At 40.0% G+C, this 72089-nt stretch overlaps 3 protein-coding genes across 3 annotated transcripts; all 3 read right to left on the bottom strand.

Annotated features, from left to right (window-relative positions):
• Positions 1-55263: 55263 nt before the first annotated feature.
• LOC113460948 (small ribosomal subunit protein eS27y) lies at positions 55264-56680 on the bottom strand. Its single transcript, XM_088709897.2, has 4 exons — positions 56469-56680; positions 55886-55987; positions 55746-55774; positions 55264-55616 (listed from the first exon to the last, which is right to left on the bottom strand). Exons 1-4 carry the CDS (start codon positions 56469-56471, stop codon positions 55490-55492), a joined length of 261 nt encoding a protein of 86 aa, XP_088566023.1. The 5' UTR covers positions 56472-56680; the 3' UTR covers positions 55264-55489.
• Positions 56681-57904: 1224 nt separating this feature from the next.
• On the bottom strand, positions 57905-65065 carry LOC103723908 (uncharacterized). The gene is made up of 3 exons (XM_039116629.3): positions 64406-65065; positions 63557-63805; positions 57905-58769 (listed from the first exon to the last, which is right to left on the bottom strand). The coding sequence occupies exons 1-3, from the start codon at positions 64748-64750 to the stop codon at positions 58287-58289; spliced, it is 1077 nt and encodes a 358-aa protein (XP_038972557.3). The 5' UTR covers positions 64751-65065; the 3' UTR covers positions 57905-58286.
• A 3214-nt stretch (positions 65066-68279) lies between these two features.
• Positions 68280-69245, bottom strand: LOC149751418 (uncharacterized). The gene has a single exon (XM_089927023.1). It carries the CDS (start codon positions 69243-69245, stop codon positions 68280-68282), a length of 966 nt encoding a protein of 321 aa, XP_089783149.1.
• Between the last annotated feature and the right edge of the window lie 2844 nt (positions 69246-72089).

The following is a 72089-nucleotide window of genomic DNA, read 5'->3' as shown; positions in this document are numbered from 1 at the left end:
ACATATTTCATAACTATATGACTTGACATAAGATATGACAATGATTGAATTTGAGTCACTCTACTCAAGAGATTGCCTAAATATAAGCAAGCACAAGTCACTTGAACTAAAGAGATAATTTTATTAAATAATATGGTTCATGGACACCCATGTGAGGCAATAAGAAGATTTATCAAAGTCAAACCAATTTCTTATTTGCAAAAGCAATTTAGCTTAGATTCTATTTGCTTAAGATAATTATCAATAAGATATACCAGTTAAGTTTTAATCAAATTATCTTAAACAGTTGTTTCTATCAAAATTCTGGTTATGATTCGGCTTTCAATACAAATAATCTTGTTTCAGGGAGATAGGCAATTTTCTTTTAGATTAATTAAGATTCTATATTTGACTTATGGGAGATGGTTCAAAGGAATTAATATTCATACTTTTAGAATATTTTTATGCTCAGATTAAACATGACGTGTTAACATTAATCAGTAGAATTTGAGATAACTTTATGTAAGGATATTAATCATTCAATCAAGGATACAATGATTATACTAAATGAAACACTTTAAAGATCAGATTTATTAATCTTAGAATTTTAGAATAGTCTTGAGAATTACTGTTGCCCAGTAGATACAACCCAAGAGGGGGGGTGAATTGGGTCTTTTAAAACTTTTATGCTACTTCTAAAACTTTTTGATTTACTATGCTAAGTTGTATAGATGCACAGTGAAAGTTAAACTTAGCAAGGGTTTGATGTATAGACTTCGACTTGATTAAATATGCTTGCAACTAAAGGATGTGCGGATAAGAATTAAGCAAGCAATTTATCTAAGTAAGTAAGTGTGTTAGTTAGACAATAACTAGAGGCATTACAAACACAAAGGGTATATAGTGGTTCGGTGCACCCCAGCACCTACATCCACTCCCCAAGACCTCTTGGGAATTTCACTATAATCCTACCGATTACAGCCGGTTGTTTTACAAGCTCACAACCCAACTTGTTGTTTTACGAGCGCACAACGAACTCGGTCGGTTTTCACAGGCTCACCGACTCGAACCAACCGATTGTTTTCACGGGCTCACAATCCAACCCGGTTGGTTTTCCCAAAGGCTCACCAACCACAACCTTACAACGTTGGTTTTTCCCTTCGGCTCACCAACAAACCTTAACCCCTTGATTCAATCCCTTGATTGAATCAAGTTACAAGATATTAGAATAAAGGTTTAAAACAAATCAAAGCTTCTTAAACAAGCAAATATAACAATATAAACAATAGAACCCGCAAGAACCCTTTTAGTCGTTGGAAGCATAGGAGATGATGGTTCTTCCGATGTGGATCGCGTTGGCTTGAATGTGAGCTTTGAATGCCAAACGGGAGAGAGTAGTTGAGCACGAAATCTGTTGGAAAACTTGAAGGCGCTTGATTTCTTCACTTGAATGCACTAACTCCCTTGAACCTCTTTTTCTCTCTTCTCTCTTGAATGATCTTGTATTGGGTTGGTAAGAAGATGTTGAGAAGCACTTAAGAGGTCCCTTTTATAGCCCAAAAAGCAAATATAGCCGTTAGACACAAAAAAGAGACGTTTGAAATTCAAATCAAACCTGAAAAAGTTGTTAGTCGCGTCCCAGGCGCTCCGGGGACGTCTCCGCGCTTTACGGGGACGTCTCCGCTTGTTTGCGCTTTTTGCATGGGGACGACTCTGCTTCTTCGGGGACGACTCCGCGCTCCGGGGACGTCTCCGCGCTTTACGGGGACGTCTCCGCCGTTATATCTCCGAAAAACAAGTCTTCTGGAATTCTCTGAGAGAGTCGACTCCGCTTTTTCAGGGGACGTCTCCGCGCTCCGGGAACGTCTCCGCGCTTTACGGGGACGTCTCCAGACGTGCCAGTTCTTCCTGTTTGTGCTAGAGACGTCTCGGAGACAACCCGAAGACGTCTCGGCTGTCCCTGAACTTTTTCTTTCATCTCAAAAATTCTTCAATAAGTTCTTAAAAATCATGGGAACTTGCCTAGACATTTCTTAACAATATTCTTAATTAACCAACTGAAATCCTCAAATAAGTTGTTAAGATAAAGGGAATTATGCTCTAGTGTTTTGTATTCATCAAAATCCATTAGAGGGTCAACAATCTCCCCCTTTTTGATGATGACAAAACTTGGAGTATGTGCAATATAAAATATATTGTGTTCTAGGACTAATGCATAGCTAAGTTGCATGAAGTAGAAAACATAAATATTTAAAACATACTTCATGATAATGCTTTAGATTTCAGTTTAAGCTGAGTTGGTATTCAATATAAAATACAAAGCATTATGAGCATATACTTAGATATTTCTCCCCCTTTTTGACAACATCAAAAAGATAGTGGAACATTAAGCACAAAGATAAGAATACTCAAATATTTCTTTTTCTTATTGTACGCTGATTTGCATGTCAAGTTATTGCAAGAATATGAATCATATAACTCAAGGCAATAATGTTAGAAAAAGATTAATGAGCATAGATCAGAGCCAATTAAGATAATTCCAGAGCAGAACACATCGAATGTGAATTCAAGAAATTTTCTAATTTGATACCACAGATAGTTTTCTAATCAAGTGTAGGTGGAATCTTCCTTAGGTTAATTCAAGAAGTACCACAAATGATATTCAAGGAAAGTACGAATGGAAATCTGACCTCTCTTCAATAATAAGTGGGAAAGCTTGTTCATTTAAGACCTTTTGCCCAATCTATTAAGTATTTTATCAATAGGAGAGCAATTCAATTGATTTTCAGAGTAAAAGATCAAAACTTATATATTTGAAAGACATATCATCCTGTTGGATCATTAATTCTTAATGACTTCAAAGTTCTTTTATGATAATAAGAGCATTGGGGCACAAATACCAAAATATGAATTCATGCAATTTATGATATATCTTAGAGCTCTTTTAAGGACTTTCTTTTATTCCTTTAGAAAATAAGCACGATTTGATACATATATAAAAATATGAATTGGCACAATATTGAAGTTCTAAAGAGCAAGCCAATTAGGACTCATTAGTAAATTCCAAAATAGATTTTCTACGAGATACTCAAGAAAATTTAACACGTTATTCTCCCCTTTTTTCATTAAATTAGAGGCTCTTAAGATCAACTATTTGAATTGCAATTTGGTTCATGATTTGTGCAGAAGATATATTAACCAAATAACATGCCTCAAGGTGTATCATAAAGATTTTCAGATTTAAATTTCAGATGATACATATTGGAGAGTATTAGGATCACTTTTCATTTAGTATTCTTTCCCTCTCCTATAGATTTATGTAATTAAGTTCCATAAGACCTCTCCTTCTGAAATTTTCTTTCTCCCCCTCAATTGATCATTCCATTTAAGAGTTTAGAATCCTAAGATAATGTTCAATAAGATTGTCAATCTCAAAAATATAGTTTGAGATAAGACAACCTTTATAGAACTCATCTCAAGGAAATTAAAGCATGTCTTGCAATATAAGGAGGTTCATCAAAATCAATCCATAAAATTCAAAGTATCCATAAATAAAGTGTCTTTGGGATAGGATACTGAATATCTAAAGCTCCCCCTCAAAAGATGCATTCTTCTTTAATCATTTTAATTGTTGAATTTCAGATTTTAGTGATAAACGTGAATAACACTAAAATTCTGTAATATCAAGAATGTAGAGTGATCTAGAATTATTCAGAATTTATAGTAATCACTCTTTCTAATCCTTTAAGAACAAGTTATGCTTTCTCCTAATCTTAGAGAAAATGTATAAAAGTATTAATCAGAAAATGATTCAATTGAAGCTCAGTTTCTTTCAAAAGCATTTACATTTTCTTTCTTTTAGAGTCATTTGAGTGAGGTGAAATGTTTCTAGCTTTAAGATCATTCACTCTATTGATGGAAGTCTTTAATAATGTAGGAGAGAAAAATATATAGATGATCATTGAGGTATATATATTTATAGAACTCAATTTCTTAATCATAGTTTTTCAGCAATGTATACATGAAGCACAATAAATAATTTTTTTTTTTAATATCAAAATAGAATCATATATTTAAAAAAAAATGCTTGTAATCAAGATCATTGAAAGACACATCATTTAGACCAATATTAGTACATTTTAACGATAAGAAAAGATATGTTTCGGATGCGTACCGGAGCAACCAACCAAAGCATCAAAATTAATTCTGTTTTTCTTAAATTAGGATTTTATTTAGAAATCATATTGAGTTTAAGCTTTTATACAAAATCAGATTTTGAATTTCATAAAGATTTTCAATAGAGGCTTTCAAAGTCATAATTTGAGATATGGATCTTCCACATTGTAGCTCATCTTAAATCATTATGATTGAAGACACATATTTCACACATATAAGAGGATATTCAGAATATTTGTATTTATGTTTAGCACATTATATACCAAAGTTAAGAAAGTTGAAGGATAGAATAAACTCAATTCATTTTGCCTAAATAGAAATATCCTTCTCTTCTCCTTTTTACAAATTTATTCACCTTTCAGATTTTAACGATGATTGTGAATGACAAATCTGAAATTTTTTTTTAATAATACAAGAAAAATTTTATATAGTATTCCAAATATTCAATCAAATTATCCAAGCATGAAGCATTGTAAAACATTGAGAACCCATAATTTAAAACATCATGCCACATGCAAAATATATTATGTGTTAAGTCATGCATTAAAATATTAAGAACAAGCATGTCAAGGATCAAAATCAATTCTTTTCAAATAAACTCCCCTTATTTAAACATTATCTTGCATTGATTTCATCCTTAAAGTGTGTTTTCAAGTGATTAAAAATTTGACTTGATTATTCTTATATATTTTCATTTACTTTGTCTTTCATTTTTATTTTCTTATGCTCTATACTCAATTTGCTCCCTATCCGGTGGAGTTGGGAAGGGGCACGAGGTACTACCACTAGCCTCCCTCTTGTGCCGTCCCTAATATGCCCTACACCGAATAGTTGGGTCAAATAGTGCCGGGTACTACCACTAGCCTCCCCATTGGCACCATCCCTATGATGAGCAATATAGAAAGGTTAAAATGTTCACTTCTAACTTTCCCTGTTTGAGTGTAATTAGTTACAGATTTTATCTCTTCCAAACGTCTCACAAATGTTCCGAGTATACTATGTTTGTTTTGCTTTTCCTTAAGATTGGAGTATTTGCCTTTACTCAGATTTTTCATCTCTTGAACAATGTCCATTTTCTTTTCCTTATCTCTCTCCCTTTTTGTCATTCTCAAGTAATTTACATGAAAGAGTAGAATAAAGAGATAATCTTATGTATCATATAGATGTATATTATGCAAACAACATTTTCATTGTGCTCAAGGATTCATAACTTCTCACAAGTTATTTTACATCAAAATTTTAAGCATATACTTGTGTATTTCATGGTTATGACATAGGCAAAGATATATTTTAGTTTGGGCAAACCATGAAATAATTTCTAAAAGTATAAGTCAGTCAATACACATATAGACATGATATCAAAAATTAATAATTAAAGAATTTAATCATGCCATAATAGGATTTAAGTTATTGACTTTGCTCAATTAATTTGTGAGAAAGGTATCTAAAATTACCTATTCATTATATGTTCTTCAAGCCAAACTAGATTTCTTATGTGTGAACTTTTGGCTGAAGAAGATCCTCTCTCTTGTTTGCATGTGAATGTTTAGTGTATCTTACATGAAGATATCCTTCAAGTTGAAATTTCTCATTTTTCTTTCTTGAAGGAAGGTCATTAGTTTCTTTAAGATACAAGGCATTCATCCAACATATATATATTTTTTAATTAGATGACTCAATATGAGATATGACAATAGTTGCATGTTGAGTCACTTTACTCAAGAGATTGCCTAAATATAAGCAAGCACATATCATTTGAACTAAAGAGATAGATTCATTAACCAAGATAGTTCAAGTCAATTTAGTTTAGATTCTATTTGCTTAAGATAATTATCAATAAGATATGTTAACTATGTTTTAATCAATTTATCTTAAACATTTGCTTCTATCAAAATTCAGATTATGATTTATTTGTTATTAATAAAATATGATTAATTAAAGTTAGATTGAAGTCTTGCACACGGTCACATAATGAGCATACAATCTGGTCTACTAGCTGTATGATAAAATAATTATTCTATCATGCTTCAATACAGCTTTAACACAATAGATCTACTTTGCTCATCCTTTTCAAACTCTACAAGATGGGGTCATAGATATACCTTCTTCATGCCAATCTTCTATAAGAGTTTTCTTGTGGACTAATGTTGGTCAATGAAGATCCCCTTTCCTGTTTGTCTTAATTTGGAGTTTGAGAGAAGATGTTAATTCATTCATCATACATATTTCAAAATCACCTTGTATGAGCTTAGTAAAAATATAAATCTTCATTAGTAGAACCAAAAATAATGTCACTAATTCTTCCTTTTGATACATAGATTTATCATTATTACTTTCTATCAAAAAGGTTGCTTAAGCTTTTATATCATGCTTTTGATGCTTGTTTCAAATCATATAATGCTTTATCATATTTGTAATGAGTGTTTTCAAATATGGTGGTTATCTAACATATATAAAGTAAGCACATAGGAGTCCATTCTACACACTCATTTGATAGGATATAACGTTTATAAAGCAAACAAATGATAAAGGTGATTTTTACTTCTAATCATGCAAGAATCTTATCAAGATCTATTTCATCTTTTCTTGATTTAATCTTTTAGTAGTCATCATTAAGTGTATATCTGAAAAATCCAATTTGGTTCTAATTAACAAGTTTTTCAGATTGTTATATGTAAAAGATTTAACCATATAATTTGATTTTAGTATTTTGATAATAGATCATTAGTCTCATAAAGAATAAAATGAATTGATACTTCTATATCTAGAATTTTTCATGAATGTTCTATATGCATTGCTTGATGAATGATATCCAAGGATAGAAATATCTTTATTAGATTTGGCATTATTTTTCAAGAGAACATATCAAGCATAACATGTACGACTGAAAAATATGAGAGATACGCAATAGTTCGTTTTCTATTTTTCAGAAGATCAAAAGAAGTTTTCATCAAAGATAGATCTAATAGAAGTCATATGTATGACAAGCAGTGATGATAGCTTTTAAAAATCATTTTAAGTAGATGACTATCATACAACATTGCCTTTTTCAATTCTTCAAAGATTCTATTAATCCTATTTTACCTATAGTGTTCTTGGTGCAGAAAGAATTGTATTCAATATTATTTTCTGTGCACAACTTAACACAAAAATTGGTTTTCAAAACTATGCCGTGATTCATAGTTTGCAAACCTTTATCATTTGATCGCTTTTTGTGAGTTTGTGCCAATGCAGAAAATATTTTAATTTGAGTGCCAAGAACAAGGCTAATGTAAGCTTTTGAAAAAATTAGTGTTGGAAACAACATCTCTAGATTTAGAAATTATTTTTGTTTGTTTCCTTAGTTAGCATGCGTAGTAAAACTTTGACCTTTAAGAGGATAATCTAAGTAAGCCTATGGCAAGGTCTTTTGAGATTAAGTACATACTAGCATGAGCTGATTTCATATGCCAAATATGGTTTCTTTAATCTTGGTATTCATAGTGCATATATTCAAAAGCATACCAAGTACACATTATCATATTGATGATCAATAAAAATAATGCCATGGATAAAAATTCTTAATCAAGCATATAGAGGGTTCATAGAGTTATTTTTAATGAATTAATTAATCATTTAGCAACTTATCCAATAGTGAGTGGAGCATACAAAAAAAAAATGAAGTGATTTGAATATATTTTCTTTTCATACCCAAAAAGGCAAATATCACTTATATCACAAAAATGATTAATACTTTCAAGTTATGTTTTAATCAACTAATAAAGTAATTTCAATACGAGAAGATGTAAGAATTACTTATTTCATCCTTTCTTTCATTTAAATCATTCTTTTTAATTACATTTTAAATTCAATTCTTTAACACATGTCTAGAGCACCCATTGTTTAGATAACATCTTTCATTAGAACCTTGGATAGCTAGACATGCTTGCTGAAAGAATAATCATATTTTCAACTTAGGAACCCAAGCTCTTTTGGGTCCTTGTAGGTTAGCTATAATTGTTCCTTTTGGAACCCATATTCTCTTAATAGCTATTTTGTCCATGAATTTACAGATTTTAGGATTACAAGGGATGTATTTCTGTATCCTCTTGTTGAATTTAACAAACTTAGATCGAACATGAGTAGTAGGAAAACTTTTAATTTTCTATTTCTCCCTTTTTGGTTCATCAAATTTGTAATGTATAGATTTAGGAACAACAGAAGAGATTTTACTTAGCTTTTGTTTATAAGAATCTGTTTTAGAGTAATTAAAAACTGTTTTAACAAACATATTCTTAAAAGATTTTTGGGTGTACCAAGGTTGATATCCTAATGTAACTTTATCAAATTCAGCTCCTTGATTATTTATCATTAGGTTCAATTTTTCAGAGCTGAGGGTAAATCTTTCAACAACAGGTTTTAATCCGTCAACTTCTTTAGTTAATCTTCTGTTATCTTCTGAAAGTAACTCATTGTTTTTCTTAAGTTTATCATGACTTTCAGTGAGAAGTTGATCTCTTTGATTTAGTTCTTGATTTTCTTTAATTAAGATTTCAGTTTTACTGGTTAGTTTCAGTTTTTCATCTATTAGAATTTGATTTTCAATCTTCAAGTTTTTGTTCTTACAAATAAGTTTCTTATATTCTAAATACAAATCAGAAAAGGCATCATGGAGTTCATCAAATGTAAAATTGCTTTCAGTTTCAGCATGTACCTCTTGTGCCACCAAGCATGGATTTTCAATATGATACTGCTCTCCTTCTACACATGATGTTTCAGATTTGTTAGTGCATTCATATTTGTCTTCAAGCATATTCCATATTTCTTTAGCAGTCATGCAAGAAGATATGCAATTAAACTCATTCCTATCTAATGCACAATATAAAAGGTTCATGGCATCAGCATTCAATTGTGCTAAATCCTTTTCATTAAAAGTTTGAGAGAGTGTGTGAAGATCATTTATTATGATTTTCCATAAATAATAGTTTTGTGATTGAATAAAGATGCGCATGCGTATTTTCCAATGTGTATAGTTTATGCCATTAAATAGTGGTGGTGTATCAATTGATTGTCCTTCTCCTAGAAAACTGTCTATTTGAGTTGTCATGATCTTTGGCTCTAGTCGGTTAAGACTACAAATAATATTTGAGCACCTGCTCTGATACCACTTGTTGCCCAGTAGATACAACCCAAGAGGGGGGGTGAATTGGGTCTTTTAAAACTTTTATGCTACTTCTAAAACTTTTTGATTTACTATGCTAAGTTGTATAGATGCACAGTGAAAGTTAAACTTAGCAAGGGTTTGATGTATAGACTTCGACTTGATTAAATATGCTTGCAACTAAAGGATGTGCGGATAAGAATTAAGCAAGCAATTTATCTAAGTAAGTAAGTGTGTTAGTTAGACAATAACTAGAGGCATTACAAACACAAAGGGCATATAGTGGTTCGGTGCACCCCAGCACCTACATCCACTCCCCAAGACCTCTTGGGAATTTCACTATAATCCTACCGATTACAGCCGGTTGTTTTACAAGCTCACAACCCAACTTGTTGTTTTACGAGCGCACAACGAACTCGGTCGGTTTTCACAGGCTCACCGACTCGAACCAACCGATTGTTTTCACGGGCTCACAATCCAACCCGGTTGGTTTTCCCAAAGGCTCACCAACCACAACCTTACAACGTTGGTTTTTCCCTTTGGCTCACCAACAAACCTTAACCCCTTGATTCAATTCCTTGATTGAATCAAGTTACAAGATATTAGAATAAAGGTTTAAAACAAATCAAAGCTTCTTAAACAAGCAAATATAACAATATAAACAATAGAACCCGCAAGAACCCTTTTAGTCGTTGGAAGCGTGGGAGATGATGGTTCTTCCGATGTGGATCGCGTTGGCTTGAATGTGAGCTTTGAATGCCAAACGGGAGAGAGTAGTTGAGCACGAAATCTGTTGGAAAACTTGAAGGCGCTTGATTTCTTCACTTGAATGCACTAACTCCCTTGAACCTCTTTTTCTCTCTTCTCTCTTGAATGATCTTGTATTGGGTTGGTAAGAAGATGTTGAGAAGCACTTAAGAGGTCCCTTTTATAGCCCAAAAAGCAAATATAGCCGTTAGACACAAAAAAGAGACGTTTGAAATTCAAATCAAACCTGAAAAAGTTGTTAGTCGCGTCCCAGGCGCTCCGGGGACATCTCTGCGCTTTACGGGGACGTCTCCGCTTGTTTGCGCTTTTTGCATGGGGACGACTCCGCTTCTTCGGGGACGACTCCGCGCTCCGGGGACGTCTCCGCGCTTTACGGGGACGTCTCCGCCGTTATATCTCCGAAAAACAAGTCTTCTGGAATTCTCTGAGAGAGTCGACTCCGCTTTTTCAGGGGACGTCTCCGCGCTCCGGGGACGTCTCCGCGCTTTACGGGGACGTCTCCAGACGTGCCAGTTCTTCCTGTTTGTGCCAGAGACGTCTCGGAGACAACCCGGAGACGTCTCGGCTGTCCCTGAACTTTTTCTTTCATCTCAAAAATTCTTCAATAAGTTCTTAAAAATCATGGGAACTTGCCTAGACATTTCTTAACAATATTCTTAATTAACCAACTGAAATCCTCAAATAAGTTGTTAAGATAAAGGAAATTATGCTCTAGTGTTTTGTATTCATCAAAATCCATTAGAGGGTCAACAATTACTTATAAAGAAAAAACAATCCGTTGTTATAAAACTTTTTAGTAGAATTCCCATTATGATCACGACACATTAATCATTTATGATTGAAACATATGATGCATACATGCGACTTATAGAGTAAATTATAATATATTTCAAATAATCACATAAGGAATGAGTGATATAATGATAAATTATACTCATACCTTCACAAATAATGAAATAAGATTTCATAAGTATTATGCTCAATAAAGTTTTAGCATGAAATGAACATCAAACATTTATACTAGAGAGGAAATTTAGATTTTAAAAACTTAAAGGAGAAGGTTATACATATTCATTCGTTGTTTTCTTATCATCATGCAGGCACTAGAAAATTTCATGCTAAGATCGTTGAGATAAAATTTATCATACATTTAAGGCATTTTGTAAATATCCAACATCATAATTGAATTTACAAAAATTAAGCATATCAAGATAATTTAAATTACATTCATGAATGATGAAATAAAATTTATTTGTAAGTCACGTGTCATGGCACCCAATTAAGAGTTTTACATGAGTTTCAAGGGCTGCTTTGATACATCTACAAGATAAATTTAGTTCTTTAATTTAGGTACCCAAGCCTTTTTGAGTCCTTGCATGTTGGCAATAATTATTTCTTTTGGAACCCATATTTTCTTAATTGCCATTTTGTCTATTAGTTTGCAGATTTTAGGATTACAAGTAATATACTTCTGCATACTCTTGTTAAATTTAAACAACATAGATTTAGCAAAAACAGATACTGAATTTTCAGTTTTCTGTTTCTGTTTATTAGTTTCACCAGATTTGTGAAAAACTATTTTAGGATGAACAGTGGAGGATTTAAGAAATATATTCTCGAAAGATTTTTGGGTGTACCAAGGTTGATATCCCAATCCAGCTTTATCATATACAGCTCTTGAATTTTCTATCATTCAATTCAGTTTTTCAGAGCTGAGAGTGAATCTTTCAACAGTAGGTTTTGATGAGAGCACAAAAGTGCGACCCACATGTCACCTAAATTAGTATTATTGCTAACCGATAATGATAAATTCACTGGATTAATATTATATTTGGGTTTGGCACAGATTTTCATAAATTGGAAATAAAATACACATTGAGTATAAATTTGACTTAAGAAGGATTCCTTCCCAGATCCGACCCGGTTGAAGATTGGGTCGGGTCCGAGTCGGGTTCGGATCCGAATCAGGTCCATTTCTTTGGTGCTTTTGGGAAATAATTTTGGGGCAAATCTAATTTGGCCATATCATAACTATGAGGTGTTGGGTAACCCATGACTTGAAAGACTTGCAATTGACCTCAACAGATGACCCGCGACGAACCAAGTTCGTCCGTCTACAAGTCAAATTTCATATCACACTATTTTTTTTATCTATATGACTGATTGGACGGAGCTTGGTGTCTCCCAGCTCCCATCCCGTTTCCTCCCAGCATCTCGTCCATCCACGGCAATCTTGTGCGAGCGCCCCATTCCTATTCAGCCGTGAAGCATCTCCCATGATCAACGCCCGAATCATCCCGTGGCCTCGCATCCAACCCGTGCCAGCTCCCGTCGGATCCCCAGCATCCCGCGATCAGCGTCAAGCTCCGTCGATCACGCTCCCGGCTCCGCCAGTGATCCCAAGCGGCAATCTCCCAGCGTCCAAGCCGCAGTCCTCACGCGGTGAGCATCCCAGATCGCCTTCCAATCCGGCACCCAAAGAAGGAAGATCCCAGCGCCTCCCTTCCGCATCAGCTCCCAGCATCGCTTCCAATCCGGTGATCCCAAAATCCCAGCCCCTCTTCCGTGATCCCGGCGATCCCGCATCCGTCCCAGACATCCAGCCGTGGCATCCCTTCCAAATCCTCCACGCCATCGTCGATCACGCTCCCAGCTCGTCCGTCCGTGATCCCAGCGCCTCGCAGTCACTGCCAGCGCGTCCTCTCCGCGCCTCACAGCCATCCGCCTTCCGCATCAAGCATTCTGGCGATCCCGCATCCGTTGCCCAAAGAAGGAAGTCCGCGCCTCCCTTCCGCGATCCGCCCAGCCGATCCCGCTGATCCCGCCTCTACCACATCTCCAAGGGCCTATAAAAAGAGGAGAGGAGGAGCTTAGGAGGAGAGCTGGGAGGAGGAAAAAGAGCTAAGAAACAGAGCCAGGGGAAGAAGAAGGAGTCGGCTAGGGAGGGTAGTCGGCTGGTTCAAAAGAAACAGGGGAGAGCTCTGTTTCTTTTGGAGAAGAAAGAAAAAAAAAAAGAGAAATATTAGTTTATGTTGTTATTCCACCGTGGGAGAGAAAGGGAGAGGTTTTCTTTTGATTTTTGTTATTTCCTTCCTTTATTTTATTTGCAGAAGAAAGGCAGCATCAAGCTACCAATCTTCATTTCTACCTTTGTAATCAATTTAGTTTTATAAATCTATCATTTTTTTTATGCAATCCTTGTTCTAGGTTCAAGTTAATTTCTATTTCTTTATGCAATCTTTTAATTGATGCAATATATTTAATTTTTCTTTTAAAAAAAATTCATGTTCTAGGCTTTTGATCTTCTTAGCACTTGTTTTCATCCATTTTAATTTATGCCAAAATTTTCCTTTGAATAGTTAAACATTTCATGAATTTATAAATGCTCTTTGATTTCTAAGTACTTGTCTTTTGATTATTTTTAAATAAAAAAAAATATATTCTCCGATAGACTAGAGAATCCATCAACATCCTCAAAGTAATATTTTTTCTTTTATCATTCGAAAATCGATTTCAAATCTGAGTGAATGTTTTTATTTTATGCAACTCCAATCGCCTCCCTGTGGATCGACCTCTTACAACCGCTATTCTTCGAGTAGGAAAGGTAAGAGTAGAATTAAATTTAACTTTTGTTCGTCGGTTCTAACAACGATCTGTCTAGCATATTTTTAGGTAGACAGAAAAAGGACGAACAAAATTTTGGCGTCGTTGCCGGGGAGGCAAATCGAGAAGCAAGAACGATCACGAAGATCAAATCAGATTTTGGATACCCGGAGTGAACGCACTCCGGTAGTAAGTTTTTATTTTTATTAATTTTTTTTATTTTGATTATTTTTAGTTAAGTAATTTCTTAGTTATTATTAGTTATTATAAGTTTTTTTTATTAGTTATTCTGAAATTTGAAATTTGAAATTTAAAGTTTTCTAAAAAAGTAAAAAAAAAATTGAAAAAATTTTCAAAATTCAAAAATTCAAAAAAATTTAAATTCAAAATTTGAATTTTGTGATTCGACATTTGAAATTAAAAAAAAAATAAAAAAAAAGTTAAGTAAATTTAAAAAAATAAAAAAAAATAAAAAAATATATATTATTTTTGCTAGTAATTGATAGGGTGCAATCCCCCGAGGTGATCATACCTCTATTGGGGCTCCTCACGGAGTAATCTCCAGAGCTTATTCAACGGGCATTCGGAGATTGACTGACGCATAAGGATTAGTTTTAGTTTATATTCAAGTTATTCCTATATTAAAAATTAAAAAAAACAACATAAAATTAAAAAAAAATTAAGAAAAATAAAAATAAAAAAAATTGCTTGCTCATTTAATCAGTACAACCTAATGACATTGCATAAACTTTAAAAAAATATTGATTATTTGCTGTATTTAGTATTAAGCATTTGCATAAAGTAATTAAGGGCAAAACCCATTAAAAAGATAAGGTCGGGAAGTCATTACCTGTCCTTAGCCCAAAAATCACCACCTTGCATACTTATCCTAAGCCAAATTAAATTAAAATCAAATTAGACGTTGGCCTTAGGGTTTTCGAGCTCAATTAGGCTCTTGGAAAGAAGCGGTTGAAAGCCACTCCAGTGAAAATTTAGTAATTGGTGATGTCTAGGAAAGTTTTACAACAGTGAGAACTGTTACGGGTATTGTGGTATCGGTGTATCCCTTCTGGCACCACCACACACCCCGGGACTTTCCTGGTCACTGATTACTGGATTGCTTAACTGGTAAGCTCAAGCTTTATCTGAAAGGGAGATTAGGAGCTGTCTAATCTAGGAGAGAATTTCAGGAACTTTTTAACCTGATACATCTCTATGCAACTAGATTTAAGAAGCTGCTAAACCTCACTTAGTTCTAAGACTAATAGGGTCAAATTGTTGTGTGGTGTTGGTTGTGGTCATCTGTGTCTAGCCCTTCTCTTCTCTTAGGATTTCGTTCATTTTAGGAGTCAAATATAATGAAGTGTTGATAATGTATGCATGGTAGAAGGTCATTAAGGGATAAGCTAACCCCATTTGATCCTGAGATTGACAGAACTTTTCATCACAACCTGCGAACTGTAAACCAACCGTCAATCTCTACAATGGGCGATCATATTAGAACCCTGAATGAATTGTTCGCACCCGCATCCGCTAGTCCCCCTACTTGCATAGTATTACCAATTAATAATGCAGCCCAATTCGAGATTCGGACTGCAACAATAAACATGTTACCCAAGTTTCATGGGTTCGAGAGTGAACAACCCTACATTCATCTAAACAAATTTTTGACAATCTGTCAAACATTTAGAAATCAAAATTTAGATGAAGAGGGTATTAAATTAAGGTTATTTACCATGACTTTAGAGGATCGTGCTGCTGCATGGCTGTATTCCCTAGCTTCAAATTCCATCACATCTTGGGAACAACTATCTAGGAAGTTCATGGCTAAGTTCTATCCCATGGTAAAAACTGAAAAAATTAAGGATGCCATCAGAACTTTTAGAGGAAAATCTGAGGAGGAATTTTCCCAACTTTGGGAGAGATTCCATGATCTTTTGGTCAAGTGCCCGCACCATGGGCTTGACAAGGCTGATCTAGTACATTTCTTTTATAAAGGACTACCTCCGGCACATAGAAACATGATCGAGTCCATGCACAAAGGTAGGTTTATGGACCAAACCCCGGATCAAGCCTATGAATTTCTTGTTGACTTAGCCGAGAACGCCCAAAATTGGAGTAGCTATGGTGAGGAAGTAAATAGAGATGAGTTCGGGTCTAGAAAACCAGGTAATTATGAAATGAAAGCAGACCCAGTACTCAAAAATGTCATGTCCAATCTGGTGACTGGAATGAACAACTTAAGCAAAAAGTTTGATGCTTTCACTGTTTCCACTAGCTCGAGTTCATATAAAGAGTTAAATCCCATCATGAAAGTGGATCACGAATTACATAGTTTATGTATCTTGTGTAATAGTTCTGAGCATCTAGTGGAGTGTTGTCCTAGTTTACCCAACATTAAGGCTGAGCAGGCAAATGCTCTAAATTCATATAGTGCCTTCAAGAAGCCCACTCCCAATTCATTCAGCCCAGTCTACCACCCTGATAATAGGTTCCACCCAAATTTCTCATACAAGCAAAATGAACCTATTCAGCATCAAGGTGGTCCACCAGGTTTTCAAAAAAAAATTTTCAGGATAGGTCCATCACAAATAAACCAATCATTGGCTCCACCTATTCCTACCTATAGTGCCCCTATCCCTCAGCAAACTACATCATTAGAAGCCATGATGGCTAACATGATGAAGCAGCAACAAGACTTCATCCAACAACAACAACAGACCAACATGGCTCAAACCCAGACTAACCAATTCCATGCGCAAGCGATTGCAAAACTTGAGGTTAGTCTGAGCCAAATAGCCAACTCTCTAGGAGATAGGAAGAAAGGTGAATTGCCCAGTCAGCCAGTACCTAACCCTAGTAGACAACAGAATCAAGGGCCGAGAGGCCAGTTTCAGATTGATTCTAATGGAAACCCTACCCATGAAGTCCAGGCAATTACCACTCTACGATCTGGCAAGCAAGTGGACAACAAAGTCCAACTTCCTGTGCAAGAAAAAGAAGAAAAGTATGAACCAAATCCCACCCAGAAAAAGGCACAAGAACAGGGAACACAAGGAATAGAGGAGAAACCAATAGAAACTTACACACCTAAGGCTCCCTTTCCTAGTAGACTACAAGACTCAAAGAAAAAATCTCAGTACGATGAAATCATGGAAGTCTTTAAAAATGTCCAGATAAATTTACCCTTCCTAGATGACATCAGTCAGATCCCCTCCTATACAAAATTTTTAAAAGACCTAACCATGGTAAAAAGAAAAATCAGTATTCCTAGGCAAGCTGTGATGGCTGCACAAGCCTCATCTCTTATTCAACAGCAGATTGCCCCAAAATACAAGGACCCTGGTTGCCCCACTGTTGAAATTAAAATAGGAGAAACCATCATTCGGAGAGCCCTATTAGACTTAGGAGCAAGTGTAAACCTATTATCCTATTCTGTCTACATCGAACTAGGTTTGGGGGAATTAAAACCCACAAACATTACCTTGTCATTAGCAGATAGGACTGTGAAGTATCCCAAAGAAATTGTAGAGGATGTGATTGTAAAAGTTAATGAATTCTACTACCCTGTGGATTTTGTAGTCCTTGAAACTGAACCAGTAAAAGATCCAGAAAGTCACATCCCGGTGATCCTAGGTAGACCATTTTTGGCCACTTCAAATGCTGTGATTAGTTGCCGAAATGGAATAATGACTCTAGCCTTTGGGAACATGACTGTCCAGCTCAATGTTTTTCATAGTAGTAGTCAGTCAACTGAGATGGACGATTTGGAAGAAATTCACATGATTGAGAATATAATTAGCAGTTCTTTTGAAGAGTTGAGTTATTCTGACCCATTAGAAAGATGTTTGGCTAATTTTCGTCAAGATTGTGAGTCAAGTCAAGAGGTTAATGCATTGTTAGATTCCATTCCTGTGATGGATACTAGCAGATGGGCCACCAAGTTTGAATCATTGCCTATTTCAGAATCTCAGCTAGTGTCATCCAATGTCAAACCTCCACAACTAGAACTTAAAGACCTTCCCGAAAACTTGAAGTATGCATTTCTTGGAGAAAACAAGACCTTACCTGTTATAATTGCATCGAATCTAACTAAAGAACAGGAAGAGAAGCTGTTAAGTATCTTTCGAAAGAATCAGGAAGCTATCGGTTGGTCTATAGCTGATATTAAGGGGATTAGTCCTTCTGTGGTCCAACATAAAATCCATCTAGAAGAAGATGCAAAAATTTCTAGAGAACCACAAAGGCGACTTAATCCAATCATGAAGGACGTAGTTCGAGCCGAAGTCATCAAGCTTTTAGATGCAGGGATTATATATCCTATTTCTGATAGTCAGTGGGTAAGCCCAGTTCAAGTCGTACCTAAAAAGTCTGGCATCACTGTGGTAAAAAATGATCACAATGAGTTAGTCCCTACTCGAGTCCAAACGGGATGGCGAGTATGCATCGACTATAGGAAGCTTAATGCCATGACTAGGAAAGACCACTTTCCTCTACCCTTCATCGATCAAATGCTAGAACGGCTAGCTGGCCACTCCCATTACTGTTTCCTCGATGGTTATTCTGGATATAACCAAGTCCCTATCGCATGTGAGGATCAAGAGAAAACCACATTCACCTGTCCTTATGGCACTTTTGCTTATCGGCCTTTTGGGCTATGCAATGCACCAGCTACGTTCCAACGGTGTATGATGAGTATTTTCTCCGATATGGTGGAGAAATTTTTAGAAGTTTTCATGGATGATTTTTCTGTATTTGGATCCAATTTTGAGGAATGTCTACACCACTTGACACTTGTTGTAGAACGCTGTAAACAGAAAAACTTAGTTCTTAACTGGGAGAAGTGTCATTTCATGGTAGAATCAGGTATTGTTTTAGGACACATTGTGTCACAAAGGGGAATTGAGGTGGATAAGGCCAAAGTAGAATTAATTGCTAAATTGCCACCTCCCAAAACTGTTAGGGAAGTCAGATCTTTTTTAGGGCATGCGGGTTTTTACCGCCGCTTTATCAAGAATTTCAGTAAATTGTCGAAACCCTTATGCGATTTGTTGGCGAAAGATGCTACTTTTAATTTTTCGGCAATTTGTATAACTGCTTTCGAAAGACTAAAGTCTGAACTAACTTCAGCACCCATCATAAGGAGTCCTGATTGGAGTCGTCCTTTTGAAATCATGTGTGATGCATCCGATTATGCCATAGGTGCTGTCTTAGGTCAACGAGTAGAGAAGCTTCCCCATGTGATTCATTATGCAAGCAAAACTCTGAATGACGCCCAACTTAACTATTCTACCACTGAAAAAGAATTGTTGGCAGTGGTTTTTGCCCTAGATAAATTTCGTCCCTACCTGATAGGATCTAAGGTTCTTGTTTATTCCGATCATGCCGCCCTTAAGTACCTTCTCACAAAGAAGGATGCTAAGGCAAGGCTCATTCGTTGGATCCTATTGCTCCAGAAATTTGATCTCGAAATTCGAGATGAAAAGGGATCTGAAAATATTGTAGCTGACCACTTGTCCAGATTAATTGTTGAATCATCTGGAGAATCCATGCCTGTGTCCGAGACCTTCCCTGATGAACAATTAATGATGATTTCCCATACCAATATTCCATAGTATGCTGATGTAGTCAACTACCTTGTTACTGAGCAAATGCCTAGCTCTTGGACCAAACAAGAGAAATTTCGCTTCCTAGCTCATGTAAAATGGTATTTTTGGGATGAACCATACCTGTTCAAATACTGTCCTGATCAAATCATCAGACGATGCATCCCTGAACACGATCAAAGGAATGTCCTTTCCTTTTGTCATGACCACGCTTGTGGTGGTCATTTCAGTGGTAAAAAGACGGCTGCAAAGGTCTTGCAGTGCGGATTCTATTGGCCCACACTATTTCACGACTCACACGAGTATTGCAAATCATGTGACCGATGTCAAAGACTAGGAAAAATTTCAAGAAAAAATGAGATGCCCCTGAACCCAATCTTAATTGTAGAAATCTTTGATGTTTGGGGTATTGATTTTATGGGTCCTTTTTCCATGTCATTTGGGCACCAGTACATACTCCTAGCTGTTGACTATGTATCCAAGTGGATTGAGGCTGTCGCATGTAAGACCAATGATCACAAAGTAGTGATCAAGTTTCTTAAGGAGTCTGTCTTCGCTCGCTTTGGCACCCCTCGTGCTATCATTAGTGATGGGGGAAAACATTTTTGCAATAGAATTTTTAAAGCCCTTGCTAGGAAGTACAACATCACCCACAAGGTCAGTACACCATATCATCCACAAACGAGTGGACAAGTTGAGATTTCCAACAGAGAAATCAAGACCATCCTTGAGAAAACTGTCAATCCATCTTGAAAGGATTGGTCCCTTAGGTTGACAGATGCATTGTGGGCATATCGTACGGCCTACAAAACACCAATTGGGATGTCCCCATATAGGATTGTCTATGGCAAGGCTTGCCATTTACCTGTCGAGTTAGAACACAAGGCCTATTGGGCAATCAAACGCTTAAATTTCGATCTCGACAAGGCGGGAGAACATCGAAAGCTTCAGCTCGACGAGCTTGAAGAAATTAGGAACGATGCTTACGAGTGTGTCAAGAAGTATAAGGATCGCATGAAAGTCATGCATGATAAAATGATTACTCGTAAAGAGTTTTACCAAGGACAAAAAGTTCTTTTATATGATTCTCGATTACATTTATTTCCTGGAAAACTTAAATCTCGCTGGACTGGCCCATACACAGTAGAGAAAGTGCACCCGCATGGTGCAGTAGTAATATGCAATACCAAGGATGGTAGGTCCTTTCAAGTCAATGGACATCGTTTAAAACCATACCTCGAGTATCTGAGTCCAGAAGTCGAGAAGACACTTCTGACTGACCCTGTCTATTATGAGTAAATCGGAATTGTCTGGCTAAAGACATAAAACTTAGCACTCTTGGGAGGCAACCCAACATGTAAATATCTTCTAAAAAAAAAATATTCAATAAATTACTAACATGCAGGTTTGGGGGATTTTGCCCCAATTTTCAATTCACCCACCCATATCAGGTAACCTCTCCTCTGTCCTCTTACTGCTTTAAATTTTCTTTAACATTGAGGACAATGTTAGATTTAGGTTCGGGGGTATTTTTACGCATTTGAAATTTTATAAAAAAAAAAAGTTTTTAGTTAAAATTTTTGAAAAAAAAAATTTATATATATATATATATATACAACACACAAGGTATATAAAATCTAAGAGCCCAATGACTAGTTGGAAGTAGTGCAAAGTGAGTTCTTTTTATTAAGTTCCTTTTAGTGAGTTGTAAGCTAATTAGTGCTTTGAATTTCACAACACATATGGCCTGCATTTTCTAAGGTATAGGTTCGACATTGTGTTGAGAATATGGTAGCAACCTCGAATCCTGATGAACCATCTTTTTCTAATCCAAAAAAAAAAAAATGGTGGATTTAGTCAGGTACATCGGAAAGGGCTACCTATTGTCAAAGGTCAGCGGGCTTGTGATGAGGAACCCGAGCATAGGTCCGTAGGGGAGTCTTGATGCCCGACACCTCATGCCAACTGGTGTGAGAATTGTCGACTAATTGCTCGCTACATGGAGGAATCATCACAGAAGTAAAAGTGCACAATATATACATTATCATTTCTCTTTAATGCAAAAAAAAAAAAACAAAAACAAAAAAAAACAAAAAACAAAAAAAAATGAAAAAAAAAAATTTGTATATTGACCTGAAGAAAGACAATAGTGTGAAAGCCGTCGTTGTAAAAATTCGAGTAAACTGGAATATTACAGATAAAGCCCATGAGGTATTAAAGTAAACATCCACAACTCTCGAAATCCTGCAGAAAAGATGATTTTGAATCAGCAAATAGGTCTTGTCCGACCAATTCTTGAAAACTACTAATATTAGCGATATTTTGAAGATCCAAAACCTTAGCTTGTGTATGGTCCAAACTTCACTGAGCACTCAAGTATAAATAAGTCTTACAACTCCCTAACGGAAAACTTAATGACTTCAACTCAAATTGCATACTAACCTAGAAATTGGGCTACTTAGTAATTAAAACCTTGTGTGCTTTTGAAATTCTTATCAGTTATGTACTTGAAATAAGACTTTCATTTCACAAACCAAATTTTATTTTGGGATTGAAGTTTGTGGGTAACTTCACTGCAAACCCTCACGAGACAACACTCATCCACTAGGGTAACCTAGGGGTTTAAAGGCTTGTTGCACGTGCTAAGTGCAATCGTAATGCTCTACGAAAATGAGTATTTATCTTAGCATATTTATATAATATATTACACTTTTGCACTCTTATTTTATCATTTTCGCACTAAATTGCTAGAGACTAGCAATAAGCTAGTTGGGGAGTGTGATGAGAGCACAAAAGTGCGACCCACATGTCACCTAAATTAGTATTATTGCTAACCGATAATGATAAATTCACTGGATTAATATTATATTTGGGTTTGGCACAGATTTTCATAAATTGAAAATAAAATACACATTGAGTATAAATTTGACTTAAGAAGGATCCCTTCCCAGATCCGACCCGGTTGAAGATTGGGTCGGGTCCGAGTCGGGTTCGGATCCGAATCAGGTCCATTTCTTTGGTGCTTTTGGGAAATAATTTTGGGGCAAATCTAATTTGGCCATATCATAACTATGAGGTGTTGGGTAACCCATGATTTGAAAGACTTGTAATTGACCTCAACAGATGACCCGCGACGAACCAAGTTCGTCCGTCTACAAGTCAAATTTCATATCACACTATTTTTTTTATCTATATGACTGATTGGACGGAACTTGGTGTCTCCCAGCTCCCATCCCGTTTCCTCCCAGCATCTCGTCCATCCACGGCAATCTTGTGCGAGCGCCCCATTCCTATTCAGCTGTGAAGCATCTCCCATGATCAACGCCCGAATCATCCCGTGGCCTCGCATCCAACCCGTACCAGCTCCCGTCGGATCCCCAGCATCCCGCGATCAGCGTCAAGCTCCGTCGATCACGCTCCCGGCTCCGCCAGTGATCCCTAGCGGCAATCTCCCAGCGTCCAAGCCGCAGTCCTCACGCGGTGAGCATCCCAGATCGCCTTCCAACCCGGCACCCAAAGAAGGAAGATCCCAGCGCCTCCCTTCCGCATCAGCTCCCAGCATCACTTCCAATCCGGTGATCCCAAAATCCCAGCCCCTCTTCCGTGATCCCGGCGATCCCGCATCCGTCCCAGACATCCAGCCGTGGCATCCCTTCCAAATCCTCCACGCCATCGTCGATCACGCTCCCAGCTCGTCCGTCCGTGATCCCAGCGCCTCGCAGTCACTGCCAGCGCGTCCTCTCCGCGCCTCACAGCCATCCGCCTTCCGCATCAAGCATTCCGGCGATCCCGCATCCGTTGCCCAAAGAAGGAAGTCCGCGCCTCCCTTCCGCGATCCGCCCAGCCGATCCCGCTGATCCCGCCTCTACCACATCTCCAAGGGCCTATAAAAAGAGGAGAGGAGGAGCTTAGGAGGAGAGCTGGGAGGAGGAAAAAGAGCTAAGAAACAGAGCCAGGGGAAGAAGAAGGAGTCGGCTAGGGAGGGTAGTCGGCTAGTTCAAAAGAAACAGGGGAGAGCTCTGTTTCTTTTGGAGAAGAAAAAAAAAAAAAAGAGAAATATTAGTTTATGTTGTTATTCCACCGTGGGAGAGAAAGGGAGAGGTTTTCTTTTGATTTTTGTTATTTCCTTCCTTTATTTTATTTGCAGAAGAAAGGCAGCATCAAGCTACCAATCTTCATTTCTACCTTTGTAATCAATTTAGTTTTATAAATCTATCATTTTTTTTATGCAATCCTTGTTCTAGGTTCAAGTTAATTTCTATTTCTTTATGCAATCTTTTAATTGATGCAATATATTTAATTTTTCTTTTAAAAAAAATTCATGTTCTAGGCTTTTGATCTTCTTAGCACTTGTTTTCATCCATTTTAATTTATGCCAAAATTTTCCTTTGAATAGTTAAACATTTCATGAATTTATAAATGCTCTTTGATTTCTAAGTACTTGTCTTTTGATTATTTTTAAATAAAAAAAAAATATATTCTCCGATAGACTAGAGAATCCATCAACATCCTCAAAGTAATGTTTTTTCTTTTATCATTCGAAAATCGATTTCAAATCTGAGTGAATGTTTTTATTTTATGCAACTCCAATCGCCTCCCTGTGGATCGACCTCTTACAACCGCTATTCTTCGAGTAGAAAAGATAAGAGTAGAATTAAATTTAACTTTTGTTCGTCGGTTCTAACAACGATCTGTCTAGCATATTTTTAGGTAGACAGAAAAAGGACGAACAGGTTTCAAATTATCAACTTCTTTAGATAATTTTTCATTATCTTCTGAAAACAATTCATTGTTTTTCTTAAGTTTATCATGGCTTTCAGTGAGAAGTTGATTTCTCTGATTTAGTTCTTTATTTTCTTTAATTAAGATTTCAGTTTTATTAGTCAGTTTTAGTTTTTCATCTATTAGGATTTGATTTTCATTCTTCAAGTTCTTGTTCCTACAAATAAGTTTCTTATGTTCTAAATACAAATCAGAAAAGGCATCATGAAGTTCATCAAATGTAAAATCATTTTTAGTTTTAGCATGTACCTCATATATCTCATCTTCATGTGCCATTAAGCATGAATTTGCAATATGATGCTGCTCTTCTTCTACACATGATGTTTCAGATTTGTTAGTGCATTCATATTTAACTTCAAGCATATTCCATATTTCCTTAGCAGTTGTGCAAAAAGATATGCAATTAAGTTCACTATCATCTAATGCACAAAATAGCACATTCATGGCTTTTGCATTTAGCTGAGCCATTTTCTTATCATGATTAGTGCTTGTGTGTGGTCCATTGACTATGATACTCCATAAATCGTAGTCATGTGCTTGAATGAAAATGTGTATGCGTGCTTTCCAATATGTATAGTTTATGCCATTAAAAAGTGGAGGTCTATCAATTAATTGTCCCTCTCCTAGAAAACTATCTATTTGAGCTGTCATGATCTTTGGCTCTTGATCTTGAGATCAATAATTAATATTAGAGCACCTGCTCTGATACCACTTGTTGCCCAAGGTGACAACCCAAGAGGGGGGTGAATTGGGTTTTTCTAAATTTTTAGTGCTTTAAAAACATCCTTAGTTGAGTGCGGTGAATGCTTTCTTAAATTACTTCAATGAATTAAACTATAGCAAAGATGAAAGATAATGCAAGAATAATCACAAGTGAATCCACAACACAAAACACCATGATGTATAGTGGTTTGGTGCACCCCAAGGCACCTACGTCCACTCCCCAAGCGTCCCCTTGGAAATTTTACTATAATCCCTCATATTACAGTAGGATTGTTTTTCGGGCTCACAATCCAATGCCTTTACAATTTGGTTTTTCGGGATCACCAATAACCTACGTTGATTTTGCGGGCTCACCAACAACCTAATGTTGGTTTTACGGGCTTACCAACAACCTACGTTGGTTTTGCGGGCTCACCAACAACCTACACCGTTGGTTTTACGGGCGCACCAACAAACCTATACCGTTGGTTTTACGGGCTCACCAACAAACCTATATCGTTGGTTTTACGGGCTCATCAACAAACCTATAATGTTGGTTTTACGGACTTACCAACAAACCTTACAACAAGAATAAAGAACAAGGAACTAAAGCTCCTAAATGAGCAAATAAAACAATTATGAGCTACAAAGAAGAGTTTAGAATATAGTTATCCCTTTAATAAGGCTCTTCTCTTCTTTGTCAAGATTGCTTCACTTTTCAAGGGTTGGTGGAGCTCTTAATGTCTCTTGGAATCTGCTCAACCACTTCCTTTTGGCTCTTTGAATGAAGCAATTGAATGAAGCTTGCCTTGCTAGGATTTTCTCTTGAATGCACTTGATGTATTTTCAAAAGCTTGCTTCCTCTGATGAATACTCCCTCTTAAATACTTCTCCAACCTCCAAATAGTCCTTCCTGGCCGTTGGATTGAAGAAACTAGCCGTTTATAGCCGTTGGGAGTCCAAAAAGCACTTCTGCACAACTAGCCGTTATGCTTCTGCCCGTGCTTGGGTCGACCCAAACTTTTCTGGGGTCGACTCAAACCACTGTTCATCAGACTTGGGTCGGCTCAAGCTTTTCGGGCGTCGGCCCTCTCAGAAAATACAGAACCTTATATTTCAGCCGTTTTTCACTGGGGTTGACTCAACTCTTTTTGGGGTCGACTCAAGGTTGGGTCGACTCAAGTTCAGTTAGGGTCGACTCAAGGTGGGGTCGACTCAAGTTCCATTGGGGTCGACCCTCTCAGAGATTCCAGAGACTTGTTTTCTTGAGGCTTGAAGATGGGGTCGACTCAACTTTCACTTGGGTCGACCCAAGTGCTGTTCATCCGTGCCATAAGTGCTAGAATGTGTCAGAATGTTTCTAAAACGTACCAGGGTCGACTCCATCTCTTCTAGGGTCGACTCCTACTCTGTGCCAAGTGTTCCAAAGGCGTGCCACTTCGTTCCAAGGCGTGCCAAATGTATCGGGGTCGACTCCAAACTAATTGGGGTCGACTCTAACTATGTTTTTCTGCACTTTGAAGGTTAGTTATGCACATTGAAATAACAATATGATATTCCAAGCAAATTACGATGCATGGCACAATAGAGTTTCATACTCTTAACAATAGAAATTACCGAATTGCCCTTTTAGGTATTTTTAATGTGAAACTTTGCCAAAATGAATTCTTGAGCTTTCTACCATTCTCTATTACAAATTTTATCTCATTATCAATTCTTGAGAGTAGTTTTGACCATATATTCTTAATGTATCGTGAATGTATCGAGGGTGTGTCATTTATCAATGATGTATCGAATATTTCTTCCTTACTCACTTATGTACTGGATTAATTGAGTTAATAGCATTAACACTTCCATATGGCCTCAATGGCTTTGTAAGCATCAAAATAACACTAGGATCCTCACTTAGGGATCGTATATAATTCGTTATTTTACTTTAAAACTTTTAATTAGGTAAGTTATTAAGCTAAATTGCTTTCTTAGTTCTTAAATTCTGGCTCAGGATGGGAGTAGATTAGTTTTGCTGGCTAATAAAAGAAAAAAAAAAGGATAAAAAATAAAAATGAAAGTTTAGTGCCCTCTCCATATTGCTTTTGTTTTTCCATCAGGAAAATAAAGTAGACTGAGTAACATGTATAATGAGACTTTTTTTTTCAGAATCATTTGTAAAGTCTTTAGAGCTTTTAGAATCAAAAATTTATTGCTTTTAAAAAAGAATGTAAAATATAATCAAGAAAAAATCAAAGTTTTGTGTACATATTGTTAACATTAATCTTTATATATGATTGTACTAATTTTCCGGAAACAAAAATACAATGATGCCAAGCAAGCTCCTAGTTCACAGCAAATGCTACATAAAACAATTTTAAGATACAAACCAGCTACTTTTAAAAGAACTGTTGGAGTTGACATGTGTATATGCAACATAATAACTAATTTTTTGTCAGAGCTCAATGGAGAAACCAAGTTGCTAAATGATTTTGTTATGAAAGAAATGATATATACTGTTGCTCTAGTTAATTATACAATAAGAGTTATTGAGAACATCAAACAAGTCTATATCGAAGAAGATTTGGTTGTTGGATTGTGGTACTAAACTTTGGTTGTAGACAAACTTCCAACTCCATCACCTACTAAATTGCATCTTTACATCATTTACTTGCAAAAGACTGCCATCTTCTAGACAAACTAATATCGTATGGTACTTGCTAAACATCAGAATAGATTACAACCAGTAAACTAAAATCCAAAGATTCAAACGCCATAGGAGAGCTCTTTACTCCTTCAGGTAAGGGTCATAAACAGTAATTATGGCGCCTAACCTTAATTGACAAGACAAAAATAACCCAATGTTTCAACAAGCATTGGAATGTTAGACTAGTCAGTTCAAATGTCTATATCCTTATAAGATCTAGTGATAAGCGCCCTATAACAACTAAAATACCAACATAAGGTATCTGCTCATGGTGTAAATAGTCAAGCTAATTCTGCTGACCAAGTCTTGCCTTTAGTTCATCTCAAAATATATGGCTAAGCTAGTGCATGTGCTAAACTTTAGAGAGAAAAAAAATGGCAGTCGTAATTGAATTTGTAATTAGTATCAAACTACATAAGCTCAATTGTGTAGAATTGCACTACTAGGTACTAATTCAGCTTGACTTGTAACCATATTTAGCTTACTTGATAAACTCAACTCAAGCTCAACTCATGGAGTGATTCTTTATTAGTTAACACTTATCAAGTGAAATATCGGGACAGAAACTAAGGTGATAGACAGTTTTTGCAAAATCACTCACTAATCCTAATTTAAGAAGCCTTCGTAGGACAAGACATGGAAGGGAGAATTATATAGAAAACAACCACAACTTAGTTATGTTAAGAGCAATCACTATTTTGGCTGGACAAGGTTTTCCAACTTTAAAGGGCGTTTAGTTCGTGATCGGAATCAAAATCAGAATGGAATTTGAATACTAGTTAAGAGTAGAAACTGAATTTTGGAGGATTGGAACATTCCCATTTTTTCTGGAATCAGAATGAAAATATGACTTCCGCAACCAAATGGTTAGAATATAAGTCACTCATTTCCATTTTAAAATCAACTCCTTCCAATCAAATATAACCTAAATTAAAATTTAAAATTATATCAAAAAAAATTCAAACTTTATGAAAAGAATGTCGTGCAGCAAACTAGGCCGATTTTGTTGACATGGGAAATGGGTGTTATATATATCTCAAAGTCCTTCCATCCACATGTATTGAATAAATTGCATTTTAATCTACAGTTCATTTATCTAATTATTTTGAATTTGTCTACTAAGCTACATGGAGATCGGTTTGTTTACCAAAATGACCATAGATTCTCTGAAATACCCTAATGTTTTGACAAAAATAACAAATACTTGTTATAGTCCCATTGGTTCATCCACCATTTGTTAAACTAAAATAACATAACTTATTAATCAGTAATTGATTAACTACACTTGTGCGAAACTAATAGTCAATGCATCAAAGTATTGATGATAGTGACTATTGGAACTGGTTGAATTTAACAAGATGATCGCAATCTATCATGGTTTGTAAGTGATAAACCTTTTTTATGGTCCCATGTGTGTTATAATTGCAGTATTCTTTGCCGATGTTTACATACTGCTTATTTTTATGAAATAAATGAGTTGTATATTTTTTGTACACCAATTAAGAGGTCACAACCTACAAGTCTTGAGGGATTATGGATATGTCTAGTATACACCCAAGTCGACTAAATCCTTCGATTCTGTCAATCTTAATCTCCATTAATTGAATGATGATCAACCATTCCTCATGAATTGCACTAGTAATTGATTTCCAATAATTTTCCAATTTTATGAGTCATCGATGAGGATCCAATGGGAAATGAGATGCATGAATGGAAGGTTTTTCATTAGCATGGTGTTTTAGCATTATTGCTCATCTAGGGATACCATTTTCATGATATGGTTACTAGAATTAATTGCAAAGGGAAATAAGAAAAGAATAAGTAGAGGAAGAAATTTGCAATTTTTGAACCTATAAGATAGAATCCATCAAAATAGTATTTTGTAATATCCTACAAAAGGTGATGAATGACAGGTCTACCATAGGTGGGTATCCATGCACATTCAAAAGACTCCACTTGCTTAAAACATAATTGAAAGTGTAACATCCAAAATGTTCATCAATACTTTTGAAAAAGAAAAAAAATAATATCACTATTTGTGAGAACTCGTGCGAGCGTGTGTTTAATCTCACATTGGTTTTTCGCCGAAAAAATTTTGGGTACTTATCCAGAGCTAAAGAACTCAAAAAATATCTTCTAACTAACTATTTTGATTGAGATCCTGAGCTGCTGCACTACTACTCAAGAGGCATACACTATGCTTAGCTAATTCAGGAGGCATGAGTCACACACCTAAATGTCCAATTACATTAGAAGGCAGAAACATTACGATTAATTTATTGTACTATACTATTACCTTTGGATTGCAGCATAAAGTTGTTTGCATGCAATCATTTATAGGTCATTCATAGAGTACTCAAATGAACACGAATAACGATTGTTTTCTTTACGCATGATTGTAGAGTCTTTTTGGATGTTTGTAGGAAACTACTATGCTACTTATTTTTCGGATAAAGTATTATATATGCATATTTTCAAAGCCCACAACATATACAAATGAGGGGAGCAACTACACTAAAGTCCAAAAACTGCTCATGTAGACCTATGGCATTGTCCCCATGGCAAATCCATTTCGGCCTTTTGGGTTACATATTTCATAGCATCCATGTACTCTAAAAATGACTCCAAATCTATAACCAGTCCTTTCACCACACTCTACATCGTTGTAAGAAAATTAAGCATCTTTTCGTATCCCCTGAATTGGAATTATTCTTTGATGCTTCCTTGGAGCCTATCGTTCTTGTAAATTTTCGATAACTTGATGATATTTTAAGAGTTCAAGAATGTATCCTCACACAAAGTCTCCATCTCCACCGAAGAAAACAGTTATCTACCTTAAATTATTTTGCGATACTTACACAAAGAAAGAGTCTATATTTCATAATGTCAATGTTCAAACCTGCGCCACATGTAGTAGCTTCGTTCGGTGCTAACAACAGAACAAATGCAACATGCATGCCTCTTCTTCCCACAAGCTTCCTGAATGGGTAAAGAAAGAACTTGCTTTAACTCCTAGCATGTAATTATTTTCCTCCCACACCTTTTATCGCATATGCACCAACTGCAACAAACCACCATCCTCTCGGAGGCATAGTCATGCAACAAGATTGGAACCTTGAGTTCATTCAGTCTAAATGCTCCATCAAGATGGCTCGGATCTTGGAGGACAGTCCCAAGCCAAGTCCCAGCTACAAAAAACAAAACCAAAGCAAAAATAACGCACTTAATTCTTATAAAATACATTTAACCAAACCGTTGATACTTAGAAACACCCCTAATTGATTTCTGATAAAACCCAAATGACGCTATATCACAACCCAGGGTTTCATTGAAAAGGCTAGTCTGAAGATATTATTTGATCAGTTCTTCGATCCTGTATAAATATTTAAAATCAATCTAGCAAATAACCGATATGGAACTAAATATACCTCATATACTCTTCTCGTTTAAATCCATGCAATCACAAATACTACGATCAGCCTGTGGTCAACCTCAATAAGCCCATGCTGCAATGTCTTTTAGTCCACATGGATTATGGACCGGGCCTACTTTGATACTATTTGTCACAACTTAGAACTGCATTCAAAAAATCAAACTAAAAAGTATTATTTAAATTTTATAATTATATATAAATATTTAAAATTTATCTCGTAAAACAACTAATGTTGAACTAAACCAACGCGGAATCTTTACACCCTACTTAGGGGATGGCTCAATGATTCCAGCCGCAATCATTGAACTAGGTACGTGCTGCATGTGGTGACAAGAAGGGCCCGGCGTGACGTGGGGGAGGTCATCCAATGTCTATCTTGTTGCGAAAGGGAACAAAAGGGACATGGCCAGAACTGGCTAGCGTGCTGCGTGGTCCCTGGCCTATAATTTAGAGCCACACACCTTCGTAAACGTTTACTCGGGTCCATGCCCTTTGTCTGGTAACGTAACATGGAGATGGAAAGAGGAAGCTGTCTGTTTTCTACTCTCCACGACAAAACGACGAAGAAAACGACGCAGAAAGGCGGTGCTCTTTTGTCCTCTCCATCTCATTTGTGCCCATCCGTCCCCATGCTGACGTGGAGCGAGCACAGAGGTCCAACCTCGTGCCCCCGTGGGACCCACATCACGACGGTGATGGTCTGATGGATGGGCTTCATGCATAGCCGGCTGTGGATTGTGTGGGCCCCGCCGTGTTTGGGGGTGACCGTGTAACCAACGGGGCATCTGCACGTCGGTAGATGGGATGTAAGGTTTCTCTAACGTGTCAGGAGAGGCCACGTGGCTAGGAGCAGGCTGACTATCGTGGGGCCCACTGCTGACGTTGGCACTACCGGAAGGTGTCGTGCCACGTCAAATAGTCCGCATGCGCTCGAAGGTACTTCAGTGCAGTGGTTCCCCATCCAGGTCCAATGCCATATGTTTTCAGTCCAACTAGGATTAAGTTTTCACCAAGGATAGATACTAGGGTAAAATATCTTCTGGACATCAATAGCTGTCCATTAAATATTGCCACGGTTATTTTTGCAGCTCAAATAGATAATCCAATCTGACTGGTGGTAAGCTGATAAGCAATGCTGTTCTGCTCGATTCGGCTGGAGGAGCGCTGCACCGTGCTGGATCTGATCCACAATCAGAGAAAATGATCGGAGGGTTGCAAAAATATATCCGGCTAAGGGTCCTGTGATGCTTAAGTTAGGCGGAGTTCGGAAAGAAAATAGAAGAGATGAAAGAGAGATTAAAGAACGAGAATGTAGCGTCCAAATTCTTTTATACCTTGAGAGTCCCTGTGCTTGGTATTTATAAGGAAAAGGGTGTTAATTTGCACGGTTAGGATCTAGACGAACAGTTGATCTCTTTCCTTATTCGCTAATTGGGGCAGTTAAGATATTCCTTTTCAGATGCACTAGAATGAGACGCATTTCTATTCTTTCAATTTGGTTCATTACGACACTGCTTTTCGGGTATGCTGAAATCGCACCAAGCTATGACCAATTGTACTGATTGTTCGGAGATTTGATAGGCTATTAATTTTGTGGAACACATGTTATCATCTAGTTGGCGAGCTAATCTGTTAATTGAGATTTTAGATATGGTGAATCCAAGCCGTATCACTTGCCTCCCATTTTTGAGCCTAAGTTGTGTTTGCTCAACTCGAGTGACAGAAGCAACTAATCTTTCATCGGGTGAGCCAACCAAGACTAAGTCGAGCTGTCATATCAGCATCGAACAATTCTAGAAGCTGCATTTAATGACTAGCATTATTTCCATGAACTTAGTTCCATTTTTGAAGCGTCGTGCATACGAGCAGGATTTTTACCATTACAGCCATTTCTTCTCGTGGTTCTAATGAAGTTTTTGATCCATGGGAGCTAATGGCGTCGAATGCCGAGATTACACGTGGCAATCGATGAGTGGCCGACTGGATAGGCATTGAGATCACCACCATCATAGCTCTATTTAAGAGGCGGAAGCCCGAGTTAGTTCCTCTAATAGTGTGAGTGCTCCTCCGTCTATTGGTGTTCTCCATCTAGTGGAAGCTTCGAGTTTCTTCACCTTCCTTTCTCCAGTGTCCTATCGTTGGTTGCTCTTTCCACCAAACCCTTGTAGGGTGGTACTTTCTCCTTTCTTCTTTCTCCATCTCCTTTGGCTACTAGGGTCGCTTCGTCCGATGGTGGACTCTCTACTAGTTGGCCGACTAAGGTAGCTTCATCCCAACGTTCCAACACTCTAACGGTACCAAGCCAGAGACCTCCTTTGTTCTTGGCCTGAAGAGTGCATTTTGGACCAAGACGACTTAGATTTTGGATTAGCTATCATATTCCAGATTAGCTTCCTAGGGCAAGGGGAGGGCAAATGTCTACTATCACGCCCAAGTCAGCCTTTACAAGGAGACTTTGAAGGTTAGGTTGAGACTTCTTCTTCTCTCCCTTTTAGTCCTTCACTATAGTTTCTAATGTGTTCACCCAATTGGTCCTAATGTGGCATATTATTATTAGCCTTTTGTCCCTTTTGGCTCAGTATTCAGCTTACAGTCGAACTGTTCCGTGTGTTGCCGCTCAAAATCCGACCTGATGGGTAGGCGAGCTGACGAGCAACGCGGCTCTACTTAGTTGGATTGGAGGAGTGTTGCATCGAATTGGATCTGATTTGCAATAAAATAATATGATCAAAGGGCTACCAGAACATGTCTAATTGGGGATCCTCTGATGTTTAAGTCAGGCAGAATTTTAAGAGAAAACAAGAGAGATGAAAGAGGGAGTATAGAGTCCAAATTTTCTCATGCATAGGGGATCTTCATGCTTGGTATTTATAGAGAAGAGGGTGCTAACCTAGGCAGCTAAGATCATACAATTCGCAGACAAGCAGCTAAGCTCTTATCCACTAATCGAGCTAGTTAAAATATTCTTTTTCTGGTGCGGCAAAATGGGGCACTTTAGATTGATTGTGTTGATTGTTTGGAGATTGATCTGCTATAGATTCTGCGGGATATATCATTGTCTAGTTGATGGGCTAAACTGTCAGGAGAGATTTTAGGGATAGCAAATCCGAGCCATTTCAATTATCATGTAGGGCCTTAAAAGGATAGCAAATATGCATTATAACTATATATTAGATATCTATATTTAGGGCTATAAATGAGTTGGTTTCGACCCATGATCCAACCCGACCCATATTCGAAGATCTATAGGTGGGATCAAAAATTGAACCTAATCTAAAATATAGGCTAGATCTTATTTTGTTTATCCTAACTTGACCTATATACCATCCATGTCTAATTTGGATTAACAAAAAAGAGCTTGACCTGATCCGAGTCGATCCAAGTCAACCCCAAAATCCGAATTATATAAGCCTTATTCTTCTTAATTCTAAATATCTTTTCCAATTCATTAAATAATTTTTTTATTTAAACTAATTCCCTCTCTTTTCATCTTAACAACTACATTTCTTCTATTCTATTTCACTTAATCAAATTTAATATTCATTTTTCATTGTGTATATATATATATATATATATATATATTAAGAATCTTAGTATCTAAACTTAAAATTGATTAATTTACCTTCATAAAATTAACTTTTTGAATGAAAATACAGCTCTTTTTTGGTTTTATTTTCGTAGTTTCATGTTTAGCTATTAATTGCCATACTTCAGCTATAAAATAATAGCTAAATTTTTGATGCAATTGGAAGTCCAACTCAACCCAATTTTAACCCAAATCTAAATATTTTAAATGAGGTCCACGTCATAATTGACGCCACCCTGACCAGATTCACCCGCTGCGTCTAAAAACTTTTGTACGGACCTAACTGACACGACCAGATTGCTACTCTAGCTACCTTGTCAAGGTTAACATCATAGTAATGATAATGATTAGACTCCTGACAATAACTAGCTGAGTTGTTGGGGTAGGCCAAATCAAGATTGACCTAAATCTACTCCAATATATTCAAAATCGTGTCAATGTCCCAATCGACCGCAAGACATGAAAAAAATATATACCACTCATTGTTTGGTATCAAGATTAACAAAGACATGTACAACAAGCAGAATGAACTGAAAAAAAATGTTACGATTAATATCATCGAGAAAAAATTACTTGAGAGTTCAGTTTACAAGCAGATAACGTTCGTATACAAAACCAAATACAGCAAGGAAGTAAATGATAGAGACTTACAGGCAATTCAAATTTATTGGTTTTCAATTTGTCGATCAAGTCAAGCCAAGCCAAGCCAGAGTCCGAATTGTGTAGAAAATCACATAATTTCTAAAAGCGGTATTCAAACCCAAATTCAAATCATGAAGTTATTTACCCATTACATTGTCGGACCTGACTTTATGAATCAATACCGCCTTACTGCAGGAGCAGCCCAATATATTTGGGAGCCTAAAGCCATTTTATCTTTGAGACATTTTCTGCAGTGGGCCGGCCTAAGGTGAACTTACAGAGGAGCTTTTTTTCTTTCTATTTTATCTTTGAGATCTTTCCTGCGGTGAACCTTCTTTGGGCTGGGACCTTAGACGACCGCCTAAGTCGCTTAAGGGTTGGGCCGACCTTGATTTTGTTTTTCAGAATTCCAAAACTTTCGATTGAAGGTGCTTAAACCATCCTAGCCCATGGATCTTTTGTTAGCAGAAGCACAAGCTATTAAAGAGGTTCTTTTAGTAGTTACTGTCAGATTTGTAGTTTAATCATCGAAGGTGATTTCCGCACTCTCACAAACATTTCACAAAGTTTTTCACAGTAAACATTGGGAGACGGTTTTAATTCTTCTTTCCGAGTTCTTGCAACCGTTCTCTTGATAAAATGGCTTGCTCCCATGGAAAGCATCGAATGTGGTTAAATGCTCTTACAACTTTTTTGAAAGAAAAGAAAGGTAAACTGCACTCTTCCGCCATTGTTCCGTGGAACCAAGAACTTGTAGGAAAAAAACACTCATTCACTTTGTGAGATCACAAATTCAACCAAATATGGCCAACTACATGTAAGTTTATGAATACAAAGTCTATCGAAGCTAGTCACCACAAATACCAATGCTAGGCAAGCAAAATGTATGGACTGATTCTAAGTGGCAAAACATCAAATATATAGAAGGCATACACAAGAGACACAAGATTTAATGTGGTTCGGCATATAGCCTATATCTACGGATCATGCTCCGATCAAACTTCCACTATAATAAATAAATTACAGTGATTTCTATTCAAGTATCAACATATATTACTTGAGCCAACACAATCCGAGAAGAGGAGAAAGATAAAGGTACCTCATGAATATGAACAAGCCAACTCCAACACAAAATCTTCCAAACAACTTGTTGGAAGAAACTACATCCTTGAAAATACAAGCTTCAATGAGTATCAATGGACATGGGAGTAGGACACACAAGCTCTTCCCAAACCCTAGCCGTCTTCCCTCACAAAGAGCTCTGATTTTCGTGCTTCTGTTTTTATATCTAGAAAAAACAGCACCCAGGCTTTAAAGTTGGGCTTAAAATGACTTAAGAGGTTCCATGGGCTTGGACCAAAAGAAAAGGCCCAAACCACATAACATACATCATCAGCAAGCTAAAAGGCAAACTTCCCTAAAGAAAATCCTAGTGCAAAATAACAACCGAACATCTCAATTATTCAGACAGAAACCTTGCCAATATTCTTGTTTGACAACAATCCTCCAACTACCATTCAACCTTTCAAGATATGCCTGCTAAAAGCATCTGAACCACTGGCACCTACCACTCAACAGGCAAGGACCATCCGCCAGCCAAAAATTAAGTCCACTGAGATAGGGCCTGCACTCCACCAATTCTCACTAGACAGCAATATCACAAAATTGGTGATATCACCATATATGACAAAATCACTGTTCCATGTTAGCAAACCTTATTAGACCATTCATAAAGATGTTCAAACAGTAAAAAGGTAAAAAATAGGAGGAAAAAACAACTCATTCATGATGCACAACCCCCAAAAAGCCACAGGTACCTCTGCTACACCTGCAATACAAACCTAGAATGCCTAGTCATGGATCTCAAGTTCAAGATTATTTCGAATACACATTCCACCTTTGGTGTTGTGGCCGCTGAAAACTAACTGATCTTAGACACTACAATGAGAAGTCCGACAACGCTAGAGAGCTCGATTGTCGGCTACTCTGGTCAAAATTGAAGAGGACGAGCGGCGCTCGGCCGCTGCAGCCGAAATTCTCATCAAATAGCAGCACTCCATCCTAAAATAGCACAAAACCTGGACGTCCTTAGGCTGGAACGTATCCGGCAGAGACCCTTTGATGCCTAAGTCAGTATGATAATCAAAGAACAGGAGGAGGTTGTCTTTCAGACTATTAGGACACTCTTCTTTTTTTACCTCTTCTACCCTTCCTTTTTGGGTATGTTTAGTAGAGGAGCCTATCTACTACCAGAGGATTAGAGCATGTGGATCAACCAGAAGTAACTCACTTGAGTATGACCTAGATATGACGTAGATGCTTCGCATCCGGATGACATCCTACCTATTACATCGACAGGATCTTGATAATCACTAGATCCTCTGGTAGGATGCGGCTAACTGTGCGGAGCTCCTAAAATGCAAGCTCGGTGACATGGCGCTGGGCCCGCCCAGTGGCTGCTTCTGATCCAACACATGTTGGCTCTGTGGCACGTTTTAATTGGTTGAATTTTTTGGTATGGCTTGAGTACGGCTTGGACATCAGCTCGAATGACGTCATATCTATCGTATCGGTGGGATTTCGATGATCACTGAATCCTCCGGTTAGGATGCAGCCAACTATAGAAAGTTCTTAATATGCAAGCTTGACGATATGGAGTTGAGCTCGCCCAGTGGCCGCTTCTGATCCATCACGTGTTAGCTTCATGGCATGTTTTAATTGGTGGGACCTTCTAATGAGCTGTAGCCAGTTTGGTGCCGCTGAGAACTAACTGATCCTAGGCATTGTGGCGAGAAGTCCGACAATGCTAGAGAGCTCGATGATCTGCTGCTATAGTCAGAATTGGAGAGAACGAGCGATGCTCAGCCGCTGCAGCAGAAATCCTCATCGAATGGCAGCACTCTGACCTGAAACGGCACAGAACAAGAAAGTCCTCGAACTAGAACGTATTCAACGAAGAACCATCTAATGCCTAAGTCAGTGTGGTAATTATCAGCCTACACATCATCAATTTTCTTCTAGTACATAAACCATATTTTGCCAGAACACAATGCAGTAGATGCCTCACGTAATTCAACCTATCTTCATTTTGATTGAAGGTCCGGGCTCTTATACTGAGATACACAATAAGTTCCATAATCAATATTTTGATTGTATAAATTACCCACTATCTTATTAATATGTTATGTAGACCAATTTTCCAAAAGGCAGGATAACAAGGTAGGTTTACACAAGATAAGATCCCCAAAGGATCCACTCGTCCATCGTCTGTACTGATAGATCTTGAAAACCATCTGAGAGTAAGCAGCCATCAGAACAAAAAAAGTTCCTATCCAAAAAGATTTTCAAATAAGCACTCACTTTAAAATAGCTCATACTCGAAATAAAACTCGTTTGACTTGGTTGAAACTCACCAAGCTGGCTCATCAAAACATAACCAATGGCATCCTTTTAACATGCCTAAAATTAACTTTGAAAGACCAAGATGAACCCTCAATGAAAATACTACCATGACCATGAAACAATGCTTCTGAACTTTCATACCCAATAGCAGAAAAAAAAAGAAGAAATAAAAATACAAGTGGAATAAATAATGTTACAATTATTGTAGGAATATTGATTGTGCCAAACATAGTCGGTCTTTATAAAAGCTGATTGTGCCAAACTTAGTCGGCCTCACCAAACTTCACCTTGATTGATTTGTGACTAATTGTGCCAAACTTAGTCGATCTCCATAAAAGCTGATTGTACCAAACTTAGCCGATCTCCATAAAAACTGATTGTGCCAAACTTAATCGGCCTTACCAAACTTCACCTTGATTGATTTATGATTAATTATACCAAACTTAGTCGGCCCTACCAAACTTCGTCAGCCTTCTATTTCTATATAAATGCTGCTCTTGTATATTGTAATTTGACAGGCAGAAATACAATTCTCTTTTTTCATTCTTCTATTTCAACATGGCATCAACGCCACCGATCACGTAACCTGCTGCCGTCCTCTCTTCCGCCTTTGCTGTGGTCGTCGTCGTCGCTCGCAGATCCTCTGTTTCTCCTGCGTCGTTTGAGGGTAGTTGGGACTACGGCCCCGTCAGCTTTGAAAGCCCCATTCTTCTCATGGAGATCTCGATAAAACCCTAACCTTTTTTCTCTTTAATTATTTTTTTATTTTTCTATTATTTTTGACTGTCGGAAAGTGATGTCGGCCCACTTGGATGCTAAGAAGTTACTGTAAATAAATAAATTAAAAATTGGACTGTCGTGGGGTTCTGTGCTTCACGTGGAGAGGGGTGGCTATAGCATTTTCTCCCTCTTCACGTGGGTGTTGCTTCGCATTGTAGCTCCAGGGGTTTATTCGTGCTATTCTTCTTCCCAAAGCTAAAAGAGAATTCTCTTCCCCGTGGGCGCTCCATCACGTGGGGGTTCTCAGGCGGTTTTCTTCTCAAGACGAAACCAGAGAAGAAAGAAAAAGTTTGCCGAGAGAAGCAAATCATGGAAAATACAAGAAAGAGAGATCTTAATGAGAAATTTAACATAAAAGAAGCACCTCATCAAGAGACTGCCAAGATAAAACTTCAAGAAAAATCATTTTCTTCCCCGTCTCTCTTCCTCTCTCTCTTCTTCTCTTTCTCCACCTACGCCCACAACCGAGTGGTGGGACCCTTCAACCGGCGCTCCAGGCAAGCACTTGCAAAAGAGACCCTCTTCTTCCTGTTGGTTCCTTTGTTCTTCCCGGTGTTCTCTGGTATCTAGCGGCTCCCAAGGCAAGGGGGAGAAGGATCTCAGTCGCGCACTGCTGTCGCCGCCTCGAAACTCTTTTTCTTCCTGCTGTCCTCGTGTCCTCCTTCGTCCACGGCCTTGATCCCACGTCGCGCCGCCATTCGTGGTCGCCCCCGCCGCCGCTGTCCTCTGCCATCGTCATCGAATCCATTTAGACACCAACTGCTCTTCGGCGTCTTCGTCCTCCTCCGCTTCGTCTACATCGTCACCGTCTACAGTGGGCTCTGCACATCTGGCGACTTCTGCACCCTCTCGTCCCCCGACGATGGCCTCAGCATTGTCGGTGCTGCCGGCCCCGCCGCCTTCACCCGCATCGCTGACGGCTCTGCCGCCACCACCCCCGCCCTCTGGACCACACAGGAGTGGCGCAGGTCCACGTGCCTGGAACCACAAGCCCATTCTGTGAACCTATGTTGACCTCCTATTTGATTTTGATGAGCCTAAAACATCTGAGTATATTTCTTATTGCACTAATGAATTTAAGTGAGTGTTTCAGGAGAAAATACATAAGAAAAATCTATTAGAAAAAGGTTCGAAGGAATTAAGATGAGTTAAACATTTAGTTTGAACCTTATTTGCACTTGGACAGTCCATGAGACGTCTCCCACAGTGGACGAGACGTCTCTGGCACTTAGAAAGTAGTCTGGCATACCCTCGAGCCGACTCATGATTAAGGAGAGTCGACTCCCGCAGAAAGACAAAAGACTATCTTAATGTGCCAGTGCACGAGACGTTTTTAACAGAGCGCGAGCCGTCTCCCGCAGTGAAGAACAGTTTAGCTCTTTTCTTCGATCAGAACGCGAGAAGCCTTCTTCATAGCTCGAGCCATCTCCTTCAAAGAAAAGACAGAAGAATATGTTTTGCAAGCTGTGCGAGAGCCGACTCCTACAGAGCGTGAGCCGTCTCCCGCAGATGAAAGCAGAGACTCGGTTTTAATAAGGCAGAGCGTGAGCCAACTCCAGACTGTTGCGAGCCATCTTCCGAAAGAACAAATTAGAAGAAATAGAGCGCGAGCCGACTCCCGACTTACTCGAGTCGTCTCCCGCAGGATTAACAGAAACTCACTTTTGAAGAGCCCGATCTCGAGTCAACTCCAAACAAACTAGAGACGTCTCCAACCTGAGACGAGCCGACTCACAGAATGGGCGAGACGTCTCCAAATCTGCTGGCACTCCACGGGTAGTTTACCAAAACTTCCAGAAGTGGCAGAACGGTTATATTTTATCCTCGAACGGCTATTTTTCTGGTAGAAGACTATAAGAAGGGGTGTTTAACAGTTTTTCAAAAGAAACTTAGTGATCATAAAGAGCATTTAAGAGAAACATCTTAAACGAGCATTCAAGAGCCATTCAAAGAAAAAGAGAGAGAAAAAAAGCATCTTGAGTGAATTCCAAAGTTTCCTCCCCAATTAATGCTGCCTCAGTGATCCTTAACTTTCTGTGCAAACAGAAGAGGGTCAAGTAAAGTAGAAGCCAAAGTTTTTCCAGCAGCAGTCCTTGTTTACAAGACTTCTTTTCTTTACTCCTGTTATTTAGATTGTTATATCTGCTTATGTAAAGAAGCTTGTACTTGTTTAAAACAATCTTTTCATATCTTGTAACTTGATTTAATCAAGGGATTGAATTAAGGGATTAAGGCATTATCCAAGTCTGTGAATTGGACTATGTTCGACCAAGTTTGGTTAGGATTTGGTTCTAGTTGGTAATCCAGGAAAAACCAACTAGGTTCGTTGTGATCTCGGAAAAATAACGAGTTAGGTTGTGAACTCGTAAAACAACCAGGCTGCAATCTGAGGATTATAGTGAACTCCCAAGTGAGCTTGGGGAGTGGACGTAAGAACAAGAGTTAGCTCTGAACCACCATAAATCTTGTGTGTTTGTGTTATGGTTTATTACTCTTCCTTTCTTTACAGCTTTTCTATAACTGCTTTAGTTGCTTCTGCTTAAAATCAAGAAAGCTTTTCTTAGTAAAATTTGAGTAGCTTATTTTTTTTTAAGGACCCAATTCACCCTCCTCTTGGGTTGTCTTTTGGGCAACAAGTGGTATCAGAGCAGGTGCTCTCATATTAATTGTTAACCTTGTTAGAAAACCCCGATCATGCCGCTGAAATTTAAAAAAATTCAGATGCAGCGGAAGAGGCATGCGCGGGATCAGCCATTCATCGCATAAACGTTGTTCAAAAACCGTTCGTAGATAGATAAGGATTAAAAACTTTTAAAACCTTTAGAAGATCAGATCTTCACCTTGTGCGGGTAGATGATCACCGCAAACTGAAGTTCGTGGTTTAGGATGAAGGTTCGCTTGAAGCCGTTCAAGTGCCCGGCCTCTATGGGTATCCACACGAAGCAGAGGACCAATCCAAACGCTCTAATCTCCTCGGGGTGCTAGCTCCCTTGCAGAGATATGTTTTGATGGCTGATCTCCTCTCTTTCAATCAACCCTTGATTGTGCTAGAGAGGAGGAAGAAGAAGAAGGGATGATGAAGAAGAATCAAAGCATCTTGCTGCCCTAGTCTTTCCTTGCGTTGGATGAAGCAAAGGAGGAGGGAGGAGGCCGCCAAGCTTCCTTTTTCCTTTCTTCTTGCTTGCGGCTGAAACAAGGGAAGGGGAGAGGGTGGCCACGGCACAAGAGGAAAAGGGCTTCTTCTATTAGGTCAGCCTCCAAAAAACTCCTCTTAAATAGCATCTAGGGCTCCTACAAATTAGGAGCCCTTGATCCATTACCAAGAGGGGCGCCGGCCCCTCTTGTGTTGCCGCACCAAAGAATCAAAGGAGGAGGGGCATGAGCCCCTCCCTCTCATGTTGCCCTAGTCCTCCTCTAAGGAGGATTAGGTGGCCCCTATTTGGTTTAGTCCTAATCTAATTAGGGTTTAACCAAATCATGAATCAATCGGGTTCAATCTATACTAGTTCTAATCCAATTAAAACTTGAATGAACCATGACTCAATTGAACTCTTCAATCCTAACCCAATTAGGAGTCATGTTAATTCATGAGATTAATAATTAATTAGGACTTAAGAAATCCTAATCCAATTAGGACTTATTTAATTTTAGTCCTAATCCAATTAGGACTCTAATTTGAATCCGAAGTCCTAATCCGATTAGGACTCTAGGAATCCTACTCCAAGTAGGAATCCAATTTTAATTCAAAACTCCTAATCTAATTAGAATTGTAGGAATCCTACTCCAAGTAGGAATTCCAGTCCTACTCCAACTAGGATTTCCAGTCCTAATCCAATTAGGACTCTAGGAATCCTACTCGAAGTAGGATTTGTGTTTAAGTCCAATTACTTAATTCCATTGTTCCTTCTTCAACTAAATATCTATCGAATTGATTACTTGTGATTCCTAATCACGATTCAATCATCGGATCGGTCAATACTTCTAGTGTGTGTGACCCCATAGGTTCTACTCTGACTGGTAGTGAGATATATTATGATCTCTATCACAATATCATTGAAAATTTCTTTCAATGGATTGAAACGATTCCAACTCTACTCTTTAGGATTTATCGATCATCGAGATAATCCCTGTGAGTCCCACCATCCACCAGTGACACCTAGCAGCATGTAGTGGCTACCCAGTAGAATAGAATGATGAACCTCTAGGTGCAGTTATCATGTGATACAGTCCTACTATCGTGGATCCCTACAGGACGGAGGTCATGGATAACTCGTCAAACCCCTTCGTCTATCATATGTCAAGATTTATTCGACTCGAGTTCGTTAGTGGAAAACTCTTTCTCCACTTTATATTAGTGCCCTGGCCAAGGTCTTAGAACTCAGTCTAACAAATCACATAGGATCACTCCTCTTCTATCAAGGTCGATAGATTCCATGTGAGTGCATACCCTACTCCTATAGTGAACTTACTGCAGCCAATCTACACTACAAGGACCCATATGACTAGAGACCATGTATACGTGTAGTCAAACTACAATAACCTCACTGTGAGTAGCTGAAGCACCGCAGGTCAAAGGACCAGTCATACTACTGCAACATCAAGCAAGTCACTGACGAATGGATAGACATCCAAGTGACTTCTTGTCTTGGTCACGCTCAGTACCCTTGTTCTCTAACAAGCACCTGCACTATCACTTCAGTGTTCCTACACTGTGGACTCAAGTCTCGTCCATTCAGAAGGAAAGTGATATGTGCACTGATCGGATCGATCACCGTCCTTGTGATGATCCATTGATCAGGAGCATTTAGAAATCAATCACTAATGATACATGGCTCAAATTCTCAACTCTTGAGAATATGCATCATCATCTTATTAATTTTTTGGACGATTCATAGACACATAAATAATATGAATGAAAAGATGCCTTTTATTTATTCAATAATAAATAGTCAAGTACAAAATTATGTCCCTAGAATTAACAATGTGTCAACCAGATTGGCTTCTAGGGCATACATCTAACAAACCTAACCGTCAAAAGCCAAAGATCAAATGGCAACTCCTTTTGGATCTTCTCTAGCTAAAGGCCAATCTACCAATAGGCCCCATTTGTTCAATGGAACAAATTATACCTATTGGAAGGCAAGAATGAGAATTTTCATTCAAGCACAAGATTATGACATTTGGAGCATAATCATTAATAGACCACACATCCCTACACACATAATAGATAACATTGTTGTCCCCAAATCAGAAAGAGATTGAAATGACAATGATAGGAAATTGGCCCAGCTTAATGCGAAGGCTATGAAAGTTTTATATTATGCTTTAGATGCTAATGAATTTAACAGGATTTCTACTTGTATTTCTGCTATAGAATTATGGAATAGACTTGAGGTTACCCATGAGGATACCAACCAAGTAAAAGAATCTAAAATAAACATATTTGTACACAAATATGAATTGTTTAAGATGGAACTAACTAAATCCATCACTGCCATATTTACTAGATTCACTGACATAATCAATGGTTTAAAAAATTTGGAAAAATCTTATCCTAACTCTAAACTTATCAGAAAAATTCTTCGGTCTCTACTTCGGTCATGGAAAGCCAAAGTTACTGCAATTTAAGAAGCGAAAGATCTCAGCATGCTTCCACTCAAAGAGCTTCTCGGATCATTGACGACATATGAGCTTACCATTAAGCAGCACAACGAGGAAGAAACACAAAGAAAGAAAGTGATTGCATTAAAAGCCACTGCACACAAGGACTGTGAATATAGCACTGAAGAAGAAGATGAAGATGTGACCCTTCTTGTAAGGAAATTCAAGAAGTTTATGAGGAAGAAGAAGCCATACTTCAAGAAAAGGCCCACTCCCAAAGAAATTGAAAAGGATAAAAAAAAAAAGAAAAAGAGAAAGAAATAGAGGCAGTGATTTATTACGAATGTAAAAGGCCCCGGTCATTTCAGGACCGACTGCCCTCAATTGAAGAAATTCGCAAAGAAGGAGAAGAAGGTGTTTGTCGCGACATGGAGCGACAGCAAGGAGTATTCATCAGAGGAAGAACCCCAAGAAAAAGCCAACATTTGCCTTATGGCAGATGATAGTGAGGTATCCTCTGAAATTCCATTAAGTTTTACTTTTGATGAACTTTATGATTCCTTCAGTGAATTGATGAATGACTGTAGAAAGCTAGGCTTAAAGAATAAAGAATTGAAAACATCTAATCAATTTCTTATGCATCAAACTGAAAACTTAATGAAGAAAAAAGAGAGCTTAATTAACAAAGTTTCTGAACTAAAAACAGTCAATCAAACTTTAGAAAATCAGGAAGAAGGTTTGATTAAAGACAGATTCACTGTTTAATGAAAACTAGAAGCTTAAGAATGAAGTAAAAAATATAAACCTATTGTAGAAAAGTTTACTTATAGCTCGGAAAAATTGGAAATGATTTTAAGTAATCAAAGAGCTATTTTTAACAAAGCTGGTTTAGGTTATAGGCTAAATAACAAACAGAAGCTTTTTAAAAACTTTTTTGTTAAAGCAACTGAAACTAAATATGAAGAAGTAACATGTTCTTGTTGTGAAAAATCTGAACACAAATCATATACTTGTAACTTCAGAAAAGCTCTTAAAAATAAGAAAGTAAAAAAAGTTTGGGTGCCAAAAGGATCCATCTTAACTAACCTAAAAAGACCCAAGACTTGGGTACCTAAATCCACTTGATTAGTGTTTGTAGGTTTGTCTTGTGGCCAAGGAAACTAAAAGGAGCTGGTATCTTGATAGTGGCTGCTCAAGACAAATGACGGATGACAAAGATCAATTCTTCACCCTTGAAGTAAAAGGAGTAGTGATTTTTAGTGATAATGGCCAAGGTCGTATAATCGGCATTGGTAAAATTCAAATTACTTCTACTTTTATAGATAATGTATTGTATATTAGTGGTTTAAAGTATAATCTTATTAGCGTTAGTCAATTATGTGATAAGGAATACAATGTTTCTTTTAAATCATCACTTTGTATAATAACTAATCCTATTGACAATAGCATTGTATTTAATGGACTAAGACGTGACAATGTTTACATGATAGATCTAGATGATCTTTCTAAGAGTAGCCACTGCTTAGTAGTCACCGGTGCTAAAGTTAATGAGGCTAGTTGGCTATGGCACCGTAGATTAGGTCATGCTAGCATGGATCTTTTATCTGAATTAATCAAAAGAGCAAAAATCTATGTAGATGACATCATATTTGGTGCTACCAATAATAATCTTTATCAAGATTTTGTTGAGCTGATACAGAAAGAATTTGAGATGAGCATGATGGGTGAACTGAAGAAAGGGATCTTCATCAACCAAACAAAGTACATCAAAGAAATGCTTAAGAAGCTGGGGATGGAGATCAACAATTTAATTGGCACACCCATGAGCTCCTTATGCAAATTGGATAAAAATGAATCAGGTAAGAATGTTGATCAAAAGCTTTACAGAGATATGATTGGATCACTTCTTTACCTTACTGCTATTAACCCTGATATCATGTTTACTGTCTGCATGTATGCTAGATATCAGTCTAATCCTAAAGAATCACATTTAGTTGCTGTTAAAAGAATATTTAGATATTTAATTGGAACAAACAATGTAGACTTATGGTACTCAAAAGAATCAAATATAGAACTAATAGGATACACTGATGCTGACTTTGCTGGATGTAAATTAGATAGAAAAAGCACCAATGGTTCACGTCAATTTCTCGGTGAAAATTTAATTTCAAGGTTAACAAGAAGCAAAATTCTGTTGCACTATCTACGACGGAAGTCGAATACATTACGGTCGGAAGTTGTTGTGCGCAGATTCTATGGATTAAGCAGCAACTAGAGGATTATGGCATTAAGCAATCTAAAATTTTCATAAAATGTGATAATATTAGTACCATAAACTTAACTAAAAATCCTATACAACACTCTAGAACTAAGCATATTAAGATAAGACATCATTTCATAAAAGATTATGTATTGAATGATGATATAATGCTTGAGTTTGTATGTACTGATAGACAATTAGCTGATATTTTTACCAAACCCTTGAGTGAGGATAGGTTTTGTAGTCTTAGAAAAGATTTAGGAGTGTTTGATCCCTTCCAATAGAATTTCCTTACTCCTACTATTTTCTCTTCTTATCTTGAAATTCAATTTGATTTGAGCTTCCTTTTTTTGACAAATCTTTTCATTTGATATCACCTAGACTCTTTTTGGAACTAGTTTTGACCCAAAAGAATTGAATATCTTTGGGCGAGATAGAGCTCGAGCTGAATCGAGTAAAACCCGAGTCGACTCGCGCAGATAGGCGAGATGTCTCGAGGTCGAGATGACAACTTTTTAACCTAGCCGAGTCGTCTCCTCTCTCTCTCTCTCTCTTCTTTCCATTTCTATAGTCCTAGAAACCTTTCTCCCGTGCTTAGGATTCCTCCATTGACCTTTTTCCCTCTTCCTTTCCCTTGATTTCCTCCTAATGGCGTCTAGAAGGACATCCATGTCCCGTGGAAAACTTCCACTTGTGTCAAGTAGTTCGGAACAGAGGACAAAGGCGAGGAATGAGCCGACTCGAGAAGAGTCAACTGTTCATCCTCCCCTGAGGCCCACTGTTTCAATCTCTTGTGTGGGTAGAACGGTTACCACAGGAAGGAAAGTGGATTTTCACTTCCTTGCGCGAGAAGGGTTTACCCTAGGAGAGAAGATAAAAGCCCAAAGGTGGGAGTACTTGTGCTCTTTAGATTTACTTACTTACTCTAGTTTGATGAGAGAATTTTTCAGTTCTGTAGGTAAGGGAGCAGGAGGCCTAGCGAGCACTGTTAGAGACATTAGGATAACCCTAACCGAGGAGTTTCTAGCCGATTTGTTGAGTCTCCCTAGGGAAGGACCAGCCCCCACTGCCCATTCCAATAGAGAGGGAGCTCTTAGAGTCATTTTAGGTAGAGACATTGTCAATCCTTTAGAAAAAGTCTTTGCCAATCAACTATCAGTAGAGATGAGACTGCTTCTTAGTATTGTTGGTATGGTCCTCTTTCCCAAGAGTGGCTGTTTTGACTTTATATCTGAGAGAGACTTGGTAGTAATGCACTGTGTTATAGAGGGTCTTCCCCTTAATTTACCTAGAATGATGATTTCTTATATAGGGGAAGCAGCAACCAAGTCTAAAACCAGTTTGCCTTATGGGATGGTCTTTACACTCATTTTTAGAGAGTTTGGTGTTCACATATCCGAACATGAGCCCTCCAAACCTCTGAGGCACACTGATTATTACAATGATAAAACCCTTCAGAGGATGGGCTTTCATAAGGTAGATGGCTAGTGGGTCAAAAAATCTTACCATGTAGAGGAGACTGCACCTACTAGAGCCCTACCTTCTTCTCCTCCTACTGATGCACCCACTACTGATCTTCCTACATCTTTTCCTGAGTCATCTTCACCTAGACTACCTTCTCCCAAACCGGCTCATCCTGCCTCTTCTTCTGTTGATCAATCCACTCCACTCAATCTGACTGACGATCAGTTGCGGAGGTTAGCCTCCATGCTGGCTGATGAGATGGCCTCCCGAGGCCAGTCCAGTGAAGTGAGTCATGAGGAGCTCTCCAGACTAACATCCTCGATTGATGAGCTATCTTACCATTTGCTAACTTTAGAAAGCGGTTTACCTCGGCAGCTTCGACCCCTGATGGACGAGCTGGCGACGAATGCAAAGCGGCTTTCGGTTGTGGAGGTCTTGGGCCTGGCAGATATATCTGCTTTCGCTCGAGAGGTTGCCTCCCTTAGGAGGAGGATTGAGATGTCACCTGCTCAGTTTGAAACATCCAGCAAAAGCTTTACAGAGGTATGATTGGATCACTTCTTTATTTTACTGCTAGTAAACCTGATATTATGTTTACTGTCTGCATGTGTGCTAGATATCAGTCAAATTCTAAATAATCACATTTACTTGTTGTTAAAAGAATATTTAGATATTTAATTAGAACAAACAATGTAGACTTATGGTACTCAAAAGAATCAAACATAGAATTAATAGGATACACTGATGCTGACTTTGCTGGAAGTAAATTAGATAGAAAAAGCACCAATGGTTCATGTCAATTCCTCGGTGAAAAGTTAATTTCAAGGTTTAGCAAGAAGCAAAATTCTGTTGCACTGCCTACGGCGGAAGCCGAATACATTACGGCCGGAAGTTGTTGTACGCAGATTCTATGGATTAAGCAATAACTAGAGGATTATGGCATTAAACAATCTAAAATTTTCATAAAATGTGATAACACTAGTGCCATAAACTTAACTAAAAATCCTATACAACACTCTAGAACTAAGCACATTAAGATAAGACATCATTTCATAAGAGATTATGTATTGAATGATGATATAATGCTTGAGTTTGTATGTATTGATAGACAATTAGCTGATATTTTTACCAAACCCTTGAGTGCAGATAGGTTTTGTAGTCTTAGAAAAGATATAGGAGTGTTTGATCCTTTCCAATAGAATTTCCTTACTCCTACTGTTTTTCTCTTCTTATCTTGAAATTCAATTTGATTTGAGCTTCTTTTTTTTTGACAAATCTTTTCATTTGATATCACCTAGACTCTTTTTGGAACTAGTTTTGACCCAAAAGAACTGGATATCTTTGGGCGAGACAGGACTCGAGCTGACTCGAGTAAAACCCGAGTCGACTCGCGCTCGAGTCGTCTCGCGCAGATAGGTGAGATGTCTCGAGGTCGGGACGACAGCTTTTTAACCTAACCGAGTCGTCTCCTCTCTCTCTTCTTTCCATTTCTATAGTCCTAGAAACCTTTCTCCCATGCTTAGGATTCCTCCATTGACCTTTTTCCCTCTTCCTTTCCCTTGATTTCCTCCTAATGGCGTCTAGAAGGACATCCACGCCCCGTGGAAAATGTCCACTTGTGTCAAGTGGTTCGAAACGGAGGACAAAGGCGAGGAATGAGCCGACTCGGGAAGAGTCGACTGTTCATCCTCCCCTAAGGCCCACTGTTTCAATCTCTTGTGTGGGTAGAACGGTTACCACAGGAAGGAAAGTGGATTTTCACTTCCTTGCGCGAGAAGAGTTTACCCTAGGAGAGAAGATAAAAGCCCTAAGGTGGGAGTACTTGTGTTCTTTAGATTTACCTACTTACTCTAGTTTGATGAGAGAATTTTTCAGTTATGTAGGTAAGGGAGCAGAAGGTCTAGCTAGCACTATTATAGACATTAGGATAACCTAACCGAGGAGTTTCTAGCCGATTTGTTGAGTCTCCCTAGGGAAGGACCAGCCCCCACTGCCCATTCCAATAGAGAGGGAGCTCTTAGAGTCATTTTAGGTAGAGACATTGTCAATACTTTAGAAAAAGTCTTTGCCAATCAACTATCAGTAGAGATGAGACTACTTCTTAGTATTGTTGGTAGGGTCATCTTTCCCAAGAGTGGCCGTTTTGGCTTTATATCTGAGAGAGACTTGGTAGTAATGCACTGTGTTATAGAGGGTCTTCCCCTTAATTTACCTAGAATGATGATTTCTTATATAGGGGAAGCAGCAACCAAGTCTAAAACCAGTTTGCCTTATGGGACGGTCTTTACACTCATTTTTAGAGAGTTTGGTGTCCCCATATCCGAAGATGAGCCCTCCAGACCTCTGAGGCACACTGATTATTACAATGATAAAACCCTTCAGAGGATGGGCTTTCATAAGGTAGATGGCTAGTGGGTCAAAAAATCTGACCATGTAGAGGAGACTGCACCTACTAAAGCCCCACCTTCTTCTCCTCCTACTGAAGCACCCACTACTGATCTTCCTACATCTTTTCCTGAGTCATCTTCTCCTAGACTACCTTCTCCCAGACCGGCTCATCCTGCCTCTTCTTCTGTTGATCAGTCCACTCCACTCAATCTGACTGACGACCAGTTGCGGAGGTTAGCCTCCATGTTGGCTGATGAGATGGCCTCCCGAGGCCAGTCCAGTGGACTGAGTCGTGAGGAGCTGTCCAGACTAACATCCTCGATTGATGAGCTATCTTACCATTTGTTGACTTTGGAGCGCGGTTTACCTCGGCAGCTTCGACCCCTGATGGACGAGCTGGCGACGATTGCAGAGCAGCTTTCGGTTGTGTAGGTCTCGGGCCTGGCAGATATATCTGCTTTTGCTCGAGAGGTTGCCTCCCTCAGGAGGAGGATTGAGATGTCACCTGCTCAGTTTGAAACATCCATGAATGATTTTTGTTCGATCCAAGGATGCCATTTCCTAAACATCTTATCCTCCTTGGAGCGCTTGACTAGGCGGATGGAGCAGCAGCATGGTGGACCTACTCAGTCTAGAAGGACCTCTGCATAGCCTTCCACCTCTAGATCAGTGCCACCTTCTCGTGGCTTAGGATCCACGAGTGACCCTTACATTGTTGAGCTTCCATCAGACTAGAATCAGACTCTGAGCATTTTGACTTATGATGTATTTTGATGTATCTTGTAATGAATTTTTGATATATGCCAATGTATTTGATGTATTTAGTGATATGTACTCACTTTTGTAATCACTGATGTAATCAAATTTTTGATGATATGAAATGATAGTATTTTTTTTGCAATGCAATTATTGTGTATCTTCTTTGCTTTAGTTGAATGAAAATTCCTCCCTTATGTGTTTTTTAACTCACTTTTTGCTAATGACAAAAAGGGGGAGAAGTACTTGTAAATTACTAAAGGGAAGAGTATAAAGCTTAAAAATGTTTGTACAATTCTAAATGAAAGGAGGAGTTTAAAGCTTAAAAGCTTATTGAATACACCTTTCATAAATCGAATGCATAATTTCAGTTATGTACATTCTATTTGATTTTTTTTGACATCTATCAGTTTTGACTTAATACTTTGTATGTGTAAATTTACTTGGATATGCTCAGTATTTTGTCATCATCAAAAAGAAAGAGATTGTTGACCTCCTATTTGATTTTGATGAGCCCAAAACACATAAGTATATTTCTTATTGTACTAATGAATTTAAGTGAGTGTTTCAGAAGAAAATACATAAAAACTTAAGAGAAATCCATTAGAAAAAGATTCAAAGGAATTAAGATGAGTTAAACATTTAGTTTGAACCTTATCTACACTTGGACAGTGGACGAGACGTCTCCCACAGTGGACGAGACGTCTCTAGCACTTAGAAAGTGATCTGGCACACCCGCGAGCCGACTCATGACTAAGAAGAGTTGACTCCTGCAGAAAGACAAAAGACTGTCTCAATATGCTAGTGCACAAGACGTCTCCAGCAGAGCGCGAGCCGTCTCCCACACCAGTTTAGCTCTTTTCTCCATTCAGATCGCGAGACGCCTCCTTCAGAGCGTGAGACGCCACCTTCAGAGCGCGATCCTTGTTTGCAGGACTTCTTTTCTTTACTCCTGTTATTTAGATTGTTATATATGCTTATGTAAAGAAGCTTGTACTTGTTTAAAACAATCTTTTCATATCTTGTAACTTGATTCAATCAGAGGATTGAATCAAAGAATTAAGGCATTGTCCAAGCCTATGAATTGGACTGTGTTCAACCAAGTTTGGTTGGGGTTTGATTCTAGTTGGTAATTCAAAAAAAACCAACTGGGTTCGTTGTGATCTCGGAAAAACAACAAGTTGGGTTGTGAACTCATAAAACAATCAGACTGTAATCTGAGGATTATAGTGAACTCTCAAATGAGCTTGGGGAGTAGACGTAGGAGTAAGAGTTAGCTCTGAACCACTATAAATTTTGTGTGTTTGTGTTATGGTTTATTACTCTTCCTTTCTTTACAGCTTTTCTATAACTGCTTTAGTTGCTTCTGCTTAAAGTCAAGAAAGCTTTCCTTATTAAAATTTGAGTAGCTTATTTTTTTTAAAGACCCAATTTACCCTCCCTCTTGGGTTGTCTTCTGGGCAACAACTTGTTTCCATGGGCATGGCTTTCTTCACTTCTACGGTTCTCCCAAGAATCGTGTACTTCTCCTTTTTCCAAAGAACCCTCTCCACCGCCTCCGAATCAAAAAAAAAAAAAAAATGGACGAACCCGAAACCCTAGCAATTACTCGTGGTCCTATCCCTCATGACCACCACCTCCTTTATCTCCTTCATGAACACCAACAAATCCTCACCCTTTTCGGTGGGAGAAGGCCCCCCGAGTCCCCTGATCTTAGCCAGAATCTCTCTTCTTCCGCTGTCAATGATGGATCGCCGATGGATGCCAAAACGCCTTTTCAAGAATTCCTGTTCCTCCGGAGATGATTGAGTTAAGCTCCTCGAGCACTCGCTTTCGGTGCTCCTCTTCCTTCAAAGTTGAGAAAGTTAAGCTCCTCAAGCACCTGCTTCTGGTGCTCTTGTTCCTCTAGAGATGAGGGAGTTAAGCTACCAGAGTACCCTCTTTCGGTATTCCTGTTCCTCCATGGAGGTGACAGTGATGTGCGCCATACCGTACCGTCAGAAACTTGACGAAGGTAAAATTGGCAAGCGCGGTCCCGTTCCAAACTCCAGCAGCAGTGCGCTACATCGTAACGTCAGAAGCTTAGTGGATAAACTTGGCAGGCACGGTCCTGCTCTAAACCCCAGCAGCAGCGCGCCACACCGTACCGTCACAAGCTTGGTGAGTAAACTTGGCATGCACGATTCCGCTCCAAACCTCAGCAGCAGCAGTGCCACACCATACCGTCGGAAGCTTAGCGAATAAACTTGGCAAGCACAACCCTGCTCCAAATTTCAGCAGCATCGCGCCATACCGTACCATCAGAAGCTTAGCAAATAAACTTGGCAGGCGCGACCCCGCTCCAAATCCCAACAGCATCGCGCCACACCATACCGTCAGAAGCTTGGCAGGTAAACTTGGCAAGCGTGGTCCTGCTCTCGATCATGGAGGTATACATCTGCATGGCATCGCCCCAGTCCTCAATCTCCGGCTTTATTTGCTGCCTCCGGCTCCATCATCCAGTTCAAGGTCTCTTACTCTTCTTTTATGGTGCTTTCATCTACAAAAATCGTTGAATGTCAATTATCTTCTCTCTGAGATCTATCCTCGCCGCGGACGTCTTCACCAAAGCTCATCCTCTTAGCATCTTTCGATATATTGTTTCCAACATCTAGTTAGTGTCCACTTTACCCACTTGAGTTTAAGGAGGGATATTAGAATTATTGTAGGACCATTGATTGTGCCAAACATAATCAGTCTTCATAAAAGCTGATTGTGCCAAACTTAGTCGGCCTTACGAAACTTCACCTTGATTGATTTGTGATTGATTGTACCAAACTTAGGCGGCTCCTAGTTCTATATAAAGGCTACTCCTATACATTGTAATTGACCGGCAAAAATATAATTCTCTTCTCTTATTCTTCTATTTCAACAAATAAAATAAGGAGAGTTTTACTTCTTAGAAACATCAAACAACCAAAAACATACTCCTTCAAGATGAGGGGGGAAATCAAGCATGCATGCAAAAGATCAAGATGAAGGTAGGACTGGCATCCACTGATGCTTGAGTTCAGCATCAGCTAAAGCACCAAGCCCTTAACATTGTATTCACTGCTCCACTGAAGTATTAAGCCATTAACGCTTCTAAATAGATGGTACCACAACCAACATTTAGCAGACTTTCCTCTTACATAATGTTCTACTGTTCTCTGCCTGGCTTCAGCATTACATCCTACACTCAAACAAATGCCATAAGCTGCAATCAAAACAAGCTGCCGCTAGTTCTAGTCCTCACACACTATATATCTGTGTGTATATCAATATAAACAGAAGCTATCCTCCACGACACAGCACCTTGTTTTCACAAGGACATTGGCGCATTCAGTTATTCAATCATCATACTTCAAAAATACAGACTCAGCTTCTAACCTAACTTATATGGTCTCATGTATCTTGTGTTAGTCACATAATGCTCAAGAAGAAACAGGAAAAAAAAAATAAAAATGGAATGCAACCGAGCAAAACCAAGCAAAACTTTATGGATTACAATATACTTGTAGCAATTAATGATAATATTAGTTTCCAGAACAGCAAAATCAGAAACCTACATTAGAGATACCAGCCCAGACATATTCTGAAAACAACAGAAAAAAGGACACCTTGAGACCTAAAAAACTCATCCAACCTCATTTTCCACATCAAACTTCCTTACAGTAAAGAGAAAGTAAGAGGGAGAACACACCATCCTCAATCCCCCTTCCGCCGGAAGGAGCAACCCTCGGTCAGCCTCGCACGTCCCCCAGTCGGCTGGCAAAGCACAGTCTGACAGTTCCCACAGACCACAACGGTCTGCGAGTGGCTGAACACAGTAGTGCTGCAGCACCCAACACAAAGGTATACAATTAGAATTGGCGAATAGATCTCAGAAACCCAGCAAGAGTTAATGCCTTCAACATGAGTTACTCTGGAAAAACAAAACCAGCAAATATAAGAAAAATCTTACATGTTGAAGCATCCTTGGCACTTGACATCCTTCAATAAGACAAATCAAAACGAAAAATAATGGTCAGAATTATTAATTATTAATTAATAAATTAATGAAGAAAAAAAATGAAAATTTTGGTACCCCAAAAAAAAAATTACCATGAAGAATGAATTAGGGGATTGCACAAGCCGCTTGAGCTTGTGCCTCCTCTTCTCAAGCTCGGCCGGGGGATTCAGCAGATCAATATCGTTTGAAAGAACCTAATCATTAGCAACAGAATTAAATATTTTAGCAAAGAAATAACAAAATCAAACAGAGAAACAAAGAAAGAAAAGAATCGAATCAAAGAATCCCCCAACCCAACCCCCACCCCTCCCCCCCCCCCACAAAAAAAAAAAAAAAAAAAAAAACTGACGGAAGAACATCCGAATTTAATCCCCGATGTAAAGAAAAAAGAATCCAATAAAACTTTAAACTTTATACGCCAAAAAAAAAAAAAAATCAGCAAATTAACACAGCCCAAACAGAATTTCAGTTCGATTGAAGCCCTAAACCGAATTAGAGAAATAAAACACAAAAACCTAATGAATTACAAGCCCTAAAAGGACAATCATTACATTAGAACGATCAAACATGACGCACAAAGGAATCGATCCACGAAAAAGCCCCCTATGATACTAAAACCATAAACCCTAACAAGCAAAGAGATCGAGATCAAAGGCTGAGAGGTCGGAGAACTACCATTTCCTCGAAACCTAGAAGCGCTCCAAAACCCTAGATTTGGCTCCGTCTATCTTTCTCGACCACGATCTCACCGGTGGCGGCAAAGCGGGTTTATAAACTTTCTCGAGATGGCCTTTTATCTTGGAGATGGACAAATATTATCCGTCAGATGTAGAATTGGATATCTTGACCCTTCATGAGATGAATAAGGTCTGGGTTTCTCTAAATCAGTGGAGATCTTGGCGCAAATGGTAATGGCGGTTGGGCGAGATGGCCCCACCGGTAGACATGTGGTGCATTCACAAGAGGATGCGTGTCGATCACGGGATTGATCTCGAAGCTGATGTGGAGCTACACGCGTGAAATCGCATGGAGTGATCCAACTGAATGGTTGGATAAATGAGAGCCGTTGGATCCATGTAATGGTGGTTGATTTGATCAGAGCCGTTGAATTCATGTATCTTTTAAATTTAAGCATGGTGAGTAGTTAACTAGGTGATGATGAGAGTTGCACTTACCTAAAAGATGGTGAAAATTTGCTACTTTCTTGCTTTGTTGACAAAAACTTTTGATGGCCGCGGATGAAATGTTTGGTTGATATCCCTCATCATTACAATACAAGGTGGCCCATTATATTTGGGCCGAACATGAGTCGAAAAGGTAATCGCATTTCCCTTGTGGCTTTCTCGTCATTGAAAATCTCCACTGACTGCTCTTGCACCAAAAAGAAAAAAACTGCACTCAACATGAAATTAATAAATATTTTCCAATCTTTTGTTTCAGTACTTCTTTTATTACCCATAGCAACATAGAATCTAAAGAAATTCATACAAAAAGAAAAAAACTGCACTCAACATGAAATTAATAAATATTTTCCAATCTTTTGTTTCAGTACTTCTTTTATTACCCATAGCAACATAGAATCTAAAGAAATTCATAGTTAAACATAACCTAGCAAGTTTACCATATGTAATTATTGTAAACTATGATCATCTTTGGCTTTGGATAGTTAGGTAAGCCAATTGTATTGTCTTCTTTTCTCCCATGCAAATGCAATCTATTTGAGAAGGTGTTTCCCAACTAGAAAACAGGTTTGAAACCTTGAAGAGAGAGGGGTAAAAAGAAAAGGGAAATCACTTTAACTGCCTTTGCTTCCCAGCCAAAAAAGAGAGATCGAAAGAGCTACCTAAGGCTTGGTTCAACAGCTTAATTAGATAGAAAGAACAACAAAAGCAAGCAGCCTAGAGGGAGAGGGTGATGTCTCCATAGATGGCAAGAAGCGAATTTCAGCCAATCAGGCAGGCCTTGGTATCTCCGACAAACCGGAAAATCACTCTAAGGTAATGTATATATAATCACAACCCTGCATTATAATGGTGGGTAAACACCCCACCAACAATAATAAACCTGGTCAATAGATAAGCATTATTAGGCAAGTAAAAATAGCTTCAGTCTTGAACAAATGCCTTTCTACATTATGGATGACTTTCAGAAATCTGAAGCCATATACACCAAAGGCCAGTTGATGCCAAACCTTGCAACCATATATAACAAGATAGGAAGAAAGTAGGTTAATAGTTTTCACATAATAGGATCTATTACTAATTAATTCCGAAACATAAGCTAAAGCTGCTAAACAGAGGATGGCAACTACTTGTCGCATAAATATATACAGGACAACTTATGATGATGGCCACTCCTGATCAGTTCTTATAAAAAGATATGACACATCAGATTGGTGTAGAAATAGTCCCAGTTTAGATATAACTGAACAAGTGCAGTCACCAGCTTGTAACCCAGACAAAGGCATTTCAGTTTTGGAATCATCCATCTGGTTTACCCCGTGCAATCTTTCTTCCAGTGCCCAAACCTGCCACACTTGAAGCAAGGAGAATTGGGAGATCCGACACGCTCACTCATCCAGTGCCCCTCTTTACCAAATCTACAGCATTTTCCTGGCTTTGATGCACCTGGGCTCTCACCATGTAAACTGAGTCTTTTAATTCCTGATAGTTCTGCCATGATGTTAGGTTGATTCTGCCTCTTTGGCGATAATGGCGGTGATTCTGGAACAATTGATGCCTCAGGTAACATCTCTAACATATCCTCCTGTTTGTCTTCATTCACTGCCTCACCTGCTCCACCATCATTTGTTCTGGGTTCCTTCGGCTCAGGCACCAGAATGAAATTTGGATGCCCATTTTCACCTAAAGCGTTGTTCTTAGTGCCACTGTCCATTGCTCGTTTCTTGGGCTCCTCATGTGCAAGGCTAAAATCTGGACCATCAACCCATTGAAAGTGATTGCACTCTCCTTGACCCTGGAAAACGAGCACCGATCGCAATTTTCTTATTGACTACTGAAAGAGTGAAGTAGAAGAGGAAGGGAAAAAAGAAATCTTAAGCATGACAAATTCATAATGATCAGAGAAGATAGTGTACAGCAAAAATTAATAGTTGAATTCAGTATGCATCACCTGCAGAATGAGTTGCTTTACACAGAGCAGTCTAACAAGGCCACATGAGAAGTGTTTCAAAACCTGAAGGCAAAGCAAACTAAAGTTTTGACTGGATTCATTAAAAAGAGGGGCTAAGTTCTGCGCAAACCTTTTCTAAGGCTATCCTATAGTTCTGCTCGTCAGCCACTTATCAAGGATTAGTTGCTGTTGCTCTTTGTGCATAAAAAGGGAAAGGTAAAATAGTGAATGTGCATTGTGAAACATGCACAAATGTTTATCGACATGGCTAGACTATTAAACCACCAGTGAGATCAGAACCTAACTAGCACAAGATGGGTATGAGCTATTTACAAATGATGACCGACACTGAGATCATGAATCACCAGTTTTCTTTCGCCATGCAAAAACTTTAATAAACAAAAATTGACATTAGAGTAGGAAACTGTTGCCCTTGCAAAGAAAAAGAACAAGAGAGCAAGCACGCTATTCCTAGACATGAATCATTTCTTCTAAGGAAGACTTAAACATGGGTTAAAGAAGTTAACGGGATAGCTTATGGAGTCTGCTTTCAAGATTTCTTGAGATTCATAATCAGAAAATAACTCATCATCCATACTTTTGTAGTACTAATGATAAATTTGTGATTGCAACTGCCAGTATGTAAAACAGACACCAAAGCAAACGCTATTACTTAACTATTGATTATCAAATCACCGACTTACAACCCGATAGACTCATTATCCGACTTTGGAATTATAGAAAAGTGTAGACACCCCCAAATGTAGCAGGGTGAATAATCTACTTGCTTGGTTGCATCTAACCCAATGCAACCCATTCCCAGCCAATCCGACCTATTCCCACCCACGCACACAATGTCAGTCCCAATCTACCGAGTCTGAGCTAATCTGATCCTATTGAACTTAAGCCTCGCCGCAATGTTATATACTCAATCAAACCAATCACACCCAATCATAGCCAATCTACCCAATCACACTCGATGACCCAATGACACCCAATCCTACACCATCATTCTCGATCATACCCAATCTTGCTCAATCAAACCCAATCAGACCCAATCAAACCCAATCATGTCTGACTAGACCTCATCCTACCCCCATCATACTCAGCCTAATTCGAGCACAATTGACCCAACCCTAAGGACCAAGCACAACTCATGCACCTAAAGAGCCTAAAACCTACACACTCGCATCTAAATTTAGACCCAAGATGAACCCAATGTAGGCTTACACTATACCCAATTGTCATGACCACAACCATGATATCCTTACCCTCTCTCATATAGCATAGGTGCACACCATGAACAAGATTCCATCTCATGAATGTCTGCACCTAGCTTAAAACACCCTTTTTTTAGCCTTCATCATCCTCTCCCTTAGACTACTTAGTGTGATAATTGACACCTTAATAAACCTCCACTTATTTTTTTTTTTGTGTGTGTACAACGGCGGACCTAATTTTTTTCATGACTCCCTAGATCTAACTCAAATCTCTCACACTCACCTCTAATATCATATATTTTTCCAAACACCATTCTCCCATGCTACCACTTTTGCACCAAATCCCAATCCCACTAATGCACAAAGGCAACATGTTATACATAACAAACTTCCCCTCTCAATACCATTTTCATGGCATGCCTTGGACTAAATTTCGTATAGTGTGTTTGGTGATCATACCCTTGTCTAATGACCTATTTAGCCTTTTAAACCCTCTTTGAATCTAGTAAAAACACAACTATGCCGTTCTAACCTCCTCCATTGGATCTTATTCTTCCGTTTTAGAAAATCTCGATCATTCCCTCTCAACATCATCAATCCAGGAGAAGAGGGGATTGGCCTATCTCTTCTTCCATCTAGCATCCCTCTCCATACTTGCATTATGCTCTCTCCTCATCCTAGCCCTCCCCTCTATCCTTCATCTCATCCATTTAGAGAAATGCAATCTCCTTAAATCTTAGCCCTACACCTCTATAATCCTCATCTTCGCCTCTCTAGCCAATAAGAGCATGCCATCTGACATCAACCCTAACCACTAGATCCAAAGAGATCTAATCCTAAATTCTAGACCTTGAATCTCAAAGGAAAACAAGAAACACACTCATACTAAATCCTAGCCCTTGAGCATAGGCACAACATCAGTCCCTTTCTTTACACTCTAGCCAATGGGATCAGGACATTTAGCACTTCATAACAACACTTTGGTCTAAGGATATCCTATCCCTCATTCAATCCTAACCCTTAAACCACCCTTCTCCCTCTATAAATACCCTCTATTCTACCCTAAAATCAGGGGAGGAATTGGGGAGAAAATAGAAAGTACATGGAGACTACCACAATTTTGTCTTGAAACCCTAATAATCTTCCCATGCCTTCTCCTACCTTCATCCACCCATAAGAAACCTGAATCTGTATACCTGCATAGCCTATTGCAACCACTGCAGGAGCAAGAACAAGAGCTTTGGGTGCCACATCCTTCTCCTCTCTCCCTCTCTTCCTGTTTTCTTTTACTTCCATCATACATGCATGAAACCCTAGTCTATTAGAGATAAGACACCCTTTTTACCCTTAGGACCTCCTCCAAGAAGGGGTGGTCAGGTGTGCCTTTTGGCCCTTCCCCACCATTAACCTAGATCCAAAAGAAACCTATACTCTTATTCCTCATTACGTTCTAGCTAACCTAGAAGCCTAGTGGCCACTCCCACACCCATAGGGTTCCACTAAGAAATAATTGCATCTAAGTGGTAAAATAGATCTCTTGCATCTCTTCCTACTAATTAGATTAGCAGTTTCATTTCTTGTAGCAGCATTAAGTTTTTGTTTTGTTGCTTTGTTTCCTTTGTTTATCTCACTTTTCTTTGCTTTGAGGAGTTTAGGAGAAGCATCAAAGAAGGAAAAAGGAGGTAATTTCCAATCCCACTTGTAGTGCTAATCTATGCTTCATGTTTGGTAGTTTAGGTGCATGATAAAATACTTCTTTATGCATAATTAACTGATAGGTCTTGCACGGCATGATGCTTGTTTAATATTCATAGCAAGGTACTTGCTTAGTTAGGTTCCATAGCACCATACCTGATAGTTTATATTCATAGCATCATACTTGCCCAGTTTAGTCTATGCTTAGCTTTATGAGATACTTGTTCACATGTTTATTCATGCTTCGTTGATTAGAAATGCATGATAAGTAGTAGGACTTGTTTGGCTACTAGCATGATAGGGTGATTGCAAGCATGTTTCCTTCTGGGTTTATTTATTTAATACATACTTTCATTTAGTTATTTATACCTTAGCAAAATGATGCATGCTTCTTTTGTCTAGCTCATATTTTGCTTGCTTGGTTTGTAGTTTGTTTGCTTTATTATCTAAACCAAAAACAAAATAAAACCTAAGGTCTTGCATCATACTCTTGCATTTCTATCTTCTTTAACAAACCCTTGAGACGAGTAAGGTGTGCTCTTTTGTTTCTAGAACCAAGGAAAGGCACCTAAAGCCTCAATCTTCTTTTCGAAGCCAAGCCGAAACCTCCTGTATTTAGTCTACCACACCCCAGTGCATGACTAAGCACTTAGGGCAAGCCCAATCCCCACAATTTGCATAAAAGCAGCAGTTTGGCCAAGGGGCGCGACTAACAGTCGAGCTGGCATGACAGGGCAACTGCAACCCGATCCCTTTGGTTCAAGATAGTTTACTTTAGGCTTGGGCCAATCTGTGCATAACTGACATGACTAACAGTGATGCCGATTAGCACAAGTAACTAACTCAGGGCTGGATGTGGGCTTATCAGGGCATCAGTTCGACGATTGGCCCCCATCAATTTGACACGAAAAACAATCACATAGATCACTTACAATAAGTTGATTTAACCAAATAATTGTGTAATTGAGCTTGATTTAGCCCAATTTAAATTTTCTGCTAATAGAAAACTATTAGCCACGCCAGTCAGCAAAAGGTAATGTTTTTGATTTTTTTTTTTACAATTTGTTTTAGGTCCAACTGAATTCAAACTTTGTTTTTCCTAGTAAAAGGGATCATTTGCATCATTCTCCAACTAGTTTCAATCCCTAATTGTGGTAGATGTATGCACTCCACTTCTCATCACGTTCATATTTTGAGCCAGCTCAAGTCATTTATCTTTCCCAAGTTCAATCGTGGCTTAACCAGGTTCCCATGACCCAAGATCCATCTTTCACTCAACCAATCATGCAAAATCATCCTCATTAGACCCGCAATTCATATCGCTAATTGAGCCTCCAAATTTCATCAAAAACTAACAAAATCATTGCTTCCATCAATACCACTTTAGAACAATCTCTTCCAAAATTCCTTGATACCCAATCTAATCTTCCTCCTACAAACCCCTCACCAACTTTGCTTCCAAACCATACTCTTTCTACTCATCCCCATTCACATCCATTCCTTCACAACCCATCGAGTTGAATAATCTTTATCCTACCTTAATTGCAAACCCTTATCCTTCATCTACATCTACTCATTCTAATCCGATCCTGCCCACCATTGCAACACCTAGTCCACCCAAATCATTGCACTTCATTGAACGCCCAAAGCAATCTCAATGTATTCAATTAACTATCAATTCCAAGATAAGGATGAATTTATGCTAGCCAGCACTACCTTCTTTATCCGGCAGGCGAAATATTTACGACCAGCATTCTCCCCATCTGTCATTGTTAGGACTCTGCATCTTCCAGCACCACAAGAGCATGTCGGATATGAAGACTCGCCCGCACCATGCTGCAGATCAGGCTTTGCAGGGATTTTGGCACCACGTTGTTGAAAGGGTTTTGTAGGGCTGCTGTAACCATGCTGCTGATTAGGACTTGCCATGTTGCACCAAAGGAAAAATTTGCACTTCTCAGTGGCCTAGAATTTAAAGGAAGAATTTAAGCTAAATTTTCAAAAATATATATACAATTAGGGAAAGAAAAATCCACCAAAATTGCAGATTGTAGTTCTAGTAGATTGCCAAAATAAAACAAAGATATATGTACACATTCATGAACGGATACTAAGCCAAAAATAAATCCATAAGTGGAGAGAACTTCTTGCCAATCTTGCAGTAAAATCAGAAAGTAAAAAATTTAAAGAATCGTTTAATAAGCAGTTGAACAACTACACCGGGCATGTTATTACTGATTTTATCTGAAAAATGTACAAGCATACAAAACAAAGAAGTTCAAGTCCCAGTCTCCCGGACCTGAACTAAAAAATATAATTTTTTTTCTATTTTTTAAGTAGATTTCAAGTAAAAGACTAAAAATAAGATCTTTCTGCCTACATGCTCACAACCAGAGTAAGATTCAAGTAAATAAGATTAGAAATCCCATATGATTCAATCAAAAATCCAATTTTGACGCATCTAACTCGAGTCTAAACATATCAAAAGGAGATCTTTATCATATGAGAAGTCAGATAATGTAATCAAAAACGGCAAAAAAAAAAGATGGATGAAACACAAATCACCGATTTCACGGGGCAACGGTAGAAATCCCTGTTGGGATTGCGTTCAGTCCTCGATGTCAGCACGATGCAAGGCCCCCGCCCACAGGGGCACTGCCTCTCCGGGTACCCCCGGCCACCCGGCGCCCCGATGCCGGCGGCGGCGGAACCGGGAGACCCGGGGCTCGGCCTTGCCCTCAAAGGGCAGTCCCGCACCCAGTGCCCCTCTTGGTTGCAGCCAAAGCAGACGTTTTTCTGGTAGCAGGCTCGGTCGGGGGTACTTTGGGGACTTTTTGGCTCTTCCCGGAACACCCCCACAGCCGGCTCGGGAGCTGGGGCACACGAATCCATGTTCTCCTCCGACCCCATTTTTCTCGTCGGATTAAGAACAAGTTTGGTATCTAAGAAACACCGAAGAAGAAAAGGAAAAGTTAATAAATCTTTTCCTTGATGATGTTAGTTGCTATCACTAATTTTGGAAAGAAACTAAAAAAGCGGAGAGAGAGGAAGAAAAGGCGAGAAGATTCCCGCCGGGTGCCGAAAGTGGCGGAGGAGGAAGGGAAAAGCGAACAGTTTGAAGCCTCGGGGAAAGAAAAAGGAGGGAAGGGGTGAGGCAAAGCATGCATAGACAATAATATGCGACGAGTAAGGAATAGCAATTTTAGCATTTAGAAGTACTCATCTTTAATATTTAATTTTTTTTTTTTTGGTCAAAACGGCAATTCATATAGCTCTAACGTGAGTACATCCTGCCAAATCAGAAGAAAGTAAATAATACAGCTGTGGCGGTAACTCCACCGTGGAAGTCCAATGGATCTCCCCAGAATGTCGTGCAACATGGGAGGCAACCCAGTCAGCAGCCCTATTTGCCTCCCGGAAAATGTGCACTGCCATAAACTCGTCCATCTCCATCGCCAGTCTGCGGGTCTCCCGAATGAGCGGATGTCCATCCCCATATCTATCAGCACCCCGGATCCAGTCTATGACTACGGAGGAGTCCCCCTCAAGATACAGCCGGCCAGCCTCGAGCACCCGCCGCGCATAGGAAATACCCGCCCAGGCAGCCCACAGCTCTGCCCCAACGACCGTGAGCCCCGTCGTGCCCCAGCCTCCTGCTGCGACCAGACTCCCAAAATGGTCCCGTATAACAAATCCAGCCCCTCCCGACTTCCTGTCCGTCATCACACTGCCATCAAAATTCACTTTAAGATAACCAGGGGGTGGGGGTACCCAGGACACAATGACAAACCTGGGCGCTAAAATAGCACTGCGGGTACCCCAGATGTCCCTAGTCATCCCAAGTGAAGACTCGCCAAAGCAAGAGATAACCTCCCCAGCCTGAAGCACAGCTCTCTCTGCGACCATCCTCGCCGAGAACCTCCTGCCCTCGAACATACGAGCATTCCGGTCCAACCAGATATGGTAGGCCAGGTATGCCCTAGTAATGCCCACCTCCACCAGCCTAGGACTCCGAACCGAAGCCCGCAATAACTGTATGAAATCCTGTGTCGTCCCGACGAAGTGGGGAATAGGTGCTGAAGACGACCTCCATATCTCTCGAGCCCTAGGGCACTGCAAAAGCACGTGCTGAATGGACTCCTCACTGGCCGGACACACCTCGCACTCCTGAGGAACCCTCATGCCCCGCCTGACTAGCTGACTCCTAGTGGGAAGGCAGCCCCAGGCTACCTTCCAGATGAATAGCGCCACCCGTGGGTGTATCCGCATCCTCCAGATCCAGCCTCCCTCCATCCGTCTAGGTGACTCTCTACTGAAGAGGGCGACCAAATCCCTCGCTCGCACCTGTGATCGCCCCGTCGGCACCCATACCAACCTGTCAGACTCCCCCTGGGAAGGCACCGGAAGACCCAAAATCATCTCAGCCAACTGCGCCCCAAACACCTCTCGAACAAGCCCCACCCTCCAACTGCCCACGTCTGGATCCAACAAGTCGCTGACCCTCCGACCCGCAAGACGCACCGAGTCCACCAATGTCGGCATACGGCTAATCGGCACATCAGTCACCCAGCAATCCTCCAGGACATCAACGGAGCGACCATCACCTATAACCCATCTGATCTCCGGTAGAACCCTCCGTGCTCTGGCGCACATCTCCCGCCATACCACCGAATGGCGACGGCCAGCTCTCGCATCAGCAACCAAGGCCCCATACTTGGCCCTCAGCAGAGAGGACCACATACAATCAGGCTCCAAAACATACCTCGCTACGTGACGAGCCAATAAAGCCTCCCTCCGTACCAATAGTGACTGCACCCCCAAACCTCCATCTCTAGTGGGCTGGCACACCACCTCCCAGGCCAACAAATGGATACCACCCCTGCCATCCTGCCTCCCCCAGATGAAATTCCTAACCAGCTGCTCAATGGACCTCAAAACTGACACTGGAATAAAAGCATGTGAAACCAAATAAATGGGAATCGAAGAGAGTACCGACCGAGCCAAAGTGACCCTCCCCATCATGGATAGTGAGTGCATCTGCCAGCCCTCCAGCCTCTGCCTAACTGTGGCCTCCAGGAAAGAGCAGTCGCTCCCTCGCAGACGCCGGCCTGAGAGCGGGACCCCCAAGTATCTCATCACACCTCCATGCTCACCCACCCCTAATATCTCACTGATAGAGTGTCTCACCTCCTGCCTGGTAGACGGGCTGAAGCAAGCTGCGGATTTCGAGAAGTTAACCCGTTGCCCAGACATGGCACAATAATCCAGTAGAATCCTACCCAACACCCGAGCATCACGACATGTCGCACGAGCTAGCAACAAACAGTCATCCGCAAAAAGCAAGTGGGAGATCGATGGGCCCACCACCACAGGCCTATAAGCCCCCAACTCCTGAGTAACCACTGACTGACGCAACGCTCTGGATAGTGCATCCGCGCAGATAATAAATAATAAGGGAGATAGGGGGCATCCCTATCGTAGTCCTCCCACAGACACAAAATAGCGAGAGGGCGTACCGTTCACCAGAATGGCAAAGGATGGAGACCTAACACAGCCCATGATCCACCGAATCCACCCCTCAGGAAAGCCAAACCCCTGCAGTGACTGATGAACAAACTCCCACCGTATCCTATCATAGGCCCGCTCCATATCCAGCTTGACTCCCATCAAGCTCCTCCTCATCGGGGCTCTCTCCAAGTCAAACATGAACTCCTGAGCAATCATGATATTGTCGGATATACTCCGACCTCCTATAAAAGCTCCCTGCTCCGGACTAATCAGCCTCGGTAGAATACCCCGCATCCTAATGGCAAGAATCTTTGCCGTAGCCTTGTACATAGTGGTGCACAGGCTAATCGGGCGAAAGTGCCCTGGCTCAGAAGCATCCCGCCGCTTCGGAATGAGGATAATGAAAGTACGCTGCCAGTCCGCTGACATCATCGCTGTGGTAAAGTACTGCTGTATGGCCGCCGTCACATCCTGTCCCACTATCAACCAGTACCTCCGAAAGAATAAGGGTGGAAATCCATCCGGCCCTGGCGCCTTGTCCCCCTCAAGGGACCAAATCGCCTCCCGAATCTCCTCAGCCGAAACCGGCCTGATCAAAGCTGCAGTCTCCTCCTCTGACACCCTCGTCGCCGGCATCACCATCTCCCCCCGGCCCCCCTCTCCAGTCGACTCTGTCCACCTCGCTCTGAAAAAACTCTCCACAATCCTCCGGACCATAGCAGGATCATCTGACATCTGGCCATCCTCACTCCTGATAGATCTAATCCTGTTCTGGTTCCTCCTGATCACCGTAGCCTGATGAAAGAATTTTGTATTTCGATCCCCCTCTACTATCCACTGTACTCTGGACTTCTGTCTCCATAGTGTCTCCTGCTGTCTAAGAAGGCCATCATGTAACGCCAAATGAGATCTCAAGACCCCCACCTCCACCTCAGATAGCCCCCCCCTGTGCCTCCCGGGCCTGTAGTATGGAAATGGCCTCCTCCTCCTCCTCTGTCCTCCTGAATATATTCCCCACTTCCTCATGATTCCACCTTCTCAACCTCCTCCTGGTCAACTCTAGCCTGCGGGACACCCGATACATGGCGTCACCCCTAACCGGGGATCTCCATGCCTCCCTCACCATCTCCCAAGACCTAGGATAGCTGAGCCAAATTTTTTCAAACCTGAAAGGGGAGCATACTGGAATAAGTGCCTCGGTACTCACCAGCAATGGACAATAGTCCGACGCAATCCTCGGCAGGTGTCTGACATGATAATCTGGAAAGCACTGAACCCACCCAGCTGTGGCACAAGCTCTGTCCAATCTCTCCCAAACACGTGCCCGCCCCTGCTGATTATTGCACCATGTATACCTAGGTCCGGAGAAGCCCAAATCAATCAAACCATTGCTTGAGATGAAGTCCTGAAATTCCTTGATCTTCCTATTGAGGGAAAATGGATTCCCCCCCATCTTCTCCTGAGAGTCCACAATGCAGTTGAAATCACCAGCCATCAACAAGGGATGGCCATGACTAATCATCTGAGAGGCCTCCTCCCACAGGGCCCTCCTGACTCTGTAGTCAGTGCTAGCATAAACAGCTGAAAGAACCCAAGGTCTTCTGTCACCCTCCGAAATCACCATGATCACCTCTTGATTGCTGACATTGAAACAATCCAAAGTGTAGCTCCCCAAACTCCACATAACTATTATACCACCCGACAAACCTTGAGAGTCCACAGCATAGAACCCCCATGATCTCGGAACCGCCCTTCTTGCCTTCTGTACACTGCCACCACACAACCGGGTCTCAAGAAGAATGCAAACATCCGGGTTGTGTTGTTGCACTAACCTGCGAAATGCCGGGGCAAACGATGGTTTCCCCGCGCCACGACAGTTCCACAGTAAGATCTTCATAAATCACCCTTCAATCCCGAACAGCCCACACCTCCGGATCTGTTGCTATCCCCTGCATCCACATCCATACAACCAGCACCTCTAAGAGAATGAGGACTAGGACTAATTCCCTTTGCCGAGGCCATTAATTGAAGCAAAACTTGAAGGTGCTGACCACCACTATTCACTTGTGACATATGGCACGAACTCACCGATGTGCCCGTGCCATGCTCAGCCTTATCCCCACCACAACTTGAAGAATCCTCCCCCATCACATTGACACCAATTTCCTTTATCACAGGGTCACAAGCACTGCTCCCATGCGCCATTTGGCCCAGATGAACCTTCTGCAACTCACTACCCGTCGGCGTCACAGTCGGCCACTCCCCCTGCTCTGAGTCACCACCACTGCCATCCGCCCCACCAGCCTGCCCCGCCAGCTTCTCACCCGGTTGGACATCAAGCACCAGCGCGCTGCCGGACTCCGGCACGCCCACCTCCGCCGATAACGACCGGATCAGTTTCCCCATGCTCGCGGTGCTCACGGTTGGCTCGCACCACTGAACTCCTTCAACCCCCGTGGAAAGCTCCGACACCAAGGGAGGTCGACCTCGCACCGGAGCTAACGGCGGAGGTGAGCTCCGGCTCCTCCCACGAAATCCAGCCGCCGGCCGCCGCACCTTCGCTCGGGCCGCCTCCTTCCGCCCAGCTTGAGACGAAGAATCCCCCATGGAGCGGTCAACAACCGGTTCAAAACCGGGCGGGCTCCTGAACCGCTTCAACGGACTCGAACCCGGTCCGCTCGGTCGAAGGCCTCCACTGGACTTGGGCCGAACTTCAAGCCGGCCCAAATTCGGCAGCGACCGATCCACGCACTGAGTCGCCTCGGCCCCCGACTCAGAACCCGGACCGGGTCTGCTCGATTCACCCACCAGCAAGCTAGCCCCCGCCTCCGAGACGTCCTTTTCCGGCGTCCTCCGGCGCGCCACCTTGGTCGGCTTCTGCCACCCGTCCAGATCGATCGGAGAAAGAGTGGAGGTCGACCCTTCCTCCGTCCTGCTCGGACCAGGGCCAGGCGTCGCAGGCGTCACCCCCTTCCTGGCATCCGGACCGAGCTTCTCCTTCTTCCTAGCCGCCGACGAGGTCGTTCTTATCCGATTAGTCACTAGCCACGGTCCGAAGGCACCCTCCACCCGGGACCGGTCTTCCCCTCCCCCGGCTTGCCTGGAGTCCTCCATCGCGGCTTTCCCTTTGCTCACCTTCTCAGGCCCTGCTTCCGTCTCCGCCGGCTTCTTACCCTCCATCACCGGAGATCCAAAGTCACACACCGCCGGCCAATGACCCACCCGCCCACACAAGGAGCACGGTGCTGGCAGGTTTTCGTATACGAAGCTTTGCCAGAACTTCGAAGCTCCATCTGCCGTTCGCCCCAACACCCAGGTCCCCGGCACGAGAGGCGCAAGGGCATTCACTTCGACCTTCACCCTCGCAAATCCGTACCTCCGACGCTCCTCCGTGAAGCTATCCAACCCCAAGGGATTGCCAGCTCTCGTCGCCACCTTGAAAATCGTATTCTTCTTCCAGAAGTCCAACGGAAGTCTCGGGAGACGAAGCCATACGACCGCCCGCCCAACACCGCCGGCCCCCCCGGAAAAGTTCGGGCGCCACCGCTCCATCGCGAGGAGCTGTCCCGCAACTGTCCACGGGCCAGACCTCAACGCCTCCTCTCGATCCTCTCCACTGGCGAATCGAATAGCGACTACACCATCCGCCAGTGAGAAGGATTCGACGTCGTAGCTAAGCTTCAGAACTCGCCGCATCTCCTTTGCCATCCACTCCGCCGGAACTGTCCTCCCCACACTCCTCACAAGGACGGTGGACGTTCTCCACTCCGACCGCGCTTCTTCCAGTTCCTCCTCCGCAATGTCGACCACCTCCGAGAAGCTCTGCTGCAGCTTTTCCAGATCGCGGCCGGACATCCGATAGCTAGTCCACGCCGGCTGCCTCGGCGCACCTCTCGCCACCTCCGCCCACGAAGGCCTCCTAGCCGCCTTCCTAGGGAGGGTGCGGTTCTGCTCCCCCGCCTCCGTCGTCTCCGCCGGCGCCGACGAACCTCCCCCAACCTCGGCCATGACACCCTACCACACTGTTCGACCAAATGCCCCAAAGATCCCCCGCCGAAGCACAGATCTCAAAGCATCCGCCCGCTCACGCCCGCTCACGCCCGAAGTACTACAAAATATTCCCTTGGTTCAGTGGGTTGTCAGACATTTAAACCAGTGCGAGAAATTAAATTGTCGTGAGCGACACCTCCATCAATACAAATATATTATATTTTTTTCTTACAAGTGGCATGGGTCAACCGTGTCGGAGCAGGAATAGATTGGATATGGATTAAATATTAATATAATTATATTTATATTTATATTGTTAATTAATATCTATTATTAATAAAGATATTAAAATTAATATTTATATTTGTTCTAAATAGAAATATAAATTAAATATTATATATATATATATATATTTTTGTTATAAACAAATACGAATACAAATCAGATATTAAATATATCTATATTTTTTATCTAAATGCAATTTAAAAAACACTACAGATATTATCTTTTATCACATAAATATATGAATTATGGGAATAGGAAGGACTCATATATTTATGAATCAACATTACATAAATGAGATATTTTTTTGACATACTAATCAAAATTTGAGAAAAATTTAATGATAAAAATAGCAATAATAATGTAATCATAAAAAATATTTAATTAAAAATATAATATTAGCAAGCATTCACCAATAATAAAAATTAATAATTTTATAAAGGATATACTGCTCAAGATTACTCCTCAC

Source organism: Phoenix dactylifera, chromosome 13 (assembly GCF_051530095.1).
Source record: "Phoenix dactylifera cultivar Ajwa chromosome 13, Ajwa_hap1_PhDact_Kaust_v1.1, whole genome shotgun sequence".
Classification (NCBI taxonomy): domain Eukaryota; kingdom Viridiplantae; phylum Streptophyta; class Magnoliopsida; order Arecales; family Arecaceae; genus Phoenix; species Phoenix dactylifera.
Note: the sequence above shows the minus strand (reverse complement) of the source record. Positions and strands in the feature narration are given on the sequence as shown.

What these genes read in the sequence shown, in the direction of transcription:
- LOC113460948 (XM_088709897.2), bottom strand. An exon ending in CCCCTAATTCATTCTTCATG is followed by an intron (nt 55,775 to 55,885) that starts GTAATTTTTTTT and finishes GTCTTATTGAAG; the next exon opens with GATGTCAAGTGCCAAGGATG. An exon ending in TGCCAAGGATGCTTCAACAT is followed by an intron (nt 55,617 to 55,745) that starts GTAAGATTTTTC and finishes TGGGTGCTGCAG; the next exon opens with CACTACTGTGTTCAGCCACT.
- LOC103723908 (XM_039116629.3), bottom strand. Translation starts at nt 64,750, where the DNA reads ATGGGGTCGGAGGAGAACATGGATTCGTGTGCCCCAGCTCCCGAGCCG. An exon ending in ACCGTTGCCCCGTGAAATCG is followed by an intron (nt 63,806 to 64,405) that starts GTGATTTGTGTT and finishes TTTAAATTCTAG; the next exon opens with GCCACTGAGAAGTGCAAATT. An exon ending in TCGCCTGCCGGATAAAGAAG is followed by an intron (nt 58,770 to 63,556) that starts GTAGTGCTGGCT and finishes CTCGTTTTCCAG; the next exon opens with GGTCAAGGAGAGTGCAATCA.
- LOC149751418 (XM_089927023.1), bottom strand. Translation starts at nt 69,245, where the DNA reads ATGAAGATCTTACTGTGGAACTGTCGTGGCGCGGGGAAACCATCGTTT.